Source organism: Solanum dulcamara, chromosome 8 (genome assembly GCF_947179165.1).
Source record: "Solanum dulcamara chromosome 8, daSolDulc1.2, whole genome shotgun sequence".
In the NCBI taxonomy this organism is placed as follows: domain Eukaryota; kingdom Viridiplantae; phylum Streptophyta; class Magnoliopsida; order Solanales; family Solanaceae; genus Solanum; species Solanum dulcamara.
This window is the reverse complement of record NC_077244.1, coordinates 13,951,816-14,023,904: the sequence shown is the minus strand read 5'-3', so window position 1 is coordinate 14,023,904 and position 72,089 is coordinate 13,951,816. Positions and strand designations below refer to the sequence as shown.

At 38.0% G+C, this 72,089-nt stretch overlaps 2 protein-coding genes across 2 annotated transcripts; one reads left to right on the top strand and one right to left on the bottom strand.

The window, feature by feature from the left end:
- The first annotated feature begins 31,034 nt into the window (after positions 1-31,034).
- On the top strand, positions 31,035-34,476 carry LOC129899817 (thermospermine synthase ACAULIS5-like). Its single transcript, XM_055974828.1, has 10 exons — positions 31,035-31,168; positions 32,155-32,221; positions 32,305-32,399; positions 32,505-32,607; positions 33,329-33,417; positions 33,514-33,670; positions 33,765-33,840; positions 33,925-33,983; positions 34,059-34,195; positions 34,380-34,476. The coding sequence occupies exons 1-10, from the start codon at positions 31,035-31,037 to the stop codon at positions 34,474-34,476; spliced, it is 1,014 nt and encodes a 337-aa protein (XP_055830803.1).
- Positions 34,477-46,684: 12,208 nt separating this feature from the next.
- LOC129899816 (secreted RxLR effector protein 161-like) lies at positions 46,685-47,122 on the bottom strand. The gene has a single exon (XM_055974827.1). It carries the CDS (start codon positions 47,120-47,122, stop codon positions 46,685-46,687), a length of 438 nt encoding a protein of 145 aa, XP_055830802.1.
- Positions 47,123-72,089: the final 24,967 nt, after the last annotated feature.

Below are 72,089 nucleotides of genomic sequence, written 5' to 3'. Positions count from 1 at the left end.
GTTCTTGCAGTAACCAACAATTCTGAGACTTCATCAGTTGACCTTCAATCTCTCCTTAATCATCTCCTCTCTCCAACTGGTAACAGCCCTGTAGCTCTAGTTACTCCTTCAGGTAATTTATCTTAGTACTTTGATTAATCATGTTGTAATCATATGACGTATCTTTCAAGATTTTCTCTGACCTGACTGCTCTCCCTAGCCCATCATACATTCATACTACTGATGGATCCAATATGAGAGTCATAAATAATCTATTTCTTCATCAGATCTCTCTTTGCTTGATACTTTCCTTATCCTATGTTTAAATTATAATCATATCCTTGTTGGAGAATTGTGTTATTCGGGATATGATGTAATTTTTTCTTCTCGTGGTGGTTGAGTGTAAGACCTTCAGAAGGGACAAATCATTATAAAAGACTATAAAGTTGGGCATATGTTTGAAATCACCAGTCTGTACGTTCCCCAATCATCTCCTATGTCTCAACTGTGTGTTATTTCTTTCAGTTTTTCTCTATCATTATGTGTAAGACCCCGTAAGTCGGAACATTGCAAACCAAGAAGGAATCTTAAAATTTGATGATGGAACCCAGTTCATAACCATCTCTATGAGTTGTAGAAGTTTTCACGACTCGTAGAAAGTACCCGTAGGAGGACTTCAGAGCCCTTGTTTAGAGATCCCATCAAGGACAAGTATACAATTTGTCATGAACGGTCGTAAAGGTTGTTACGGGTCATGAGAATGACTCGTGACAAAACTTTAGAGACTCTCCAATTGCAGTTTTTTGGACCTGCAGGATGAGCCCAAAGAATGAGTCATTTCCATGATGAAGAGTCGTAAACATGACCCATATCGAAACTTCAGAGACTCAATTTTTTAGGATCTTTCTCATACCTACAAGATAAGGCATTAAGATGACTCATCATCCCTTTGACGACCCGTAGAAGGTGATCCATAGGGTTAAAATCCGAAGTTTAATGAGGGATAATTGTGTCTTTTCCAAAGTTTGGTTCAATGAACCTAGACACTTTTGTGGCCAAGTTCAAAGGCAATAAGAATTCAATTCTTCAAATTACCCTCCTATTCAATTCAATCTTCCAAATTTCCCGAGGCAAGAACTCACAAAATCTCTCAAGGTTTATTCTTCAAGCTCAAGCTAGGGTTTTCAGATTTCTATAAGGTTTCTTCTTCAATTATTAGTAAATTCAAGCAAGGTATGTGGGGATTTATTCATGGGCCCTTTCACCTATGAAGTCCTAAAGATTTCTCAATTTTTCATTCAATTTTAAATTGATTATGAACTCTTTTGATGAATTGCATTGGGTTGATGTAATTCCGTTTTTAGATATTACCAAGGATTATTATATGCATGTTCACATATGAATTTCATGATTTGAAGTTGAAGTATGAATGACCTTGATAAACCTATTCTCAAGTTATGATTATGAGATAAAGATAATTTTGTGAGTTGATCATGAGTTAAATGATTTTTAATGAAAGTTTTATGAGTTAAAGATGAGATTATGATTTTGAAAGATGAAGTTATTATGATGATCAAAATTAAGATCAAAGATACTATTATAGTGTGATAAGTCCAATTCTCAGACAAATATCTTTTCAAGATGGTGATAAGGATAATTCTCACCGAAGTTTGGATTCTTATGAATCACTAAGTTAATGAGCTATTCCTATATGTTTTAAGAATGGATTGATAGGAAGTTATTATCTTTTTCTATTATGTTATGATCATTCTTTATGAGTTTTCATATGTATATTGATTAAGCAATGAGAGGACTTCTGGGTGGAGTTCGGTCCGGTAACGCAGTTAGTTACCCAAGGGAATCCTAGTAGCAACCTAAAGTCCCAAAATACATTACCCGTGTAGGATTGCCTTCATGGCCTAGCTAGTGGATCCACATATAGCATAGTTGAGTTGAGTTGAGAAGATTTACTTAAGGAGTATGCCCTAGCAAGGTAGCCTCCCCTGCTTAATGAAGGATTCATTGGCCTGTCTCAATGCAGGTGTCATCAGATTCCATATAATAGCTCACATGGTTTTAAATATTGGTTAAAGGTCTGATCTTACACAAGTTGAAGTTAAGTTATGAGTTAAAAGTTGAAGTTGTATGATATGCATTGACCGTGAGTTTTATATGTTTTAAAATACTCTTAAGATTTACTCATGTTCATTATGATTGGTCATGCATCTTATGGTATATTAATTACATTCTTTTACTTGTTCATGCATACCTCACATACTTAGTATATTCAAACATACTAACGCATATTTTGCCTATATTGTCTCACAATGTAGGGACGAATGACGCTCACGACCATCCTATTCATGATTAGAGATTTCCATAGATTCTCAAGGAGTTGTAAAGTCCTCATTCTATTGAGTATACGACTTTTATTCATATTGATGTTTTTTTTTACTTTTATCTTTCATAAGGTGATCTAGGAGCTTGTATGAAGCCCACATCGAAGACTAGACTAGAGGCATGATTATACGACTTATGATATAGTCCTGTTTGGATGTCTATTGAGTTGATTTCCCTTATTCCCGTCCCCACTTGTTGATTACTTCCACTTATATTTTCATGTTCTTTACCTTATATATGTGATGTATGCTAAGATGGCTTATAGTTAGGTTCCCTCGCATCCCGATCGTCGTGTCGTGCTTGGTCCTAGTTTGAGTCGTAACAAACTTGGTATTAGAGCACAAGGTTTAGAAAAGAACTAGGGAGTCTAACATGTTGCGTTAAGTAGATTCTTATTCATTGGTGTGAAGCGCGCCACATCCATAAATAGGAGGTTATGAAACATCCTAGGATAAGTCTCACTTTTTTCATGATCTATGTCGTGCAGTAGAGTAGTTAAGTCTTTTCCTTCTAATTCTTAATCTTTGCAATTTTCAAAATATGTCTCCACGAAGATACCCTGATAGAAGGAATGTGGTTTAACAAAAGCAACAAACTCCGAATGATCCTTTGAACGATAAAGTTTCAAATGTCGACTTCCTAGCGGCCTTTCAAGTACTTGCTCAAGCCGTTATAGCTCAAGTTAATCATGAGGTGGTTTCTCTCGTAAACCAAAATATTGGTACGGTGGTGACAAAATTTCATGATTTCATGAGGATGAATCCTCCAGAGTTTTGGGGTTCTAAGGTTGATGAGGACCCACAAGAGTTTATTGATAGCATCCATAAGATTATTGATATAATGGGGATTAACTCGGTTAATAGGGTGGAGTTGTCTACGTAGCAATTGAGGGGTGTTGCTCAAATTTGGTATGATTAATAGAAAAGTGAGAGGCCTAGAGAGGAGGAGCCCGTGACTTGGGGTGTGTTCAAGGACATGCTTCTTGATCTCTTTTTCCCATTGGACTTGAGGGAGGCCAAATTTTAATAGTTCATCAACCTTAAGCAAGGTGGTATGAGTGTGATGGAGTATGCCCTCAAGTTTACTCAATTTTCAAAAATATGCTCCGTTTATGGTTGTCGACTCAAGGGCTCGTATGAACAAGTTCATATCGGGCGTATCAGATATGGTCTCAATGGAGTGCAAAATAGCTATGTTGATTTAGAAAATGGACATATCTAGACTCATGACCTACGCAGATCAAGAAGAGAATGAAAAGATAAAGGTGAAGAATAAAGAGTCCAAGAAGCCAAAGGTCCGATGGTAGTGAATTCTCTCATGTTAAGTCTAGAAGTGGTGGACGTCCTCGTTTTTGCCTAAAGTACTTTGGCAAAGGGTATTCTAATGTTGTTACTCCAAGATTTGACAGGGATAAGGTGTCCAAGCCTAATCCTCAAGGAGGTTCTCTTATTGGCCAAGTTACTCCCGTATGCAATAAGTGTGGTAGGAACAATAAGGGTGAATGTATAGCTGGGTAGAATGTGTGCTACCAGTGTGGTAAGCCAGGTCATCATACTAAAGAATGCAAGGTTAATGATGTTCATCCTCAAGTCCAAGTTACTCAAGGTTCCCAAGTGCAACCAAAGGGTGGTCAATGAAATAATAAGTTTTATGCTCTCCATGGTAGGCAAGAGGTAAAGGAGACTCTCGATGTTGTTGCCAGTATGTTGCAGGTCTTTCACTATGATGTTTATGCTTTACTTGATCCAGTTGCAAACTTGTCTTTTAATTCCCCTTATGTGGCCATCGGAGTTGATGTTAGTCCCGAGACATTGTTAGAGCCTTTCTCTATTTATACTCCCGTAGGTGAGTCGGTTGTGGCTAAAAGAGTCTATAGAAGTTGTCCAGTTTCAATCTCCCATAAAGTTACACTATGTGATATAGTTGAGCTTAACATGACCGATTTTTATGTTATCCTTGGTATGGATTTTTTTATATGCATGTTATGCTTCTATTGATTGTAGAACCCGAGTGGTTAAGTTCCAATTTCTAAGTTAGCCAATCCTAGAGTAGAAGGGTAGTAGTTTTGTGTTTAAAGGTCAATTCATTTTGTGCCTTAGAGCTCGGAAAATGATTTCCAAGGGTTGCATATATCATCTTGTAAGTGTTAGGGATGAAAATTCTTAAGCACCCATTTTAGAGTCGGTCCCCATTTTTAATGAGTTTTTGGATGTGTTTCCCAAGGATTTATCCGGTGTTCCTCCAGAAAGGGAAATTGACTTTGGCATAGACCTTCTTCCGGATACACAACCTATTTCTATTCCTCCTTACTAGATGGCTCAGGAGGAGTTAAAAGAGTTAAAGGACCAATTGAAAGACTTGTTAGACAAGGATTTCATTAGACCAAGTATATCCTCATGGGGTGCTCCCGTATTATTTGTTAGAAAGAAAGATGGCTCATTGCGTATGTGCATTGACTATAAAAAATTGAACAAGGTAAACATAAAGAATAAATACCCGATTCCAAGGATAGATGACTTATTTGATCAATTGCAAGGAGCGAGTTACTTCTCAAAAATAGATCTTCATTCCGGTTATCACCAATTGAGGGTGAGGGAGTGTGATATTCTCAAAATGGCATTTCAGACGAGGTATGGCCATTATAAATTTCCAGTTATGTTGTTTGGTTTGACCAATTCCCTCGTGGCTTTCATGGACTTAATGAATAGGGTGTTCAATCAATAATTAGACATGTTTGTGATTGTATTCATTGACGATATTTTGGTTTACTCTCGGAATGAGGATGAGCATAATAATTACTTGAAGATTGTGTTGCAAACTCTAAGAGACAAATAACTATTTGCAAAGTTCAACAAATGTAAGTTTCAGTTAAGGGAGGTGGCTTCCTTGGTCACATTGTGTCTTTTGAATGGATGATGGCTCATGCTAAGAAAATTGATGTAGTTAAGAATTGGCCTAGACCATTATTTCCTTTGAATATTAGAAGTTTCTTGGACCTAGACGGATACTATAGGAGATTTTTCGAAGGATTGTTTTCAATCTCGCCATCTTTGACTGACCTGACTCAGAAGAAGGTAAACTTTCGATGGTCGGAGGCATGTGAAAAGAGTTTCCAAAAGTTGAAAGATCACCTCACTACCGCCCCTATCTTGACCTTGTCGAAAGGGTCCGATGGTTTCGTGGTATATTGTAATGCTTCAAGGCTTGGTATTAGTTGTGTACTGATGCAACATGGTAAGGTAATAGCCTATGCTTCAAGGCAACTTAAAATGCATGAACGGAATTATCCAACTCATGATTTAGAGCTAGCGGCGGTTGTGTTTTCTTTGATGATTTGGAGACACTACCTTTATGGTGTCCATGTGGATGTGCTTACCGATCATAAAAGTTTACAATATTTGTTTAAGCAAAAAAGTTTGAACCTTCAACAAAAAAGATGTCTTGAATGATTGAAGGACTATGACATGAGTGTGTTATACCATCCGGGCAAAGCTAATGTGGTTGCTAACATACTAAGTAGACTGACCATGAGTAGTATTGCACATATTAAGGAAAATAAGAAATAATTGATCAAAGACGTTCATAGATTGACACATTTAGGTGTGTAGTTGGTTGACTCCGATGATGGAGATATTCTTGTTCATAATAGTTCGGAATCATCTCTTATGGTAGATGTTAATCTAAACACGAACATGATTCGATGTTGATTGAGTTAAAAAAGTCGGTTACTGAAAAGGCCATTGAGGCTTTTTCCCAAGAGGGAGATGGTGTGTTGTGTTACCGAGGTTTTTTGTGCGTACCTAATGTTGACGGGTTTAGAGAGTTGATATGGAATGAGGCCCATAGTTCACAATATTCGATTCATCCGAGTTCTACCAAGATGTATCGTGATTTAAGGAAAGTGTATTGGTGGAATGGAATAAAGAAGGATATAATAGAGTTTGTAGCTAAATGTCCAAATTGACAACAAGTTAAAGTTGAGCATCAAAGACCAGGAGGTCTAGCCCAAAATATTGAAATTCCTACTTGAAAGTGGAAAGATGTGAATATGGACTTTGTAATAGGTTTCCCTCGTACTAAGAAGAAATATGCTTCCATTTGGATTGTTATAGATCGGATGACCAAATTGACTCATTTTCTACCGGTTAAGATTTTTTATGGCACCAAAGACTATGCTAAGTTATATGTTCGTGAGTTGGTAAGACTTTATGGTGTGCCTCTGTCCATTATATAGGATCGAGGTACACAATTCACTTTACACTTTTGGAAGTCATTTCAAAAGGGTCTCGGTACAAAGGTTAAATTAAGTACCACTTTTCATCCTCAAACGGACGGTCAAGCCAAAAGAATGATCCAAACTTTAGAGGATATGTTAAGGGCGTATGTTATTGATTTTAAAGTTGGGATGAATATTTTCCCTTGATCAAATTTGTCTATAATAATAGTTATCACTCTAGCATCAAAATGGCTCTGTTCAAAGTATTGTATGGGAGAAGATGTATATCCCCGGTGGGATGGTTTGAAGTAGGTGAGATGTCCTTGATTGGCCCAGATTTGGTGATAGATGCTAGGGAGAAGGTAAAACTCATAAGGGAGAGGTTGAAGATAGCTCAAAATAGTCAAAAGTCCTATTCGGATGTTAGGAAAAGAGAGCTTGAATTTGAATAGATGATTGGGTCCCATGAAGGGTGTAATGCATTTTGGAAAGAAAGGAAAACTAAGTCCTAGATACATTGGATCCCTATAGGATATTGAGACATGTTGGCAAGGTGGCTTATGACTTAGATTTACCACTTCAGTTAGCTATGGTTTACCCGGTGTTTCATGTGTCTATGTTGAGAAAGTTCGTGGGTGATCCAAATTTCATTGTGCCATTGAAGGATGTAATTGTTGAGGAGAATTTGACTTATGAAGAAGTTCCGATGGAAATCTTAGACCAGCAAGTTAAGAAGTTAAGGAACAAAGAAGTTGTGTTCGTCAAAGTATTATGGAGGAATCAACAAGTACAAAGTGCTACTTAGGAGGACTCAAGCCTAAAGTAGTAAGTTCCTCTTAATCAAGATAAATTGAAATCTTACGTATTTAGTTCCTCCTATGTTATTCATATGCATGCATGTTCATGGAAAGTGATTTTAAGTCATTATTTTATGTTAAGTTGAAGTTTTTATGTTCCATGCATTTAAAGATGTCATCATGTTCATGTTGGGTTGCTAGTTCTATGAAGGTGTCCTTCCTATGATAAGTTAATCTCATTCGAGGACGAATGTTCTGAAGGGGGAGATATTATAAGACCCTGTAAATCAGAATGTTGGAAACCAAGAAGGAATCTTAAAATTTGGTGAGGGACCTAGTTCACGACCGTCTCTACAAGTTGTAGAAGTTTCCATAACCCGTATGAGAACTCAGAGGCCTTGTTCAGAGATCCCCTCAAGGCCAAGTCAATGACTTATCAAGATGGGTCGTATAAGTTGTTACGAATAATAAGAACGACTAGCGACAAAACTTCAGAGACTCTCCAATTATAGGTTTTTGGGACCTGCAGGACAAGGCCAAAGAACGAATCATTTCCATAATGATGGGTTGTAAATATGACTCATTCCCAAACTTCAGAGACTTAATTTTTCAGGCTCTTTCTCAGACCTGCAAGACGAGTCATTTAGACGATCGTCATCCCTTTGACGGCCTGTAGAAGGTGATTCGTAGGATCAAAATCTAAAGTTTAATGAGGATTAATTGTGTCTTTTCCAAAGTTCAGTTGAATGAACCTAGACACTTTTGTGGCCAAGTTCAAAGACAATAAATATTCAATTCTTCAAATTCCCCTCTTATTTAATTCACTCTTCCAAATTTTCCAAGGCAAGAACTCACAAAATCTCTCAAGGTTTCTTCTTTAAGCTCAAGCTAGAGTTTTCAGATTTCTACAAGGTTTCTTCTGCAATTCTTAGTGAATTCAAGCAAGGTATGTAGAGATTGATTCATGGGCTCGTTCACCCATGAAGTCCCAAAAATTTCTCAAGTTTTCATTCAATTTTAAATTGATTATGAACCCTAGTTTTGATGAATCGCATTGGAATGATTTAATTCCATTTTTAGATGTTACCAATGATCATTATATGTATGTTCACATATCAATTGCATGATTTCAAGTTGAATTATGAATGCCCACGTATAAACCTATTCTGAAGTTATGATTATGAGTTAAAGATGATTTTATGAGTTGATCATAAGTTAAATGATTTTCAATAAAAGTTTTATGAGTTAAAGATGAGATTATGATTTTGAAAGATGAAATTATTATGATGATCAAATATACTACCGGTCATACCACTCCACTGGGTTCTATGGCCAAAGAACTAGGGTTTGTAGCAAGCACTAGTGTCACAGGGTCTAATGAAAAAAAGAATAAACTGAGCAAAAGGAGAAGGGATGCATTAAAAAAAAGAACAGAAGAAAGGAATTTGTCTCACGAGGAACAAATTCCTCTGGTAGTAGACAATGTGAAAGAACAACATCCTAACCTTGGATGCCAACAATTTGTGCTGGAGGATGACCAAGTGGGGATGGATATTACACCCTTGCAAACTAAGTACAACCACACACCTCCTCAACATCCTGCAAGCAGAACTGCAGAACAACACACACAATCTCTCCCCAAATGCACCCTCAATACTAATACTAATATAGAAGTCCCTCCTGACCTAGATGAATATGCAGTTATTGAGTCTGAAGATGAGGGTGACTATGAGGACCAACCCTTGAAGGATCTAGATGAGGAGGATGCTGCCAATGAACACTTAAACAGACCCTTAGGTACATCCTACACAAATGAGTATGATGATGAGATTCAACAAATAGCTAACTCCCAAGGTTTGTCCCCTAGAGGAATTCATAGAACCAGTCACAGTAATAAACCCATCAGTCCAACTATTTCTGCTCACACAAGCAGACCCCACACTAGGCTGTTCACTTCCAAAAACTCTAAATGATTAGTACACTATGCTGGAATGTGAGGGGTATTAATACCCAAGGAGCCATGGAAAGACTTAAATCTCTTAAGAGTATCCATCAAATTCCCATTATTGCCATCCTAGAGCCTTTTTCTGATAGCATTCAGATTCAGTACTTCAGAAATCAACTCAACATGGACCATGCTATTAGTAATCCAAATGGTAAGATTTGGCTTTTTTGGACCAAGGATGTAGACTACAGGATATTGGAAAATGAGGAGCAGTTGATTACTTGTGAATTTAATCATGTAATGAATCCAAATCAGTTCATAGTTACCTTTGTATATGCAAAATGCAAAGATCATCTCAGAAGACCTCTGTGGGATAGCATGCTACAACAGTCAGCCACCTCCCTTCCATGGTGCACATTAGGTGATTTCAATGTTATCACAGACCCTCAAGAAAAGTTGGGAGGTGTCACTTACAATATGAAAAAGAGCCTTGAGTTCATCAGCATCATAGAAACCTGTGGACTACAAGATCTTGGGTTTTGTGGTCAGAGATACACTTGGTCTAATCTAAGGGGTATAATTTTCAGAATCTGGAAGAGACTTGACAGAGGAATGGTCAATGATAAGTGGCTAGAGATGATGCCTCAGACTACCATTACTCATCTACCCTCTGTGGGTTCAGATCACTGCCCCTTACTGCTGGAGATGACTGATCAAAACCACCAACACACCAAATATTTCAAATTCCTTAACTGCTGGACAGAACAGCCATCTTTCTTGGATACTGTTAGTAATTGTTGGAACAGGACCATGGAGGGTAATCCAATGTGGTGTTTCCATCAGAAAATGAAGAGGTTGGCAGCCACTCTTAGTACTTGGTCCAGATTGCAATTTGGTGATATATATGCCAAAGTTAAAGAATATGAAGACAAGACTAGACATGCAGAGGAAGAGCTAATCTGTAGTAATTCTGAAGAGAACAGAACAAAGCTCCATGCCATCAATGCAGAGTATATAAAATACCTGAAACTGGAGGAATTCATGCTAAAGCAAAAAACTCAGTTGCATTGGTTCAAAGAGGGTGATGTGAATTCCAATTATTTTCATGCCTTGATAAGAGGAAGAAGGAGGAAATTATACATCCATAAGATCCAGAATGAGGATGATAATTGGGTACAAGGTGAAGAAAACATAGCCAAAGCTGCATGTGATCACTTCCAAGCCATTTTCACTGGTGAGGAAACACAAATTCAGGAGCATACCCTCCAATGTATTCCCAGGATGGTCACTGATGAGCATAACAGAAACCTGAAAGCTATCCCTACAATGGAGGAGTTGAGAACTGTAGTGTTTTTAATGAATCCCAATTCAGCTGCTGGACCTGATGGAATGAATGGCAAGTTCTTCCAAGCATGTTGGAACATCATAAAAGAGGACCTCCTTAAAGTGATTCTATCTTTCTTCTGTGGACAAGCTATGCCTAAATACTTTACTCACTCTTGTTTGGTGCTGCTCCCAAAAGTACACCATCCTAACAAGCTCTCTGAGTATAGACCAATTAGCCTTAGCAACTTCACAAACAAAATCATCTCCAAAGTCATTTCCCTTAGACTGGCACCTATCCTACCCAACCTCATTTCCCTTAACCAATCTAGATTTGTCAAAGGCAGGAACATTTCTGAAAATATTATGCTAGCCCAAGAGATTATACACCAGATCAAGAAGCCAAATGTAGGAGGCAATGTAGTTATCAAACTTGACATGGCTAAAGCCTATGATAGGGTATCTTGGTCCTATACTTGTCTAGTTTTGAGGAAAATGGGATTTGAAGAAGGTTTCATTGATATGGTATGGAGAATTATGGCTGATAATTGGTATTCCATCATTATTAATGTTTCAAGGCATGGATTCTTTCATTCCACAAGAGGCCTTAAGCAAGGGGATCCATTATCACCAGCTTTGTTTATCATAGGTGCTGAAGTCCTCTCCAGGCTCATGAACAATCTTCATCAACACCCCCAATATCATGGTTTCCTGATGGCTAAAAAGGGCCCTCAAATTAATCATCTCAGTTTTGCAGATGACATCATCATATTCTCATCTAGAAGATCTCATACCTTGAAGCTTATCATGGAGACACTACATACCTATGAGCATGCTTCAGGCCAATTGATCAACAGAGACAAGAGTAACTTCATGGTACCCTCAAATGCCTTCAACTCTACTGTTAGAAGAATCAAGAAAGTTACAGGCTTCAAGCAAAAGAACAGCCCTATCACATATCTGGGGTGTCCTCTCTATATTGGTAGATAGAGGATCATCTATTATTCTGAGCTTATAGCTAAAGTTGTGGCTAGGATAGCTGGATGGCAGGCAAAGTTAATTAGTTATGGAGGAAGAGTTACTTTGATTAAGCATGTCATCCAAGTCCTTCCTATTCACTTGTTATCTGCTAGTTCCCCTCCTGCAACCACTATCAAGCAAATTCAAAGCATCACAGCCAATTTCTTCTGGGGGTAGAAGAATGAAAGGAGGAAATATCATTGGTCTTCTTGGAAGAATCTGAGTTATCCCTATGAAGAGGGTGGTATTGGAGTGAGACTAATATCAGATGTTGCCAAGTCTTTCCAATACAAACAATGGTGGATATTCAGAACTAAGAATTCCTTATGGAGTGAGTTCCTCAAAGCTAAGTACTGTCAGAGGTCAAATCCTATAACAAATACAGGACAGTCTCTGATATGGAAGCACCTCATGAAGAACAAGCATAATGTTGAGCCTCATATCCAATGGCAGATATAGTCTGGTTCTTGCCTCTTTTGGTGGGATAATTGGTTGGGAGTTGGCCCCTTAGCTAATTTCAGGTATGCCAGTAGTAGACAGAACAATACTAAGGTGTTTTCTTTCATGATTAATGGTCAATGGAATGCAGAACTGGTCTCTCAGAAAGCACCTTCTCAGTTTGTACCTAGCATCCTGGGAAGTAACATCAACTATCAGCCCCACAAACTTGATCAGGCCTCTTGGAAGCCTAATAGCAGTGGGGAATTTAGTTGTTCTTCTGCCTGGGAACTTATCAGGGACAAAAGGAGTAAGACAAGAATTAACTCTCAAACATGGCACAAACACATTCCTTTTAAGTGTTCCTTCCTGCTCTGGAGAGAACTTAGAGGGAAACTACCTACTAATGAAAAGCTTATCAGCTTTGGAGAAGCCCCAGCCCAATGTTACTGTTGCCATAGAGCTGGTTTGGATACCATTGACCATATATTTGTTTCTGGAAACTTTGCCAGGAAGGTTTGGAGTGTATTTTCTGATTCTCTGGGTATTAGTAAAGAATACACACCCCTTAGAAACCTGATGATGAGGTGGTGGTCCAGTAATTACAGTAATGAGGTCCATAAACTTATCCTACAAGCAACTCCAATCTTCATATGTTGGAACCTATGGAAAAATAGATGTGCCATCAAATATGGAGGGAAGCAGTCCAATATTACAAGAGTGATCTACTCAGTCTTCAAGGATAACTTCAACCTTCTAAGCACTACCTACTCCTATATCAGCTGGCCAAATAGCTAGAAGGAACTGGTCCTTCTTGTGGAAAAATGTACTAATGAAGTTAATGTTAGTACTGTCTACTGGAGGAAACCTTCAGCTCACATGGTGAAGCTGAACACTGATGGTAGTGCACTTCACAACCCTGGAAAAATAGGAGGGGGAGGATTGCTAAGGAACAATCAAGGAGATCTTCTCTTTGCTTTCTCAACCCCTTTTGGAGAAGGCACAAACAACCAATCTGAAATATTGGCAGCCATCTTTGGTTTGACTTGGTGTCTCCAATTAGGATATACTAAAGTGATCCTTGAAGTGGACTCTGAGCTAGTAATCAGATGGATACAACACCTAGCTCAACCACCATGGACTGTCAGAACACAACTCCAACAGCTGCAGGACATTAGTCATCAATTCCAGGTTTTCAAATGCAGCCACACTTACAGAGAAGCCAATTTTACAGCTGATGTTTTGTCCAAACATAGCCACAAATGCACTACTCCACAGATATATCTCAATAAACAAGAGCTTCCCAAAGAGGCAAGAGCTTACTTTGAGCTTGACAAACTGGAAATGGACAACTTCAGAAGAAGAAGGCTTAAGAGAATCAAGAAGCCACCATGACCTTGTCAGCCTCCTTGGTCCAACTTACTATTCAAATTACTTATTGCTATGCATAGTTATAATCAATTTGAAGGTTCTATAGTTAGGACCATGGTAAAAGGGAACACCTCCCTTGTCTTATGCCTTCTTAAAATAACCAATCTTATTTTACAGGTTAGGATTAGAATAGAACCTTTCTTCTTTGTCTTTCTCCTTTTTGGCCTTGTAGGTATAAATACACAGGCACCATATCATCCAACTAGTGGAGGGCCAGTCAGGTGTATACTGGAAATTTACCACAGCTGTTCCAAGGTTGGACTTGCCTTAGAGACTCAGCAGTCATACAACACCTGCACAAACAAGCAATTCAACAACAACAACAAAGCCCAGGCACTCAGAATTCCTGCACATGCCACAACTGCAACAACAAACAAAAGCACCATGCAATATCAAAAGGAATCCATATTGCACAGGATCACAGAAAATATAGTAGGGGCAAATCCCAAGAAGTCTCAGCTCAAACGGATAATTGGAGATGTTAGTCGAGCGACCTTGAAAAAGTCAACCGACTTAAGTCCCCAAATGGAGCACCTCACAACTTGGAGCTTCCAACTTGTCCAAATGACCTCCAAACTTTGCAGGAATACAGAAAATACTATATTTGCACAACCAAAGAAGTTTCATCTCCAACGGATAATTGGAGACGTTAGTCGAGCGACCTTGAAAATGTTAGTCGACTTAAGCCTCCCAATGGTGCACTTCACAATTTGGAGATTCTATCTTGTCCAAAAGACCTCCAAATGTTGCAGGAACATAGCAAATATAGTAATTGCAAAGCCTAAGAATTTTCACCTCAATCGGATAATTGGAGACGTTAGTCGAGCGACTTTGAAAAAATTAACCGATTTAAAGCTAACAAGCTCCAAAGAACTGTTTGAGGTCTTTTCTTTTCTTTGCTTTGTCTTTGTTTTTGTATGTAGGTGCAGGTACCCTAAGGAGCTGATCATTAGGAATGATCTCCTCCTGAAGATAGCTTGCAACAACATACAACTGAACAATTCCACTAGCTGGCTACAGGTTTGCAGCAGCCTATACTTCCCCCACATTTGTGTGGGTCTTTGGCTACTTGTTTGTACAGGTCCACAGATATCCAAACAAAGGGAGACAAATGCTAGACATGCAAGAGACTCACCAGCCCCCAACAACAATTCAAACATGCCAGATTCCACCCTTTATTACTTGCATCAGCCCAATTATATCCAAGATACTTAGAATTCCTTGTGTGGTTATTTCTTAGTGTGCAGGCACATAATACATCAGCAATGGAACATTCCAAACTGCAAGGCACCATCACTTAAACATCTAAGCCAGAGCTATATCCCCTACAGCAATATACAACAGAACATGGTGATAACCAAGAACCTACAGCAGACTATGACCAAAATACAGCAGGGTCAGATGTGCAGGGTGTTTTGCAACCTGAGGACCTACACCAAGGCATCCAAACTTTGTAGGAGTGCAGTATATATTATTTTGACAAGGTCCAAGAAGTTTCAACACAAACGGACAATTGGAGACGTTAGGCGAGCGACCTTGAAAAAGTCAGCTGCCTTAGGCCTAAAGAGGGTGCCTTTGTTACAACTTGTGCAAAAAGCTTCCAAATCTTGCAGAACTAAAGAAAGGGATGTTTGTGTATATTCCAAGAAGTTTCAACTCAATCGGATAATTGGAGACGTTAGTCGAGCAACATTGAAACCCAAAGCTCTCTTGGAGGTCCTTTCCTTTTTGCTAACTGGTGCAAGTTCCTTTTTGCCTTTGGTTGTTTGTTGTATTGTTGCAGGTTGCTGGATTGACTCATCAACATGCACTAACAACAACTACAGAAAAGACAACACAGATACAACCATCAAATCAAATAGAAAGCCCCCTGCACAAGGCCCCTGTCTGGTTGGATATTTGTTTTTCTGTGATGTTTTTTGTGCAGGTACAACAACTGCTGGGGAACCTCGGCAAATGAAAGGCATCAACATAGAGACTACAGCATTCCAAGAGAGGACCTCACCAACACACCAGCCCTACACCCATACATATTCCACCCTTGCAACACCTGCAGCAGCCCCATTGCATCCCAAAATTCTTGAATCTCCTTGCTTTCTTAATTGTTATGTGTAGGCACATAAGATACCTTCAAAGGAGCTGCTCATCTCTCCATTGGAGGCAACAAGAAGTTGCCTACAGGTTTGCAACAACCCCCACTACTATCACACTTGCTTGGTTCTTTGTTTGCTTGTCTATGCAGGTAAACAAAGTCACAGACAAAGGGACATAACAGCCACTACTGCAAGGGCCTTTCCTAATCCCACCAACTATCCATGCATACCTGCTGTATTCATCCAACACCTGCAGCAGCCCCCTTTCATCCAAATCCTTTGGGACTCCTTGACTGCTCTCATTGATGAGAAGACAAGAAGATGGAGCTCCAACAAACACAACTCTCTGTTTGTTTACTTGCTGCTGTGCAGGCACATTGAACAGCAACAATGGCCCCTTCTAAAGTCCAAGGCACCTTCAGTCAAACATCTAAGCCAAGGCTGCATTAGAACTCTTGCTTGGTTTATTTGTGGATATGCAGGTACCCCCCGGATCAGTAGACAACACTGGAACCATCCAACCAGCTGTTCAAGTCAGGGCTGCACCACATACAAAATGCATATTACACCTATTCTGTCCCTCAGCTTCCTTAACTACAATCCCAAGCAAGCTGGCTGCTATGGCTACATTTACTTCCTATCATTTCATCCCCCTTAGCTACGATTGTTGTTGCTGCAACTTTCCTTGGACCTACTTGGTACGACATGTCTAAAAAGAGCAAAGATGAAAAGAATTTCCCCAACCCATGCGAGATAGAAGGTTCGTATACTTGTTCTTTCTCAATGTAGCTATGCCTGAGTCGTAGCATAATTGAATAGGACTAGTGTAGGCTACTTTCTTGTATTCTCATGGAAGGGGAGAGTCTCCCTCATTTATGCTTTCTTAGTTGATTTGTACCGAGAGGAGTCCTCTCACAGGTTTAATGCTTTCTAGTTATAGTTAGTCTCTTTTTTGTATCGGGGATGAGTTAGCCGACCTTAATAGGTTAGCCGACTTATGAACCACCATAGGATCGGAGGTAAGGTTTATGTCCCCCTCCTTGTATTTTATTTTGATTATTTATGTTAAGGCTTGGGGGTGTTGCTCAACCCCTGACTGTGCACGAGAGGTGGGAGCCTCGTGTAGGGTCTGTTCCCATAAAAAAAAATACTATTATAGTGTGATAAGGCCAATTCTCACAAAAATATGTTTTCAAGATGGTGATAAGGACAATTCTCACCGAAGTTATGGATTCTTATGAATATTAAGTTAATGAGATATTCCTATATATTTTAAGGATGGTTTGATAGGCAGTTACTATCTTTCCCTATTATGTTATGATCATGCTTTATAAGTTTCCATTGGGATACTAACTAAGCACCGAATGGACTTCTAGGTGGGGTTTGGTCTGGTAACGCAATTAATTACCCAAAGAAATCCTAGTAGAAACCTAAAGTCCCAAACTACGTCACGCGCATAGGATTTCCCTCATGGCCTACCTAGTGGATCCACATATAGAACAGTTGAGTTGAGTTGAGAAGAGTTACTTGTCGAATATGCCTTGGTAAGGTAGCCTCCCCTGTCTCTATGTTGATGCAGGAGTCATCAGATTCCATGTAATAGTTCGCATGGTCTTAGCTGTGAGTTAAAGGTATTATCCCACACAAGTTGAAGTTAAGTTATGAGCTAAAAGTTCAAGTTGTATGATATGCATTCACCATGAGTTTTATATGTTTTAAAGTGCTTTTAAGATTTACTCAAGTTCATTATGATTGGTCATGCATCTTATGGAATATTGATTATGTTCTTTTACTTGTTCATGCATACCTCAAATACTTAGTACATTCAAACATACTAACATATATTTTGCCTACATTGTCTCATAATGTAGGGACAACGACGCTCACAACCATCCTATTCATGGCTAGAGATTGCCCTAGATTCTCAAGGAGTTGGTGAGTCCTTATTCTATAGAGGACACGATTTTTATTCATATTGCTATTGTTTTGAATTTCTTATTTCGTAGGGTGAGATAGGAGCTTGTCCTAATACCCCATCAAAGACTATACAAGAGGCATGATTAGATGACTTATGATGTAGTCCAGTTCGGACGTTTATTGAGTTGATTTTCCTTAGTCTCGTCTCCACTTGATGATTACTTTCGCTTATATTTTTATGTTCTTTACCTTATGTATGCGATGTAAGCTAAGATGTCTTGTGGTGGGGTATCCCTCACATTCCGATCATCTTGTCGCGGCTTGTCCCTAGTTTGGATCATGACATTATGGTATCAACGTCTTTGTCATTGTTCTTTGAGTAAACTTCACCCTTTAGTTTCTAGTGGGTTGTTAGGTCATGTTAATGAGAAAAGTTTGGATTGTACTGCTTGTAAGTAGGCCAAACAACCAGCTTTACCTTTTAAAAATAATTCTTCTATTTCAAAGTTTCCTTTTGATTTAATCCATTCTGATGTTTGGGGGCCTTCTCCTATACCGAGCATGATTGGATCACGATACTTTTTCATTTTTATCTATTTTTTTTTCTCAATTCACATGGATATATCTTATGAAAAATCATTCAGAATTAACTCAAATCTACATTAATTTTGCCAATATGGTTAAAACTCAATTTGGTAAAATTATTAAAGTTTTTCGTCGTGAAAAATTCTATGGAATATCGTGATTCTAAACTTTTGAATTTCTTAGCTGAAAATGGTACTCTTTCTGAATTCTCTTGTCCCGGTACCTCACAACAAAATGGACGAGCATAACGCAAGCATCGTCATATCCTTGATTTTGTTGTGGCCATGATTATTTCTTCATCTTGTCCTGAGCGCTTTTGGGGTGAAGCATAGCTTACTACAATATTTACTATTAACAGACTCCCATCATCTATTCTTGAAAATATGTCTCCTTATGAACGACTTTACAAGGAAGCTCTTATACACATTACTTAAAGTATTTGGTTCTATTTGTTTTGTGCTTCTTCAACCACATGAATACACAAAATTAACCAATCTTCTCTCTCAACGAAGAACCCTAAAGAAGCTCTCTACTGTTCATCCAACACACCTTCACAATATCAGGTCTGCCGGAATGGCCTTACCGCCGCCGGTGGAGCTTCCCAGACCACCAGAACAAGCCTCATCCTCTAATCCAGCTAATACCACTTTGAATCTGCAAAAAGATACTGAAAATGCAATTTCAAGTGAGGTTGGATTGATTCCAAATGCACAACATTTTCCCAATCAAATTGGGAGCAATATTCAGGCGATTTATGCGAGAACAACATCTGAGTCGCCTGAAATGCACCTCCAAAATCGAACAACTTCAGGCGAGATTCAAGACATGGCAGCCACTAAAAGAAGCCGCTCACATTCGCCGCCGTCGTGCCTTCATATTCGAAGCGGCTCCGGAGAGATTCGAACCATCGGACCTACTGGGGGTTGCTCACAAGGTCTTGGCGCAGCTGTAGGAACAATCTTCACCGGAGAAATCATCGCCGGTGAAGAAAGTGGTGTCGGCGCAGGGGCTCAGGCGACTCATTTTAAACAAAAGTTATACCAGAATGTTCCTCAGTTTGATGCGCCTCTCCTAAGCTCAGAGCGCCACTTCGAATCACCTCCATTGGATTCGAATATCCCTTGGACCTCTGAGAATAGTAGGAGCCACGAAGTTGCAGGTTCAGCAGGTCAATTTTCAAAAAATATTAACTTTCAGGACCAAGTACAGCAACAATTGAATGGAATACAACCGTGTGATCACTATCATCATGCTCCAGCACAAATTCAAGAAATTCAAGGTAAGGAGAAGGAATGTAACAGTAAGTCGTTAACGGAAATTCAAGATAAGTCCTCTCAGCCCACTAATTTCTCTCAATCTGAACAATTTCATTATGTTAACAATAATGTTGATGGTCAACTACCTGTGAATACACTCGAACAAATGGCTTATGGTTCTACTGCTAGGAATAATATTATAGCTATGACCAATGACAAAAGAAATGATCAGAATGATAGAACTCAAACTCCCTTAGTTGTCAATCAAAGTGGTCATGAAAAGAATCAGTCGCAAGGAATTCAAAACATGGAAACTGTTAAGGATCCTAACAATAGGAAACATGTTGATCAAGCCATCATCGAAAATAGTGTCGAAACTATTGAAAAACCCACCGGAATCGCTATTCCGGTGAACGCCCAAAATAATTCGCAATCCCAAAACGACCCACATACCATTACGAATGAAAAAAATCAAAAATCCCAATTTTTAGGCACCCCGAACTCAAATTCTAAAATTCCAACTTGCACAAATAGGGCCGAAAACAGTCTTCTCGTGCCCGAATCTGTTTTGGTTGATTGTATCACCACCCCAAGCAATCTTAGCACTTCCACTAATCCCAAACGTACCAACCATCCTCCCGTTTCAGAATTCCCTCCCATCTCATCCAATTTCCAAAGATTCAACTCGAAAAACTCTAAAAATCCGGTAGTGTCCTTAACCCCCACCGCGCTACCTCCTAATACTAAGCCCCCTACCAACCAACCCACCACCACAAACCACCCTCCACCCCCTATAGCAAAGCAATCCATGGCTACAAGACTAAGAGCCAAACAAGCTGAGCCTACAACCAGAATTGACCTAACACCCCCAAAAAGGGTGACAAAACAAGGTTGTCCGGCTATCATGTTTAAGAGAGAAGACTACATGATTAAGATGGCTGAATCATGTAAGTATACTCTCATAGGCAAGTTTTATAGCCCAATGCCAAAGATGGAGGTAATACGAAAAAAGTTCATTACTCAAACTGAACTTAGGGGCAAGGTCAAGATCACCCATTTTAATTCTAGACATATATATATTGATCTTGACAATGAACATGATAGAGCTACTGTTTTAGACAGTAAGAGAATGTACATAGACGGTGTATTCATGAGATTTCAAGTTTGGACCCCTACTTTCGATCCAAATTATGAAACCCCCATTCTCCCTGTTTGGGTCATACTCCCGGAACTCCCTTGGCATTGTTTCCATAAAGAATTTGTTACGCTTCTGCTCGCGGACGTGGGACAAGTGTTGCACTTGGACATGGCCTTCATGCAAAAGACGAGGGGGAGCGTGGCAAAAGCAAAAATCCAAATGGACATCACCAAGCCTAGAATCCAAAGTGTATGGATTGGATTCGACGAAAATGATGATCCAAATGGAGAAGGAAGATGGCAGGACATCAAATATGAAGATGTTCCCCTTTACTGTACCTACTGCAAACACCAAGGTCATACTCCCCTGGCTTGCCACGTCAGCAGAAGAGATGCAGAACGAAACAAGGCCAAAGATAAGGAAGAAGAACCAAAGAAAGATGCGTCGCCAAAAAACACAGGTATGATCTCTACTCCTATTGTTTTAGCTAACACTCTAAGTTTCAGACAACAGGTACCTCTAGAAGAAACCACCACCACAACTCAGGAAGGAAGTCGCAAGGCGAAGGAGCACTCAATCAACCCAAACAGAAATCAAGTAGCAAACGACCAATGGCAAACCCAAAAGCGAAGAAACTTCAAAGGTAAGACCCAAACTGTGCAGAACACCCAAAGGATACAAGGCAATACTCAACAGGTGTACAAACCCATTCAAGCAAAGACGCCAGGTATTGACTCAATGCTCCCAAACCCCAATCCCCAATTTGATTGTAATTCTGTTGTTATGACTGGTCCAATTCAAAATGGACAGCGCGAGCATCAACCAGGTATTGACTCAATGCTCCCAATCCCCCATGGCTCCCCGAATAATATTTTTACTGTATTGTCTGATTCCGAAGTTGATGGAGGTGAGGATGGTATTGAGGAGGAGCCAACTAACCTGCAGGATGGGGTGTCCAGAGGGGGGGTTTTGTCTCATGTTTTGCATGAGAACCTTAGGATTGACCCTAGGAATGACTTGAGAGCTCCTGTTACCACTTCAAATATTCAGCATTTTTCTTCCCAGCAACTTGACAAACTGGACCTTGCCTCTAAGGAATTGCCTGAGAATCTTAAAGGCTCAGATGGTACTGAAATGAGGCTTGTGGATGCCCCTAGTTCCACACAGGAACAAGGTAACACTGCAGCTCCAATTCATGTGCACCAGCTGCAGTTTTTGGGAGAAGGCTCTTCACTTTGTCCAGCTGTTGGTTCCAAGGAAAATATGCTTGGTTTGAGTGTTGGTGCAGCTGCTACAGTGAAAGAAAAGAGTATACAAAATAAGGCCACTGAGGTGCAGGGATTGAGACCTGCATGTGATACTATTTTCACTCCTGAAATGGGCATCAATGCAGCCCCTTTTCAGCCTCAGGATCTGCAGGTTGTGGGAGATGTCCTAGCTGCTGGTTTGAATGAAAAATTGCAGGTTTTGAGTGCTACTTCAGCCCCTAATCTGAAGGAATATAGAGTAAAACATAGGGACACTCAAGTGCAAGGATTCACACCTGCAGCTGGCCCTATTTTCAATCAACAATTTGACATAAATGCAGCTCATCTTCAGAGTCAAAATCTGCAGGTTTTGGGTGGTGGTTTAGTTGCAGGTTTGCATGAAAATCTACAGATTTTGGGTGTTACATCAGCTGCTAATTTTGAAGAGAATATGATGAACAATATGGCCACTCAGGAACAGGGATCAAGACCTCTAGTTGCTCCTATTTCCACTCAGGAAATGGGCAACACTGCAGCCCCTACTCAGTCTCAAAACCTGCAGGTTTTGGAACATGTTCCAGCTGTAGGATTAAAGGACAACTTGCATGTCTTGGGGGCTAGCTCAACTCCTAGTTTGAAAGGAAAAAGTGTGCAAGTTGTGGTCCCTAAACTAATACCATTTCAGCACCAAAGTCTAGATGTAGATCACAATGACAATGCTGAAAATGACCAGGAAAAGGGCTGCAGTTTCAGCTATGCTTCAAGTGTTCAATTCCTCAATCCTGTCTCCCAACAAGTGCAACACCCAAACCCACAAATGCAGGCCTTTTATGCCTCTTTAACTCAACTTCCTGCTGCGAACCTTGTATTTAAAACACAAGGAGAAGCTACTGTTTCTCCAACTGCTCAAATCAACTGTAGTAATTCCAAACAGACATCCAACTCTAGGACTCATAAAAGAAAGGAAGCTAGAAAGAGGAAAGAACTAAAACAACATCAAGCTGCTGCAGCCACGAATGATGTAGTTGCTAATACATGCTCGCAGTTGGTTTTAGTTAACCAAAATACACATATCAGAAGCCCCGATTTTAAAGGTGAAGATCCCATCACTATTACTCCACTAAACATTGAGCCTATTCCTTTTATGCAGCCACAACAAGACTCCACCATTCCCTGCGCACTAAATACTACTCCTACCATAGCAAATGAATTTGATGAGTATGGTGTCATACATTCAGAAGATGAATATGACCAAGAGTTTCAAGGTGAGGTTGAACTAGAGGATGAAGAAGAGACTGCTGAACAGTCTAATAGAACTCTTGCACCATCCAAAACCACTACCAAAGTCACAGATAATGAGATGAACCAGCTAGCTAGTGAACAAGGCTTATCACCTAGAGGTATTCACCATAATCCAAAAATTTCTACTATGCATGCTTCGTTTAGTAGACCAAACACTAGGCTCTATAACCTCAGAACCCATCAATGATTAACACAATTGTATGGAATGCTAGAGGTATCAATACCAAAGGTGTCATAGATAGACTAAAATTCCTCAAACAAATCCATCAAACGTCCATAATTTCCATCCTAGAACCTTTTTCCAACAACGCTCATCTACAAAGCTTTAGAATCAACCTTGGTATGGATAGGTCCGCTTGCAATCCTAATGGTAAGATTTGGATTTTCTGGACTCAAGATGTTGATTGTAAAGTTACTGATATTGACGATCAACAGATCACTTGTGAGATGAAACATGTAGAGCATCCAAATGCATTTCTCATGACATTTGTCTATGGAAAATGCAAAGATACTCTTAGACGACCACTTTGGGATAGGCTTTTGCATCACGCTTCCACTAACCTTCCTTGGTGCACAGTTGGGGACTTCAATGTCACCACGTCCACTACTGAGAAACTAGGTGGAATCCCTTACAACATGCAGAAAAGCTTTGAGTTTATCAGCGTTATCGAAGCTTGTGGCCTAACGGATTTGGGGTATCATGGCTCAGACTACACTTGGTGTAATCAACGAGATATGCATAAAAGAATATGGAAGCGACTCGATAGAGCTATGGTGTCCGATAACTGGTTAGCTGTCATGCCACACACTTCAGTTACTCACCTCCCTTCGACTGGCTCTGACCATAACCCTTTACTAATAGAGATGAATGCTAGACAAGATTCCCTTATTAAATATTTTAAATTCTTGAATTGTTGGGTGGATAACCCTACTTTTCTTGAAACTGTAAAGTCCTGTTGGGACATACCTATGACGGGGAATCCAATGTGGTCATTCCACCAAAAAATGAAAAGGCTATCCTCTACCCTTAGCAAATGGTCGAGAGTGGAATTCGGCGACATTTTTGCCAAGGTTAAGGAATATGAAGAATTGGTGAAAAGTGCCGAAGAAAATCTGATAATATCCAATAATGAAGAGAACAGGATGCAATTGCATGCTCTCAACGCCGAATACACCAGATTTCTTAAAATTGAAGAGAACATTCTGAAACAAAAAATTCAACTACATTGGTTCAAGGATGGAGACGCTAACACCAAGTATTTCCATGCTTTAATTCGTGGCAGGAGAAGACGATTGTTCATTCACAAGGTTACTAACGAAGAGGGGGATTTGATTCAAGGCGACGAACACATTGCTAGAGCAGCTTGTGATCATTTTCAAAAAATATTCACAGGTGATGAGTCTCCGATTTCGGAGAACATCTTGAATTGCGTTCCTAGAATGATCACAGCTACTCAGAATGAAAGCCTTCAAGCCACGCCTACCATTGAGGAGTTAAAACAGGTGGTCTTCTCCATGAACCCTAACTCTGTAGCCGGTCCGGATGGCATGAATGGAAAATTTTTCCAAGCTTGCTGGGAAATTATTTCGGAGGACCTACTTGCAGTGGTTAACTCTTTCTTCTGTGGCCATGCTATGCCTAAGTTTTTTTCTCATGCATGTTTAGTCTTGCTCCCAAAGGTAGATCACCCCAACACGCTCTCTGACTATAGACCCATTAGTCTCAGTAACTTTACTAATAAGATAATATCAAAACTCATTTGCCTCAGGCTCTCTCCCATTCTCCCCGGTCTTATTTCTCCTAATCAGTCCGGGTTTGTAAAAGGAAGAAGCATCTCAGAAAATATCATGCTAGCACAAGAGATTATCCACGATATCCGGAAGCCTGTTATTGGCGAGAATGTGGTTATCAAGTTAGACATGGCCAAAGCATATGATAGAGTCTCCTGGTCCTATACTTGTCTGGTACTGAGAAGAATGGGCTTCGGTGAGACCTTTATTGATATGATTTGGCGAATCATGTCTAATAACTGGTACTCCGTTCTCGTTAATGGGTCTAGACATGGTTTTTTCCACTCCACCAGAGGGCTAAAACAGGGTGACCCTCTTTCTCCCGCCTTATTCATTTTAGGAGCGGAGGTACTGTCCCGAATGCTGAATAGTCTTCATAGCTACCACTTCTACCAGGGTTTCCATATGGCGAAAAGAGGCCCACAGATTAATCATTTGAGTTTTGCGGATGACGTTATCATCTTTACCTCCGGAAGGAGGGAAACTCTTCAGATTATCATGAAGACCTTGACCCTATATGAGCAGACATCGGGGCAAATTATAAACAAGAATAAGAGCCACTTCATGATGCATTCCAATGCGCTCCAAGACAATGTGGATATGGTGAAACAGGTTACAGATTTCACTCAAAAGCATAGTCCCATCACCTACTTAGGATGCCCTCTCTACATTGGTAGGCAGAGAGTCATGTACTACACGAACATGGTTTCTAAGGTTGTCAACAGAATTAGAGGGTGGCATTCCAAAATCCTCAGCTACGGCGGTAGAGCTACACTTGTGAGATATGTACTTCAGTCGCTTCCCATTCACCTCCTTTCAGCCATTACTCCTCCTAGTACTACTCTCAAGCAGATTGAGAGAGTTACCGCTGATTTTTTCTGGGGGTGGAAAGATAATAAGAAAAAATACCATTGGTCTTCATGGAAAAATTTGTGCTATCCTTATGATGAAGGAGGTATTGGGTTGAAGAGAACTACAGATGTCTGCAAATCTCTCCAGTTCAAGCAGTGGTGGATATTTAGAGCTAAACAGACGCTGTGGGGTGATTTCCTTAGAGCCAAATACTGTCAGAGAGCCAACCCCATCACCAAAAAATTTCATTCTAGGCAGTCGCGTGTGTGGAAACATATGATGCACAACAAACACACTGCCGAACCTCACATTCAATGGAGGCTACACTCGGGTTCGTGTTGTTTCTGGTGGGACGACTGGCTAGGTGTCGGACCATTAGCAAACTATAGACACGAGCTGGGAAGAGCGAACAATGCTAGGGTGGCTGATTTTCTTATAGATGGGCAGTGGAACATCGACATGCTAAATCAGTTGGCTCCACCACAGCTCATTACTCTCATAACTTCTACCACACTACAGACGCAAGAAAACAAACCGGATCAGGCCATTTGGAAGCTGAATACCAATGGAAGCTTCACGTGCTCTTCGGCATGGAAGCTTGTGAGGAAACACAAGACCAAGACACTCTCCGACCACTACACTTGGCACAAAAACATACCCTTTAAATGCTCTTTTTTGCTGTGGAGGGCTTTTAGAGGCAAGCTGCCCACGGAGGAAAAGATCGTTGCATTCGGCCATGTTTCCACTCCATGTTCTTGCTGCCACAGCCCAGGTCCGGACACCATAGAACACATTTTCAGCACGGGCCAATTTGCTAGGAATATTTGGCGTTACTTCTCAGATTCCCTAGGCATCAGACATGAAGTCACGCCCCTCAAACCCCTTATTATGAGATGGTGGCTTCGCAAGTACCGCACAGAAGCTCACAAACTTATCCTTCACTCCACCCCAATATTTATATGTTGGAATTTGTGGAAGAATAGATGCGCGAGCAAATACGGGGGAAAGAGTTCTAGCTTGGCGAGAGTGAAATTTGCAGTTTTCAAGGACATCTCTAATCTTCTTAGAATCGCATACCCCTATATCCATTGGCCTTCGAACTGGATCCACACTATCTCCTACATAGATAAGTGTAGTCATGAGATGAAGATTACCCAAGTCTCATGGATTAAGCCACAACTCGGTTTCGTTAAGCTAAATACTGACGGTAGCGCATTGGGTAATCCGGGGGCTATTGGGGGGGTGGCATTGTAAGAGATCACATGGGTAATTTCCTCTTCGCTTACGCCATACCACTAGGGGAGGGAACCAACAATCAAGCTGAACTAGAGGCGGCTACTTATGGGCTTAGATGGTGCATTCAACAGGGCTTCCATCATGTTATCCTAGAAGTTGACTCGGAGTTGCTCACTAAATGGATCAGTCACCAGATGAAACCTCCGTGGAGCCTTCACCAGGTAACTCATGACCTTGTTGATATTACCAAATTATTTGCCTTCTTTGCTTGCAAACATGTATACAGGGAGGCAAACTTCACTGCGGATGCTCTCTCCAAGCACAGTCACACTCTTACCATTCCAGGCCACTACACTACCCTCCAGCAGCTACCTCGTGGTATTCGAGGATACTACATGCTAGATAGAATCGGCCTACCTAGCTTTAGGCGGAGGAAGACCAAACGGATTAAGAAGCCTCCATGATCTACTACTTTGTTTTGCATCCTTGGATTGATCACTCAATTGCAGTGTTTGTGATTCCCCATGTTATAATTTTAGCCATGTTCTTTGATGATTTTCGTTTACGCTAAAATTTTGTTGTATATATAGCTTTTATGAAGATTATCTCCTTTTATATTTAGATTTTTCCTTTACTATGTAAAGGGAGAGTCTCCCTTATTTATGTTTTTCTAGTTTCTTTGTATCGAGAGGAGTCCTCTCCTTTAGGTGCATAGTTTCTAGGACCCTTTTTTGTGTGCTTGTATCGGGGATGAGCTGATTGACCTTATTAGGAATATCGGCTTATGAACCACCATAGGATTGGAGGTTAGGTTTATGCCCCCCTCCGTGTATCTTTCTATTTTTATGTATAATACAGCTTGGGGGTGAGCGGCTCAACCCCTGGCCGCGCATGAGAGGTGGGAGCCTCGTGTATGGTCTGTTCCCAAAAAAAAAAAAAAAAAAAAAAAAAAAAAAAAAAATACACAAAATTAAAACCTTGTGCTCAAGTTTATATCTTTATGGGATATGGGATAGGACACAAAGTTTACCCTTTTTGGGATCCTACATCAAATCATATTTATATTACTCGACATGTTTTTTTGGGAACATATCAGATTTTCCTCGCTGTCAAAGTTTGAGTCCATTCCATAAAGCCAAGTGTCATTCTTTTTTAATCCTTCTGTTGAGCTTTTTCAAAGTGATCTTGATGTAGGTTTATCTAGTGAGTCAGACATTGCACCCCACAGTTTAAGCATTTCATCTAATGAAGGCCCATCTGATAGTCCAGTTCTCATGATGAATCTCCAATTGATAGTTCGACACTTGATACAAACGTTGGTCTCGAGGTACCCTCATCTTCTCTTCTTCCTGATAACACTTCATCTACACATCTAGAAAGATAAAAAATCCTCCTGGCTATCAGTGTTATTATACCATGCCTAATTTACATGAGCCTGGTACATACAAAGAGGCATCCAGTGATCGTTGTTGGTAGCACGCTATGAAAGAAGAACTACCGGCCTTTGAGAAAACTCATCCTTGGGAATTAGTTGACCCTTTTTTTGATAAAAATATTGTTGATTGATATAAGATTAAGACACGATGTGATGCATCTATTGAAAAATACAAGGCTCGATTGGTTTCTCCAGGATTCTCCCAAGAGTATGGAATTGATTTTGAGGAGACCTTCGCTCTAGTAGCTCGTTTTACCTCTGTTCGTGCCCTTCTATCTATTGCATTAGCTAAACGATGGGGACTTTCTCAAATGGATGTCAAAAATGCTTTTCTTAATAGAGATTTGGAGGAGGAGGTTTATATGTAACCACCATCAGGATACAATTGTCCTCCAAATAAGGTATGTTGCCTTCGCCGTGCATTATATGGTTTGAAACAAGATCCACGAGCTTGGTATACCAATTTAGTTCAACATTAAGCAAACTGGGATTCTCTTCTAGCCCACATGATACTGCTCTTTTTGTACGCAAGACAACACAAGGTATTGTTCTTTTTATTCTTTATGTAGATGATATGATTATTACTGGTGATGATACTGCTGGTATTTAAGAGGTTAAAGAATATTTGAGTACCAATTTTGAGATGAAGAATTTGGGGTCTGTCAACTATTTCTTGAGCCTTGAAGCTCTCACATCTGATAATAGAATTTCTCCATATCAAGTTAAGTGTGCTTTTGATTTGTTATCAAAAGCATGTATTAGTGATAATAAAACTGAGAGCACACCGCTTGAGCCTAATGTGTGGTTTTCTGCTACCGATGGTACTTTATTGTCTAATGCCGCTCTTTATCGGACACTTATAGGTAGTCCTATCTATCTGACAGTTACTCGTTCCGATATTGCTGATGTTATTCACATAGTTAGTAAATTCATGGATGCACCTCGTTCTACTCGTTATGTTGTTGTTCTACGAATTCTTCGTTATGTCAAAAGCATTATATTTCGTGGACTGCACTTTTTAGTTGATTCATCTCTTGAATTAAAAGCATATGGTGATGCTTATTGGGGACGTGATCCAATTGATAGATGTTCTGCTACTGGTTATTGTATTTTTCTAAGAGATTCTCTTATATTGTGGAGAAGCAAGAAACCAACCTTAGCATCCCGATCAAGTATTGAATCAGAATATCAAGAACTTGTCGATACTACTGCTAAGAATTATGGCTTCGTTGGTTATTGGCTGACATGAGTGTTCCTCAATCTTCTTCTAATATTCTTTATTGTGATGAACGTAGTGCCTTTCATATTGCTCATAATGATGTATTTCATGAGCGCACAAAACATATTGAGATTGATTGTCATTTTACTCGTTAGCACATTGATCTTGGTTAGCTTCTATAGGGTCTTCAAATTAACTAGTTGATGTTTACACCAAGCCTCATCTTCCTAGACTTTCCAAGTTCTGATGGCCAAACTCAATCTGGTTTCTTCTAAACCATCTTGAGTTTGAGGGGGGATGTTAAGTTATGGTAAATATTGTAGAGATATTCTATGGTAGAGTAAATATTTAGATATTCTAGGTATTTTATTTTCTTTTGCTTCTTAATTTCGTGTGTACAAATAAGATGTAGTCTCTTGTATTCAATTATGAAGAGTATTATTAGTTCTCTAGATTTTCTTATGCTTCTCTGTCTCGTTTTATAACAATTATATTCAAAGTGTGATATTGTAAACTTATTATTTTACTAATTATTTTTAAGGGGTGTGCCAAATCAAATATGGGTTAGCAAAAATAAATGGAGGAATATAGGAAAAGTTCTATAAGTAGCAATTATTCTCATATAATATGGTGAAAAAATACATTTGAAAATATTGTTCAAAGTTAATATAAATTAACTTTTATAAAAATGAAACATGACAAGCATTTTAAAAAATGAAACATGAAAAGCATTTTAGAACAAGTGAAGTAGTATTTTGTAAATGTCTTTAAACTTGGTACAATGCCATAACTTATACGGATAATTACTGTAGATGGTCATTCGGTCATTTTAATTATAAAAAATAGTCATTTGGTGTATATTCATGTATATTCGGTGTATACTTCATGAATAAAATGTATCATAATGTATATTTAGTGTATAGCCCATAAGTAATCTATATTGTATAGTCAGTGTATACTTTCTATGATTTTTGGCAAGGTATATTGTATAGTTATTGTATATTTCCTATAATTTTGACTATTTTTTATGTAAATAAAATATGACTATATTTATTGTAAATTAATTAGGTTATTGTATATATTTGTATTGTGCCTAATTTATATTCCAAAGTGTGAGATGCTCGCAATCCTAGTTGTACAGGTCAAAGTCAATACATTTTGTGGCATTAACCTACTTTCCTTAGATTACATCTACATGCCAGGTCCTTTTTCATTTACCTTCAGTTGTGACTATATACATTCTTATATTAACTTGCCTTTTTCAAAAAGGTACCATAATTAATAAACATGGATTATGTATATCTAATTCTTTTTTATTTTAAAAAGATGATCACTTGTCTGCTGCTGTTTCTATAAAAGGTGGTCACCTTGAGAACATTCTAACTAAATTCAAACATTTCTATTAAATTCAATCATGGAAAATGAAATTGTTGACTTCTTGAATGAACCCAAGCCCATGACCATGGAGAAAGCTCTTCCTATGGTTGATGGTACTTGGTTTGAAGAAGAGATTGATGATGATCTGAAATGGTCTTTTGCTTTAAAGAGGTATATATATGTACATATTAATAAGAGTCATTTCCCTTTCTTTCATTAAAATAATTGAGATGTCAGGTGTAAAAGTCTCTAATTTATTTATTTTATGTCTCAAATAATCATGTCGTCTGATTAGTTATTACATGGATCTTCGAATAGACATAAAGGTTATAAATGAACAAATTAAAAGATGGTCAATTGATTATTGAACCAGTCATAATTCTAAAATTTGTTTGGATCAAACATGTAGGTTCGGTCAATAACGGGTCATTATTCAACCACTCTCTTTTATTAATTTAAAAAGGGCCAGAAATGGCTTATGACTATCACAAAAGATCTAAATATACGTTTCATCCATTTATTTCTTAAGTTACCCCTTTGTTATAATTTTTTGGGCTCATTTATGCCCTTTTGACTAACGGTCAACTCTAGAGTTTAAAAAAGTTTATTTAAAATTCAAGCGTCATTTTATAACTGGTAAAATTTTAAACTTTGAGCGGTGAATTAAATTCAATTTTGTTATATATATATATATATATTCTTAGTCAACGTTTTTTTGATTTTTTGTGATGAAAGAATCTACCTCGGGAAGTCGGGTTAGTCTAAAAAAAAAATACAACAACAACATGCGTAGTGAAATTTCACAAGTGGAATTCGAGGAGAGTGAAGTATATGCAATCCTACCTTATAAGGGTAGAAAAATTATTTCTCATAGAGACTAGACTCAAGTAAGATTTGTTGAAAATAATTTAAAAAAATATTTTTGGTGAAATCGAACTCTGGATTTAGACAATTATAGGATCTCAAATAATTAACTTATGAGGGGATTTAATGTAAGAAAACTTTTTTATATATGGGGTCAGAACTTTAATAATCAATTGTTATTTTGTTTTTGTTTATACTTTGGATGCAGGAATAACATCATTTAAAATCACTTTAGGTTTGGCTAATGAAGTGGCATTGGATACTAACTTTTATTTCTTTCTTGTTTCCCTTAGTGTGCTGCACATTGGAAAAAGTGAGTACCAAGATATTGCCCTCTTGGACAGCAAACATTTTGGGAAGGTTGATATACCAATGCATCAAAATTAAATCTTTTTTTGTTGTGTCTTATTATTTATTGATAAAAGGTGAATGTATGGTGGCAGGTATTGATTATAGATGGGAAAATGCAGAGTGCAGAAAGGGATGAATTCATATATCATGAATGCTTAATTCATCCACCTCTCTTATGTCAACCTAAGTAAGTCTCATTTGATATATATATATTCATTAATTAAACAAGCGTGATTAATTAATATGTTTAATTAGTTATTGTTAATTGCATACTTTTAATTTGCATATATAGCCCCAAAAGCGTGTTCATAATGGGAGGTGGTGAAGGGTCTGCTGCAAGGGAAGCTCTCAGACACAAATCTGTGGAGAAAGTGGTAATGTGTGACATTGATCAGGTATACATGAGCGACAATCAGTTTAATTTTGACCGTGAATTTCGAGAGTCAAACAGTTTAATTTTGATGGTGAATTCTGACATAGAAATTTGAAAAATTGCACATGTTGGTTTTAAAGGTGTGAATGGAAAATGAAAGATTGTGACATTTACGAAAGGTTGTGCCCTTTTCAAAGGATTGTGACCGTTCCGAAAGGTTGTAACTTTTCGAAAGGTTGTGACCTTTTAAAGTGTTGTGACCATTACGAAAGGTTGTGACTTTTCAAAAAAAAATTGTGACTTTTTTAGAGAGTTGCGACTTTTCTGAAAGGTTGTGACTTTTGTGAAGGGTTGTAACTTTTCTGATAAGCCACAATAAGCACTTGTTCACACTACCCTTTGTTGTTTATAAATAGAGGATTTTCCTCTCATTTTTAAACATTGAATTTCTCCTTCTTCTGCATATATTTTCTTACAAACAAAGTTGAGTTTTTGTGTGATTTTGTTGTTGACTTTTGAGTTCGCTGAAATTATTGAAGTTTGAGGTACAACTATTTCTTTAATAATTTATCCGTTTATCTTGGGAGGAAATAATCCATAACCTCGGGTATAGTGAGGGGATTAAATTTCTTAAGGACACACAGTGAATTCTGTGAACTCGGATACTATTTTTTTATTTTTATCTTTATAATTTCTAATTTACTAACCTTAATATAGGAGAAATAACAGTACATTGCTTGCAGGAGGTTGTGGATTTCTGCCGAAAGCATCTGACAGCGAACTTTGAGGCTTTTCAAAACAAGAAGCTTGATTTAGTCATCGACGATGCAAAGTAAGTGATTAGTTATTTAATTAATTTCTGGCTAATTATTGTAGTTACTTATTTGATGATTGTAATTAATGTTTTGGGCACGAATTATAATTAAAGAGCTGAACTGGAGAAAAGGGAAGAGAAATTTGATGTGATAGTTGGGGATTTGGCTGATCCAGTAGAAGGAGGACCTTGTTACCAACTCTATACAAAATCATTCTATGAAAATATACTCAAGCCTAAGCTCAATGACAATGGTGTCTTTGTTACTCAGGTTACGTTAATCCTCGGATCCATCTCTAATAATTATTAATTATTAGTATAACTATGAAAAATGATGGAAAAATATTGGTGAATGAATCGTGCAGGCTGGTCCGGCAGGGATTTTCACTCACAAGGAGGTATTTTCGTCAATTTACAACACAATCAAGCAAGTGTTCAAATGTAAGTGTTACGTTTTTACAAATAAAACTGAGTTTTACAAATTCTCAATTGTATATATAATTTGTTGTTAATGTTTTAATGCAGATGTGCATGCATACACAGCTCATGTACCTTCTTTTGCTGATACATGGGGCTGGGTTATGGTCGGAACGCTTAAATTTTGTGTATGATTCAATTTATACAGAGATTGACACTAACTATATGTCATATTATTTCAGGCCTCTGACCAACCATTCTGTCTTGATGCTGGAAAACTAGACAAGAAGATTGCAGAAAGAATTGAAGGGGAGCTTTTATATCTGAATGGTTCTTCATTCATAGCTTCCACCGTCTTGAATAAGACTGTTGCCTTAACGTAATTAATTATCTCTCTAATATACTCTCTTATTTCAATTTGTTTGTCTTACTCTTCTTCTTTTTTTAGTTCATTTTTTAAAAAAGTGTGTCTTTTCCTTTTTGGCAATTAATTTCAACTTTCCACCTGACATATTCAACATTCAGGCCAAAAAATAAATCTTGTGTTTATTTTACTATTTCAGGCTGAAGAATGAGACTCACGTTTACACAGAAGAAGATGCAAGGTTCATCCATGGACATGGGATAAATTGGCTCAAGAAATCAATACCTTTTATATAGGAAGATGTTTGGAAACAAATGATCATGATGTTTGAAACTTTGGAGACTAATGATATTGTTCTACATTTTACTTAATTAGTCAGTTTAATTTATAGGCTTCGGTTATCCAAATTGTCCTACAACTATCGTATATTTTCATAAAATAAAGACTGATGATATTGTTCTACCTTGTCTACAATCAATTTTTACTTAAGGCCTGTTTGGAAAGTCACCCTATTAATTGGATTTGGTGTAATTGGTGTAATTACAATATTTGGTTGGTCATTTAATTACTTGGTCAATAGGTAATTAGATGTATTGGTAGGGGTAATTACACTCTCCAATTTTCATGGGAGCTATGAATTGTTGGTAATTACATGATGTAATTACAAATTGGTTATTTTTTAATTTCTTTCTTTTATTTCTGTTTTTATTTATTTTGTTTTAATTTATTTTTTATTTTTCATTCTAATATTTTCTTAAAATATATTTTTTTTATTTTTTATTTTCTATATTTCATTTCCTTCTAATCCTTAACCTTTACTTCATGTGATCCTATGGAATTTTTTATATTATCTATTTTTTTATCTATTCCATATTTTTTATTAGCATAATTTTGATAGTGTTCTAATTTTCAAATTAAAGTAGAATTCATTGTTGAATAATATTATAGACTTACGTTTTTCTTTTTATTAAAAGATCATATTTATGTACGTTATGTTGAAATTTGACAGAAGAATATTATGTTAAAATTTCTATTTTGAATTTTGAAATTATGTTATATTTTTAGTTTCATTTATTTTAGTAGTATTGATTTGATATTTCACATTGCAAGTCATTTAATTTTTAGTTAGACTTGATAGATTATCTTTTTGTCAAATATTGTAATAATTTTATGACATTATATTTATAATATTATTTTTTTTGTCAAACACACATTTCATGATGTTCATAGAAATCTTGTACTTTTAGTTTTTATGATTAACTTAATTAAAATATAATAATTTGAAAAATATAAATCAATTATTATTTATAATATTAGCTACGCGCATATGTTTATTAATTAATATTTTTAAAAGTCAATATATATCTTAAATATTTAGTTTAATGTCATTCATAAAGGCCCTTATTTGTCTAATATAAATTCTTAATTTTAGATAATTAACTTTTATTTTTAAAATTTATAACCTTATGATTGCGCTTGTTCAACGAAACAATACACTTGTTAATAATTACTAAGTTGCGTAATTAATTACACCAATTCTAATTATCTGACGACTTTCCAAACAAAGCCTTAGTATTTTATAGAAGTAGTGCATTCTCACTCGTCATACACATATTTTAAGGAAACATTATATATATATAAAAGAAAATGGTTATAAAGTAGTGTCAAAAAATGACGACAACAGCATATCAGTGAAATCCCACAAATGAGGTGTGGGAAGGGTATAATGTATGGAGACCTTTCTAATATCTCATTAAGGTAGAGAGGTTATTTTTGAAAGACCCTCGACTCAAGTGCAACAAATACAGGTACAAAAAAGAAGGAGACAGTGAAAAGAATATAACAAGTAACAAGAAAATAGTGCAAAGTCTACCAGAAAGGAACCAAAAATAATAATAAAATAATGTGATAATCAAAACACAATAGATAACATACTATGATAGATTATTAAAAAAAAATAAACAATGATTAAAAAAAATTTAAAAAAAACAAGAATTGTAATAATCCAATTAGTACCATGGCAAACACTAGGTACCCTAAGAAACACAATACTGTACTATCTACTAACTTTCTACCTTAATACATATCATCAACGTACACCCTCCTATCTAAGGTCATGTCCTCGATAACCTAAAGCTACATCATATCCTATCTTATCACCTCTCCCGAATACTTCTTCGGTCTACCTCTATCTCTCCTCGTACATTCTATAATCAACCTCTCGCACCTCCTACGTCTATGCATCTCCTCTTCACTTGTCCAAACCATCTAAATGTCAAAACACACCATTTATTAATTCAAGGTGTGTGCGCGCCTACATTACTACCTAAATATATTTATAGAAATACATGTTATAGGCATACAGTCAATCACACACCGAATAAATGGTGAAGACAAAACAACATCAACATACGTTCGATCATGCCTACATCATCAAAGCAAAATCAATGAGAGTTTGTTACGAAATCTACGAAATAATGTGACATATTCAAAAAAATCAAGACACAAACAACAAGTTTTCTCCTTGGTTTGAGGTCGTTTTATCAGTATGAAGACATTTCTCTACTTATCGTCAACCCTCAAAATTGATCTATTGAGTATTATATATATACACACACACACATCAATCAAGCCTAGATAATGCCTAAATGTATTGATTAGAATTGCCTTGATCATAATATCACCTAAATTATATATGTAGACATTTGTTTTTACATCAACAACATGTAAAGTATTAAAGAAACAGGAACACAAACAATTGGTTTTTAGTTTGATTAGTTTATTGAAAAACAACTCTTGGCTTTATAAAGCCGTACAACTAAAACTAATGAGAAAAATCAGTTCACGTAACTAGTGGTTAATAAAAATAGCATATTACTCTAACAACCCAATAGAATAGGTCTTTATTCTAGCAGTCCTAAATTCAAGCAACTACTTCCCACAAACCCTCCCTTGAACTAATTTCTTTTGACAAGAAAAAAATAGTTCAAATCTGGAACAACACACATGCCCAGTTTCTCACGAAATCTCTGAAAAGCTTTCAACTTGAGAGGTTTAGTCATCAGGTCTGTAAATTGGTCTCTAGTGCCACCGAATAATAATTCAACAATCCCATCTTTAGCAAGATCTCTAAGAAAATGAAATCTTATGTCACGCCCCGAGAGAGTACCCTAGGCGTGGCAGGCACTCAGAAACCATTTCTGGCTTCCGAGAGAACCACTTGGTCTCATTTCTTATTTATTCATCAGCGGAAGACTTAAGAATACTAATGTGGGCTTGTCATAATCAAAGGAAAAATAGATAATTCTTATAAGAAGTAGTTTCTAAGGAGAACTACTCCGATTACATCATCAGACTCTGTCTATGAAGCCTCTAATACTCTTAGATGGTGCCAATGACATATCCATGGCTACCTCAAAAGAAACATCACACTCAACAATAATAAAAGGATAAGGAGTTCCTTCGAATACAAGAAGGACTCACCAAATAGCTGAAAAGAAATGATCTTCCACGATGCGCCTGTTGAGGATCTCTAACACCTGTATCTGCATCATAAAACGATGCAGGTCGAATGACGTCAGTATGTGGAATGTACGAGTATGTAAAATGGTAGGAAGGTAAGGACAGATATCAAGAAACTCCTCTCAAGAAAACTCAGCTCAGAACTCAACATCATCTCAACATGAATATGTAATGCAAGTTTAAAATATAATAATAAAAATAATAGTAATAAGCAATGCTTACTCAGTTGGGAGTTTCTCTAACCGACAACCATCACTTATGAGCTAGCAATGATACAACGAAGCGATGTCGTTGCCACATCCATCCAATACCTTGCCAGGGTAAAGGACATCACCATCTTGGATCCATTCATCAAAGTCCTCTTTTTGGGACTTAAGAGGCATAGCCTCCATCCTACGCTGGCTACGTAGTTCTGGGGTTTGAGTCAATTAAACTCTTACCCAACTCGGTGCTCAATACTACTCCCAAAATATGTGCTCATATTAAACTCATCATCTAGTCTCATTGGACTTTAATTTAAATCATCAAACTCATCTCATTTCATGTTCATCAATCATTATACTTCCAAAAACATCATTTACATCTCATCAAAACATCTTGCTCAAAATATCATTTTCTCAAATTCATTCAAATTCAACTCTTTTGTTGTTTCAAAACTCAATAAAATACATATATAGTATTAATTCATATAACTCTCTTTTTATCAATAAAAATAATAAAAAGCCAACATCTTTACTCAAAACATGTGTAAAAATATTCATGAACATTAAATCAATTAGGATTCATGGGAAAGTAGCCATGAACAATAATTCCAATAATATGAGAGATAAGAATAATAATAATATTAATGCATAATATATCAAACTCAATAGAAGAAGAATTATTTCATTTAGAATTCAAGATTTGGATAAAACTAAACTATAACTCAATTATAATGAATTTAAATATTGGGCGCATGGACGAACTCAATCCAATGCTATGAAAGCCTTACATACCTTAAATCCGAAGGTTTACTCCGAATTTGAACACTCTTGGACCCCTAGCCTTTTCTTCTCGCCGGAGCGTTTTGTGTACTACCCGGAGTATAAGAATAACCGGAGTAGTATTTTTATACTACTAAAACTAAAACTATATTTGAGAAGAAGTATATAGAGAGAAGAAATGCTTAAGAAAGCTTGATGAATAAAATGAGGAAATAAGGTGGGTATTTATAGATGGGAAAGAGGGACCTAACAATAAATAAAATAATTATAAAGAAAAATCTGAAAATTTAATGGAATATATTGATGTCATGGATGATGTTAAATGGAGGACAATTTATGTCATGCATGATGTCAAATGCATCTAGATGTTTCCATGGTAGGTAAGATGAGTTCTTTTTAACAGAATACTCGTTTTCGAAGCTGCGTTTGAATAAGATAAATTCCTTATTAGGATTTGGTTTCTTCATAAGAATTGTAGATATGGAAGTGTAGTTTCATATCGTTCAAGAATCAACCAATTTGGAGCAACCTACAGTGAGATATGAATTTTCTTCTATCAACACTCAATTCCGTCACAACACTATATCTTGCAAAGATTAATTTATTTGACCTACTTATACTCCGAATTTGAAGTTATGTTCTTCATGAAAGTTGTAGGTAGGATGTTGTGATTACCCAGAAATTTGAATCACCTAATTTGAACCAACCTATGAAAAGTTATGCCCAAAATACAGAGGCTGTATTATTTTCGTCGAGAATTGAAATCTCGACATACAACATTTTAGGGGTTGTTACAATATCTCCCCCTTGGGATCATTCGTCCTCGAATGAAGATGAAAATAGGAGACATAAAGAATGAATATCATCAATACATCAACTCCGATACTCAAATTGTCAATGACTCAAACTCAAGAATAAACATCGACTCAAAGGTAGAAGTAAGGAATATTACCTTGAATATCGTCATCAGAAGGCATAAATAGATGAGGATAGTTAGCCTTCATATCTTCTTCAGCTTCCCATGTAGCCTCTTCAACAAATTGATTTCGCCATAGGACTTTGACAGATGTCACTTCCTTAGTTCTTAATTTGCGAACCTGACGATCAAGAATTTGAACTGGAATCTCTTCATAACTCAAACTCTCTTTCACCCCAATGCTCTCAGCTGGGAAAACAAGTGAAGGATCTCCCAAACACTTCTTAAGCATAGAAATGTGAAACACGGGATGAATAACAGCTAATTCTGGAGGCAACTCCAATTCATAGGCTACGTTACCTACCCTCCTCATAATATGATAAGGACCAATGTAGCGGGGACTAAGCTTCCCTTTCTTTCCAAATCTCATCACACCCTTCATGGGTGAAACTTTCAAGTATACCCAATCGTACACTTCGAACTCCAAATCTCTTCTTCTAACATCAGTGTAGGATTTCTGGCGACTTTGAGCAGTCCTCAACCTCTCTTGTATGGTTTTCACCTTCTCCATAGCTTGGTGAACCAAGTATGGTCCAATCAACTCAGCTTCACCAACTTCAAACCAACCAATTGGTGATCTACATCTCCTCCCATACAGAGCTTCATAAGGAGCCATTTGAATACTCAAATGGAAACTATTATTGTATGCAAACTCAATAAAAGGTAAAATGATCATCCCAATTACCTTTGAAGTCAATGACACAGGCTCTTAACATATCCTCCAAAGTCTGTATCGTACGCTCTGCCTGGCCATCCGTTTGCGGATGAAAAGCAGTACTAAGGTTCACTCTTGAACCCAAGCCCTTCTGAAATGACTTCCAAAACTGAGCAGTAAATTGAGCTCCCCTATCGGAGATGATAGACAAAGGAACTCCATGCAGTCTAACAATCTCTCTAAGATACAGTTTGACATAATCCTCTTCAGTGTTCGTAGTCTTAACCGGCAAGAAATGGGCCGATTTGGTCATCCTATCCACAATCACCCAAATAGAGTCATGTTGTTTGCGGGTTCGTGGTAAACCGGTAATGAAGTCCATATTGATCATTTCCCACTTCCATTCCGGGATCTCTATATTCTGAGCCACTCCACAAGGCCTTTGGTGGTCAACTTTAACTTGTTGGCAATTAGGGCACTTGGACACAAACTCTGCTATATCTCTCTTCATTCCACTCCACCAGTATACTTCTCTCAAGTCATGATACATCTTTGTTGAACCTGGATGGATGGAATACTTAGAATTATGGGCTTCTTTCATGATTCTCTCCCTAATACCATCAACACTTGGAACACATAATCTTTCTTGATATCTCAACACTCCATCTCCCCCTTTGGTAAAAGCCATTACCTTCTGCTTGTGAACCTCATCCTTCAGTTGAAGAAGAATGGGATCCTGATCTTGCTTTTCTTTCACCTCTGCAACTAGAGATGATTCGGCTCCATTTCGTACTATTGTACCACCCTCACTAGAGTCAATAAGTTGAACTCTCAAACGCGCAAGTCTATGCACTTCCTTTGCCAACTCCTTCTTTTCCTCTTCCACATGAGTTGTACTCCCCATAGATAACCTGCTAAGAGCATTAGCAACTATATTTGCTTTACCTGGGTGGTAGAGAATGCTCATGTCATAATCCTTGAGCAACTCTAGCCATCTCCTTTGCCTCAAATTCAGCTCCTTCTGGCTGAATACATACTGTAAGCTCTTATGGTCTGTGAACACATCCACATGTACACCATAAAGATAGTGACGCCAAATCTTAAGAGCAAATACCACAGCTGTCAACTCAAGGTCATGAGTGGGGTAGTTCCTCTCATGAGTCTTAAGCTGCCTGGAGGCATAGGCAATGACCTTACCTTTCTGCATCAATACACATCCCAACCCAACTCTTGAAGCATCACAATAGATTACAAAACCATCTGTTCCTTCGGGTAGGGATAGTACTGGAGCAGTAGTCAATCTAGCTTTCAACTCTTGAAAACTTTTCTCACAATCATCAGACCATTGAAACTTAGCCTTCTTCTGAGTCAGCTTAGTCAATGGTGAGGATATGGATGAAAATCCCTCAACAAACCTCCTGTAGTAACCAGCCAAACCTAAGAAACTCCTTATATCGGTTGGAGAGGTGGGTCGGGGCCAGTTCTTAACTGCCTCAATCTTTTGAGTATCAACTTGGATTCCATCCCCAGATATAATATAACCTAGGAATGCTACAGACTCAAGCCAAAACTCACACTTTGAAAACTTAGCATACAACTCCTTCTCCTTAAGAGTTTGAAGGACAATCCTAAGGTGATTAGCATGCTCACTCTTACTTCTAGAGTAGACCAAAATATCATCGATGAAGACAATTACAAACGTATCTAGGTATGGCTTGAATACTCGGTTCATGAGGTCCATAAAAGCTGCTGGAGCATTTGTCAATCCAAAGGACATAACAAGAAACTCAAAATGACCATAGAGAGTTCGAAAAGCCGTCTTCGGGATGTCACATTCTCTCACTTTCAACTGGTGATAGCCTGATCTGAGGTCTATCTTAGAGAAACATGTGGCACCCTGAAGTTGGTCAAATAAATCATCTATTCTGGGGAGAGGGTACTTGTTTTTAATGGTGACCTTGTTTAGTTGTCGGTAATCAATGCACATTCTAAGGGACCCATCTTTCTTTCGCACGAATAGGACAGGAGCGCCCCAAGGTGAGACACTTGGCCTAATAAACCCTTTATCTAAGAGGTCTTTCAGTTGTTCTTTCAACTCTTTCAACTCAGCAGGAGCCATCCTATAAGGAGGAATGGAGATAGGTTGTGTATCAGGAAGGACATCAATACCAAAGTCTATCTCTCTATCACGAGGGATTCCGGGTAGATCCTCAGGAAAGACTTCAGGAAACTCATTCACAATGGGAACTGACTCAAGAGATGGAGCCTGATCATTAATATTTTTGACTCGGACTATATGATATATACATCCCTTAGAGATTAATTTTCTGGCCTTAAGGTAGGAAATAAATTTACCCCTAGGCACTACAGAATTCCCCTTCCACTCTAAGATAGGCTCGTTTGGAAATTGAAACTTGTCAATTCGGGTCCTACAATCAACCGAAGCATAACAAGAATAAAGCCAGTCCATACCAAGAATCACATCAAAATCAACCATGTCCAACTCAACTAAGTCAGCCATGGTATCCCTATGATAGATTGACACAGTACAATTTCTATAGACCCTCTCAGCTAAGATAGAATCACCAACAGGAGTAGACACACTGAAAGGCTCAAGAAGACACTCAGGAAGGATCTCAAATTTACTAGCCAAGTAAGGAGTCACAACACCCGGATCAAGTAATGCATACACATCAAAAGAAAGGACTCGGAGCATACCAGTAACAACATCGGGTGCATTCTCTTGGTCTTGGCGACTACCCATAGCATACAGACGGTTGGTTCCCCCACCTGCACTTGAAGCTGAACCTCTATGATTACCTCTATTCTATGGAGCTGCAGAAGAAAACTGAGCTCTACTACTTCCATCTCCCTGCCTTTTTGAAGGACACTCATTCTGGAAGTGACCTATCTTTCCACATCCGTAGCAAGCATTGGTGCCCACACGACACTCTCCCAAATGGAGCCTCCCACATCTAGCACATGGTGGTTTTCCTCTAGAACCTTGAGCCATACTTAATTGGGACTGAGAACCTTGAGATCGAAAGTTTTGGTGACTTAGCGATCTCTGATCATACCTGGTATTAGGTGTAAAAGCATTTGTTGGGGAAGGTGCATAATTGGAAGACCTTTTCTAAAAGAAAGACTTGTTACCCTTCCCTTGCTTCTGCTCATTCTCATGCCCAGCAGACTTAGCCTTCTTGCTTAGGTGTTCTTCTCGGTCCTTTTTCTTGTCATCCTCAACCTGCTGAGCATACACCATCAATCTAGAAAAATCCATGTCAGAAATCAGTAGCATTGCCTTACATTCTTTCTTTACATGTTTGCCTAGGCCAGAGACAAACTTCCTCATGTTAGACCTCATATGAGGAATCATTTCTGGGGCATATTTGGACAATTGAATAAACTTCAAACTATACTCTTTCACAGTCATATTCTCTTGCTTGAGGTTCACAAACTCCTCAATTTTTGCTTCACGTAGCTCTTGGGGAAAGAAGTTATCAAGAAATGCTCTTTCAAACTCATCCCAAAGAGCAGGCTCTGCATCCTCACCTCTACTTTCTTCCCACTGGTTATACCAGACATTTGCCACATCCTTGAGTTAATAAGACACCAACTCAACCCCCTCGATCTCTGTAGCATGCATCGCTTTTAGTATCTTCCACATCTCATCAATGAAATTTTGGGGGTCTTCATCAACGTTAGAACCCGTGAAGACCGGCGGATTCATTCTCAGAAAATCTCTGATCCTCGTGGCAGCAGACGGCTCTTGATAACTAGAGCTAGGAGTTGGTGAACTTTGGCTACTATTTCGAGCAGCCACCAACTGGGTGAGCATAGCAATCGCTCCTCGAAAATCTTCCTCAGAAGTAGGAGTGGTCTGAATAGTAGGTACTTGGGGTATATCAGTAGACCTTGCAGGTCGGCCCCTAGTTCTCCGTGGAGGCATCACTGACTGTGGAACCTCAGTGCTGGCAGCATTCCTCTTACTAGCTGAACATTTAGGAGGCATGTCTGAAACGTGTAAGCGCACGAATTAGAAAGAAAGATTTTATAGAGTTAAACTCTATCGCACGAACTCAAATTATGAAAGAAGTGAAATAATTCCTAATGTCCTATAGCTTCCTGATTATAAGTGTGGTGCACGACACACCCATAAACAAGACTCTACTAGACACGACTTCATAGACACCCTAGGACTCTTGAACTCTGGGCTCTAATACCAAGTTTGTCACGCCCCGAGAGGGTACCCTAGGCGTGGCAGGCACTCAGAAACCATTTCTGGCTTCCGAGAGAACCACTTGGTCTCATTTCTTATTTATTCATCAGCGGAAGACTTAAGAATACTAATGTGGGCTTGTCATAATCAAAGGAAAAATAGATAATTCTTATAAGAAGTAGTTTCTAAGGAGAACTACTCCGATTACATCATCAGACTCTGTCTATGAAGCCTCTAATACTCTTAGATGGTGCCAATGACATATCCATGGCTACCTCAAAAGAAACATCACACTCAACAATAATAAAAGGATAAGGAGTTCCTTCGAATACAAGAAGGACTCACCAAATAGCTGAAAAGAAATGATCTTCCACGATGCGCCTGTTGAGGATCTCTAACACCTGTATCTGCATCATAAAACGATGCAGGTCAAATGACGTCAGTATGTGGAATGTACGAGTATGTAAAATGGTAGGAAGGTAAGGACAGATATCAAGAAACTCCTCTCAAGAAAACTCAGCTCAGAACTCAACATCATCTCAACATGAATATGTAATGCAAGTTTAAAATATAATAATAAAAATAATAGTAATAAGCAATGCTTACTCAGTTGGGAGTTTCTCTAACCGACAACCATCACTTATGAGCTAGCAATGATACAACGAAGCGATGTCGTTGCCACATCCATCCAATACCTTGCCAGGGTAAAGGACATCACCATCTTGGATCCATTCATCAAAGTCCTCTTTTTGGGACTTAAGAGGCATAGCCTCCATCCTACGCTGGCTACGTAGTTCTGGGGTTTGAGTCAATTAAACTCTTACCCAACTCGGTGCTCAATACTACTCCCAAAATATGTGCTCATATTAAACTCATCATCTAGTCTCATTGGACTTTAATTTAAATCATCAAACTCATCTCATTTCATGTTCATCAATCATTATACTTCCAAAAACATCATTTACATCTCATCAAAACATCTTGCTCAAAATATCATTTTCTCAAATTCATTCAAATTCAACTCTTTTGCTGTTTCAAAACTCAATAAAATACATATATAGTATTAATTCATATAACTCTCTTTTTATCAATAAAAATAATAAAAAGCCAACATCTTTACTCAAAACATGTGTAAAAATATTCATGAACATTAAATCAATTAGGATTCATGGGAAAGTAGTCATGAACAATAATTCCAATAATATGAGAGATAAGAATAATAATAATATTAATGCATAATATATCAAACTCAATAGAAGAAGAATTATTTCATTTAGAATTCAAGATTTGGATAAAACTAAACTATAACTCAATTATAATGAATTTAAATATTGGGCGCATGGACGAACTCAATCCAATGCTATGAAAGCCTTACATACCTTAAATCCGAAGGTTTACTCCGAATTTGAACACTCTTGGACCCCTAGCCTTTTCTTCTCGCCGGAGCATTTTGTGTACTACCCGGAGTATAAGAATAACCGGAGTAGTATTTTTATACTACTAAAACTAAAACTATATTTGAGAAGAAGTATATAGAGAGAAGAAATGCTTAAGAAAGCTTGATGAATAAAATGAGGAAATAAGGTGGGTATTTATAGATGGGAAAGAGGGACCTAACAATAAATAAAATAATTATAAAGAAAAATCTGAAAATTTAATGGAATATATTGATGTCATGGATGATGTTAAATGGAGGACAATTTATGTCATGCATGATGTCAAATGCATCTAGATGTTTCCATGGTAGGTAAGATGAGTTCTTTTTAACAGAATACTCGTTTTCGAAGCTGCGTTTGAATAAGATAAATTCCTTATTAGGATTTGGTTTCTTCATAAGAATTGTAGATATGGAAGTGTAGTTTCATATCGTTCAAGAATCAACCAATTTGGAGCAACCTACAGTGAGATATGAATTTTCTTCTATCAATACTCAATTCCGTCACAACACTATATCTTGCAAAGATTAATTTACTTGACCTACTTATACTCCGAATTTGAAGTTATGTTCTTCATGAAAGTTGTAGGTAAGGATGTTGTTATTACCCAGAAATTTGAATCACCTAATTTGAACCAACCTATGAAAAGTTATGACCAAAATACAGAGGCTGTATTATTTTAATCGAGAATTGAAATCTCGACATACAACATTTTAGGGGTTGTTACATCTTACTCTTATATGCTTGGAACGACCATGTAAAACTGGATTTTTGGACAACTTTATAGTTGAAGCATTATCACACAGTAACATGGTACCTTCTACTTGAATATGACTGATTTCTTTCAGTACCCTTCTCATCCAAATAGCTTGGCAGGCACATGCCGCAGCTGCAACAAAAGCTTCCATGGCTGACAAAGTGACAATGGGTTGCTTTCTAGATGACCAAGTCACTGCACTTCCACACATCATGAATACATAGCCTGAAGTAGTCTTGTTATCCTCCATATCACCAGCATAATCACTATTGGTAAATCCCAACAAATCACTAGTTCCTCCCCTTTCGTAAAATACATGATAGTTCACAGTCCCTTTTAAATACCTTAAGACCCTCTTTGTTGCTTCAACATGTAATTTCGTAGAACTTGCCATAAATTGACTAATGATTCTTACAACGAACATGAGATCAAGCCGAGTGGCTGTAGATACATTAGAATCCCCACCATCTACTTAAACTGAGTTGCATCCATCTTGATGCCATCTACATCTCTATCAAGGTTTTGCCCTGGAACAATTGGATTACAAACAGAATTGCAATACCTCATACCAAACCTACTAAAAACCTCAGTTGCATATTTCTTTTGGCATATAAATATACCATCAGACCTTTGTAGCACCTCAATTCCAAGAAAGAATCTTACCATACCTAAGTTTGTCATGTCAAACTCCTTTTTCATAGAACTCTTAAATTCGCACAACATTTCTTCATCATCACTAGTGAATAAATAGTTATCAACATAAAGGCTCACAATGAGAATTTTACCTTCCTTCATTTTGACAAAGAGAGTCTGCTCACTGGGACTGCTTCTGAAACCCTCCTTGGTGAAGTAGGACTCTATTCGACTAAATCAAGCTCTAGGTGCTTGTTTTAGTCTGTAAAAAGCCTTGTCCAACTTGTATACCATCTACTTACTCCTTTCTTCTCTTAACCTTTTGGTTGTTCTATAAAAATATCTTCTTTCAGTTCCCCATGTAAGAACGTAGACTTGAAATCTAATTGATAGAGTTTTAATCCTCGTTGAGCTGTAAAAGCTATAATAATCCTTATGGTATCCATCCTTGCCACAGGTACATATACTTCTATATCATCAATTCCATGTTATTGAGAGTAGACCTTTACCACCAGTCTTGCTTTGTATATGTCAATTTCTCCAAGTTCATTTAGTTTGGTTTTATAAATCCATTTCACCCTATTTTCTTAGCATCAGTGGCTAATTCGAACAAGTGCCAAGTCTAATTTTTTTTTGGTGGACTTAATTTATTCATCCATAGCCAACCTCAATTTCGAACTCTTGACAGCTTCCTCAAAGATGGTAGGGTATGATGTCATCATAAGTTCTATATTTACCATGTTTTCTTCATCTTCTTCTGACAAACCTTCACCAGAAGTATAATCTCCTAACCACATAGGAGGACATCGATGTCTGCCCTCCCATGAGGTCGAATCATCTGCATCTGCTAGTGAATCTTTCTCAACTCCATCTATGTCTTCTCCCACTTCTTCTTCATGTATATTTATTTCAATGTTGTCTCCCCATTCTAATTCCATCACTGTTCCTTTCCATAGTTGATACCCCAATCCCATGCACGATCTTCTTCAAAGATCACATCTCGACTACAATAATCTTTTTTTTGTAACTGGATCAAATATTCTATATCCTTTGGATTCATTAATGACTCCAAGTAGTACACAACTTACACTTTTATCTTCAAGCTTTGTTCTCCTAGCATCTGGAATGTGGACATGTCCCACACATCTAAATACTCAAAAATATTCAATTGATGGATTCTCTCTGCTCCATGCTTCTTTTGGAGTCATATCCTTTACAGTTAAGGTAGGTGAACGATTCAAGACATGGATTGTCCATTGAGCTGTATCTGGCCAAAAAATCATGGGTACTTTCTTTTCTGACAACATAGCTCTCACCAGGTTCATCACAGTACGATTCTTACATTCTGCTACTCCATTTTGTTGTGGAGTGTATGTTGTGGTCAATTGTCTGTTTATCCCGTGTTATATATAGAAATCATTAAACTCTGTAGAAATAAATTCTCCTCCTCTATCTTTTCTCAAGTATTTAATCCACATTGCAACTTCTTTTTCCACAAGTATTTTGAAACACTTAAAGTGATAGAATGTTTCTGACTTTTTTGATAGAAAATAAATCCATTTTTTTCTAAAAAATCATCTATGAAACACAATAAGTACCTCTTTTAGCTGTTTGAAGCTAGTGTGATGGGATCGCAAAGATCTGCATGAACTAGCAGCAATCTCTCAGTTGCTCTCCATTTACTCCTTTTGGGAATTAGAGCCCAATGCTGCTTTTCCTTCATACATGTTTCGCAAGTGTCACTCAAAGTAGCAATTTGTGGCAGTCTAACTACCATATTCTTGGATTACAATATGCGCAGACCTTTGTAGTTGAGATGGACATAAAGATAATGCCAAAGCTTTGACTGGTCAAGTGACTGCTTTGTATTGCTAAGTTGGAGACACCTTTCTTCTTTTGTTATAACAAGTAGTTCAGTTAGCAAAAGGAACATTCTGTTTGTACTCATAATGGAATCTGCCATTTTTCCTCTTTGTGGATGACAAACACTGCACAGTCCATCCTTAAACAACACTGACAATCCTTTTTCTTGAGCTTCCCCCACACTCAACAGGTTATTCTTGAGTTCCGGTACATAATACACATATCCAATGACATAGCTAATTCTTTGTAGAAATAATTTAACCACTCTCTTTCCAATAACCTTCATTCTGGAATCATTTCCTAGCTTGACAGTGTGTGAAAAGGTTGTATCCAAGCTTGTAAACATTCCTTGATTCCCACGCATATGGTTTGAGCAACAGAGTCTATGAACCACACATCCCCTATTTTTGCTTCACATAATTCTATATATGCCATTAACAACATATCATCTTCCTCTAGCTCTGCATAATTTGCCTCTTTATTCCACTTTGGATATTCATATTAAAAATGTCCTAAGTTGTGACATTTGTAACATTCAATAGTGGCTTTGTTGAAAGATGTTTTTCCTCTTCCTCTTCCTATTCCTCTGAAAGATGATCTTCCTCTCTTGTTTGGTCTGGTCTGGTCCTATACCTTCAGAACTTGATCCTCATCCTCAATTCTTACCCTTTGAAACTATCACAACCAAACCTCGTAGGCCGTGGCTAGTGTCCAAGCTGGGCACTCATATACATATCTGTTAGAAGTCATCAAACTGAAATCAAACACAATATGAAGGCTTTGTGAAAATAGGACGTCATCTCAAGTATTACATACATGTATCAGGGTAACCTGTCTCCTGGAAATCACAATAAAATTAAAATATTAAAATACACGAGCCAAAAAGTCTTTCACTACATATAACATCCCAAAATATGTACTTACGAAAGCCAACAAGGCTGCCACTAAGAATGGGAATGTCCCAACATAAAAGTCATATAAGCACAACCGAACACATATACACACAACCCACACATATGTATATTGGCCTCTAAGAGTATCATCAGTATCATATGGTGGGACAAGGCCCCACCGTACCCCAGAATAAACATATATATACATTAAAAAGGGTTTGTACCAAAAGTCTAGGCTCTGGGACAAAGGATCACTCCAAGAAAATTGAATAGAAGTCCTAAGCTAGTGAATCACCAAAGCTAGCATATATACCTGTGAGCATGAAACGCAGCTCCCCCAAAGAAGGAGTGGTTAGTGCGAGATGTGTACTGTGTATGTAAAGCTTGAAATACAATAACAAAGATTATAACTGAAGTAGAGAGTCAAGGAGACAAGTATGATAATCAAGAATTCACTGTACCTGTGGCTTATGAAACAAATCATGCATATCATTATTACATACTGTACCCGGTCTATTATGGGACTCAGTTCCATAATCATATTATTATATTATCATATCATTATATACATATACCGTACCCGACCCTCTAGTAAGAAACTCGGTGAATAAAGTCGTGCACACGTATATCATACTCGGTCCATCTTGGGACTCGGTGCCATTATCATATCATTAGGGCTGCTTATCGGGCAGATCATATGGATTATTATGCTTAACGGTTTGACTTAATGGTTATCAACTTTTAAAAGTACTAATCCTCTAGCCAACCTATAAGATATCGGTTGATTCGGTATTGGATTAGCAATTATCGGACGGTTATCAGGCGGTGTATCAATGGTAACATGTAAGCTACGATATGTAAGTCCCTTTATTTCAATCAACAATCCAAAAATAAGCTACGATATGGATAATCAATTTTATACCAATAGTTTAATAACGTCAAAATTAGTGAAGCACATACCAAAATTAATAGAAATAATCAAAGCAAATTCAAAGACGATTTAGACATAAAGTGAGGATTTAGCACATTAACATAAAGAATCAGTGAACCAAAAATCTAAAACCTCAAAAAAATTCATGCTTTAGCCAAAATTCACAACAAGAGTAAACATGCATCAAAAGAACATATTGGAAAATCAATAGACAGAAATGACTAAGAGGACCAAGAAGGATGGAATCGTTGGAAAGTATGGTACCCGTTATGGTTCCATTCTGCGTAAGCAGATTAAGAAGATGGAGGTTAGCCAGCACAACAATTATTTTTGTGAGTTTTGTGGAAAGTATGTAGTAGAGCGGAAAGCAGTGGGAATTTGGGGTTGCTAAGATTGCGGCAAAGTCAAAGCTAGTGAGGAGTACAATCCGAAGACTGAGGGAGCAGACTGAGAGTTAGAGCAATCGTCCCCTTCTGGCGGTTGTAGCTTATGATTTGTCTACTTGTTTTGATAAGTTTTTCAATTTTGAGAGAGAAGAGAATGAGAGAATATAGATGAGAGTATGAGATAGAGGCAGCAGCCAACAAGTGCAAGTGTGCAACTGGAAACTTATTTAGATTTAGGTAAAATCAGGGTCTTATACTCTAAATGGGCTTGGCCTATTTAACTAATGGACTTGTCCTATTAAGGCTTATTTTTAGATTTACAAATTATAATTACCATACATATTTTATATGTTTTGGGATAAAAATATAATAAATTCTTAACGGGTTAACGGTTTACCCAATAATAAAATTGAGTAATCCGTCCCCACACCAATAAGCCGTTAATTATAAAATTTAAATCGATTCCCCACCCGCTAATCCGATAACCCAATACTAATAAGCCAATAAGCCAATTTTGCGGTTGTGTCATCGATAGCGGTCGGTTTTGAACAACCCTACATATTATTGCATCATTATATCATCATATAGCGTACCCAATCCCCTAGTGAGAGACTCGATGGATAATATAGTAAAATATGTGTGATAACATATCCGGCCCGGGACTCGGTGAGAGATGTATTAACAATATGCACGAACAGAGTAGTGACTAACCATATGCATTTAGATCATCATTTGAGACTCAATAGATAAGTAGACTAATCAATACTTGAGTATCAGGGCGATAGTTATGTTCAGTATTCTTCGAATGCCATTACGACCTATATTAAATAAATCTTAAGGGATCATAGACACGTATCAAGATAACACAAGACAGCTTATAAAAGTTAAGGATATTAATCATTATAGAGTCTCTAAGAATAGGGACTTTCACATACCAACTACTGTCCAACAAATAGAAGACTCAAGGGCAGTAGCTCAACTACTTTAAGAGTTTTAACATCCCAAAGCAAATAAAAATCATGAATCATATTCGGAACCTATGAATGGAATTACCCCAAAGCTCATATCATATACCACTTATATCTAAGACATGCCAAAAGAAGGAAGGGATAGCTTTACATACCTTCAATTCTTATCTGTAACACAATACGTATACGCTGTCCGTAGTGTCTCAACCTATATTGACACGTCAAGAACTGTGGTTAAGCTACAGGAAGGTTTCAAAACGTACTCTAACGTTAGCAGCTCATTTCTAGAAAATTAGGCGATATTTCCCTTATATTCAAACCAACTACGTAACAACCAAGTCAACATCAACAACCACATGTTCAATTGCTATATCAAAGTTAGCCAAGGCGAGATTCAAGAATGTTTCGAAACAGTCCGCACAATACGACGTTCCATAATTTTTAACATAACGACTACGACGTAATCAAGTTACTCTTAATAATCTATAGCTACAACACTTCATCGAATGACCTTATAATAGTCCAATAATTATAACAACGCTATAGCCTTAACTACTCTTAGTCCTTTAATTTAACAAGAACAATAATACACCCAAAACAGCCCCTAACTAACAACGTAAAGAGATGTCTGATACTCTTACGAACACCTACGAACATGCTAAATGGACCATCTACGTTCATTATACATTACTTAATACATTCTTTTCGTCAAAGTTCATGAACTACACCAGCAATCACACGTTAACAACATCACCTTTTTATGTGCGAGAAAATTACATTAACATCATATAAACTTCTACAACAGCCCACATAACAATTACAACTTCCACTTTAACCATTTAATTCCTTCATTCTCATTATATAATCCATGACAATAACAACCAAAATATTAATCCAATTCAACTCATCGACTTTAATTAAAATAGCCCATATGGCTTTAACAACATTCCAACGCCCACATACATAATTTCATATATCCAATTCACTTTTACACATTCACAACATGTTCAAATTTATCCTAAAACATATAGAAAATGATTAACTCTTACCTTAACAAGTTGGCTTCTTAAGTTGGCTGAAATATGTGGATTACACGTTAGGCCTTCTTACTGTTTCAATGATTATTTCATGTTGTTAATTACCTCCAATTGATCAAAAATTACCTTAGAAAATTTATGTGGGGATCAAAATTTGGCAGCTTGATTTTCTCAGCCATGAATGTGAGTTTCCATGGCTTGGACTCTCCTTCTTTTCCTCTATATTTCCAATGGTTGAAGATGAAAGAAATGAGCTTCTTAGTCATCAAATTGGGTATATATAGGCTGCCTAGGGGTTGGACACATGTCCACCCTTATGACATGTGTCCATTGTTGACATTTGTTCCATTATCATCCACACACCAACTAGATTCTGCCACTTGTCTTGGTGGGGGCCACTTAGTGGTCTAATTAAGTTAATTAATCATAATTAATCACTAATCCCCACTTAATTTCTGCCACAAGTTTGTAAGTAGTTGCATCACCTACTTGCCTTTTTTATTTAAAATGCAACCCACATATTCCAAGTAGGTGCATCTCCTACTTGTTTTTTTCATAGGTTAGTAATTAGTCTTACCTTAAGAACCCGTGTGAACCTTGCTTCTTAAGCCAAACATGTAATCAAGTAGCTTAATTATGTAAGACATCCAAACCAGTAGCTTAAGAAAGTAGGTCGATTATTATAATAAATTATTTGGCCTTAAACCCTTTTCAAATCCTTCCAAACCTATTTCAAACCATCACTACCCACATAAAACTAGTCTATGCAAAATATGAGGCGTTACATCCTCCCCTCCTTAGGATCATTTTGATAATGTTATGGATAACATCGATCACATGGCAACTTTAGAGGAGCTTAAAAATGTTCCAATGTACAAAAGTATGGGATACAACATCCTTCCCCCATTTAGAATATTTGTCCTCGAATGTTAACTAGCCTCATAAGGTCTTACAAGGATTCTGGGAAGTCTTTGTAATAGTTATCACATATAGTTTTCTTATTGATCAATATAACCAATATAGGGGTTTAGAGTACCTGTGGGTATAGGGAACAAGTGAGGATACTTGTTTCTTTATCTCCTCTTTGGCTTCCCAGGTCATCTCTTCTCTATTCTTGTTTCGCCAGAATACTTTGACAGAACCCACATCCTTAGTACACAACCTTCTGACTTGGCGATCAAGTATAGCCATAGGGTTTTCCTCATAGGACAGCTCCTCCATCACTTGGACATCATCCACGGGGAATACTTTAAAGGGATCACCAATATATTTGTGAAGCATCGACACATGAAAGACTGGGTGCACTACTTCCAAATTAAATGGTAGGTCCAACTGATAGGCAACCTTGCCCACCCTAGAAATAATCTGGTAAGGCCCAATGTACCTCGAGCTAAGTTTCCCTTTCTTTCCAAATCTCACTATCCCCTTCATTGGTGACACCTTCAAGAATACCCAATCCCCAACTTCAAACTCTAAGTGTCGATGTCGATTATCTGCGTATGACTTCTGTCGACTTTGGGCTTCTAATAGTCTCTCTTGAATAAGCTTTACTTTATCACAACTTGCTGAATTATGTCTTGGCCTATTAGTTTATCTCACCAACATTAAACCAAACAATAGGTACCTGCATCTCCTACCACGCAAAGCTTTATATGGTGCCATATAGATGCTAGAATGATAGCTATTATTATAGATAAACTCAATAAGTGGCAGATAATCGTCCCAACTACCCCTAAAGTCAATAACACCGGCTCACAATATATCTTCTAAAGTCTGGATAGTACGTTTAGCATGCCTATCAGTCTGAGAATGAAATGCGGTGCTAAGACTCATCTGTGTCCCCAATCCTTCCTGAAATGATCTCCAGAAGTTAGCTGTAAACTGAGCTCCTCTGTTCGATATAATAGATATGGAGACCCCGTGAAGTCTTAATATCTCCTTGATATATAACTTTGCATAATCCTTGGCTAAATAAGTAGTCCTAACTAGAAGAAAATGGGTTGATTTTGTCAGCCTATCTACAATAACCATATAGAATCATACCTCCGTGGAGTGCGAGGGAGGCTTGTAATAAAATCTGTATTAATTGCTTCCCATTTCCAAGTCAGGATTTCCATATCTTGTAATAGTCCACCAGGCTTCTGATGCTCGATCTTAACCTGTTGGCAATTCGGGCACTAGGCTACGAACTCAGCTATGTCCTTCTTCATGCCATCCCACTAATATAAACATCTGAGGTCATGATACATCTTTGTTGACCATGGATGAATAGAATAACGGGCATGGTGTGCTTCCCCCATAACTTGTTGTTGTAGCCCTGCAATCTCAGGTACGCATAATCTGCCCCTATACCTCAGCACTCCATCAGGTGTGATCTCAAATAGGGTCTTTTCCTTTTGAAGGGTTGCATCCCTATGTTATGCCAGAATAAGGTCCTTGTATTAGCGTCGATTTACTTATCCCATAATAAAGGATTCAGCAACTCCTCGAATAGAATCTCTACCATCATCGAAATCAGCAAAATAGGCTCCACAGTTAGCTAATTGGCTAATCTCACGGACTATCTCCTTCCGTTCTAGTGGTAATCTTCTAATCTACCTATAGATTTATGGTTGAGTATATGTACTACAACATATGCTTTCCCCGAGTGGTATAGACTATCAACATCATATTCTTTTAGCAACTCTAGCCACCTTCTCTGCCACAAATTTATCTCCTTCTACTTAAATATGTATTGGAGACTTTTGTGATCCGTGTAGATATCAACATGTATGCCATATAGGATTAGCCTTTATATTTTCAAAGCATAAATTACTGCTGCTAACTCCAGATCATGAGTTAGATAATTTCTTTTGTGCTTTCTGAGCTGCTGGGAGGGATAGGCTATAACTCTACCATATTGCATCAGTACTCAGCCTAGCCCAACACCGGAAGCATCATAATAAATGACATAGCCATCTGGTCCTTCAGGAAGAGTTAGAACAGGGGCCGAAGTCAACTTATCTTTCAGCAACTAAAAGCTTCGTTCACAAGCACCAGTCTACTAGAACTTAGCCGCCTTCTAAGTCAGCCATGTTAAAGGTGCTGAAATTGAAGTAAGCTTCTCTACGAATCTCCTATAATATCCTGCTAGCACTAGAAAACTACGTACCTCAGTAGGTGTCATAGGTCTAGGCCAAATCTTTACAGCCTCAATTTTTTGTGTATCTACTCGAATACCATCTGCTCTAATAATATGCCCCAAGAATGCTACTGAAGTCAACCAGAATTCACATTTTAGAGAACTTAGCATACAACTTCTGGTGCTGGAACTCCCCGAGTACCATCCTCAGATGATGTGTATGCTCTTCTTTCGATCATGAATAGACTAGGATATCATCAATAAATACAATCACGAACAGGTCTAGGAATGGCTTGAATACTCAGTTCATTAGATCCATAAACACTGCTGGAGCGTTGGTCATCCTAAAAGACATCACTCTAAATTCCTAATGCCTATATAAGTTCCTAAATGCAGTATTTGAAATATCTACTTACTTTACCCATACCTAATGATAGTCTGACCACAGGTCTATCTTCGAGAAACACTTAGCACCCTACAACTGTTCAAATATATCATCAATTCTGGGGAGGGGATATCTATTCCTTATTGTCATTTTGTTCATCTTCCTATAATCAATACACTTCACAATGACCCATTTTTCTTTCTCATGAATAGTACCGGTGCTCCCCAAGGTGACGTGTTGGGCCTAATGAAGCCCTTTTCTAACAAGTCTCTCAGCTGCTCCTTTAATTCATTAAATTCTGCAAGTGTCATTCTAAGAATAGATATAAGCTGAGTATATGGAAATACATCTATAGTGAACTCTATCTCCCTCTCAGGAAGAATACCTGGAAGTTCATCTGGAAATACATCTAAAAATTCGTTAACAACCGACCCTTTCTAAATCATCTCTTAGTGTCACAAACCCTTCCAAATTATCCTAGTATTTCTTTTTACCATAACCCTTCCAAATTATCCTAGTATTTCTTTTTACCATATTGATATCCTCATAATTATTATTACCATCAATTCATCAGTTAATCTTTATCTCTTAAAGTTAGACGTACTTGCGACTTAGTCAAATATTATCATTATTGTTGACGCGACTTTCCAAAAATATTACAAACTTATATATCATTTTCTTGTTAATACTTAGAGAATTTTGGCAGAGTTTCCTTTGTATTTCTTACTATCTTAAAACTTGCATGCAGAAAATACCAACAACGCCTCACAGGGCCAACACACACATATATTATATCATATCGTAGTTGTACTGGGCTTCCTATATCAATCACAAGATGAAAATGATAAAATTTCCCCGTATATCCAACACAAACTGTACCTGTCACTCTTTCCTATTTATTTTCCCTTTCCAACTTTAACTACAGGTTTCAAACATACCTGCAGCATTCGTACTATGTCTAATATATATTCCATTTACAGTTACTGGTTCCTTTAGCTTCTTATGTGCACACTTTCTAACTGGACTTATCTCCTATATATATATTCAATCCCTTTCCTTACTATACTTACCATAACGCGCCATAATGATCGCCAATTTTCCATTTTGTATATACAAATTCCCATTATATTCCCTTGCTATCCAATTTTCACCTGTATGTGCAACTATTCTCCATCCTAGATTTTAAAATTCCCACGGGTGGGAATGCCTTGGTCACTATTACTCATAAATACTTAGTTATTGACTCCTTTGATTTCCGCTTGCTGCTATTAGGTAACAATCTATAACAAATGCACATACATAGGAAATTTCAATAACGTCTCCTATACCTGTAGTCGATCAGTCTTTAGTCTGATCTAATGACCTAGAAAGTGAAGTGTTCTCTTCGTCATCATCTGTCCACCATCTACTCATCTGACCTTTATCGTTTTTTTCATCTGAATCTAGGGAATGCAAATAATCGGGTAACTCTTGGTTTACCGATGACTAGGACAAGAGGCTGGAATTATTTGTAACACTTACCGAGGTAGCCAGTCTGACGTGGTGCCCTACCATAGTACCAAATGGTAGTGCTTCAGGGACCGTCTCCCTGGATATCAAAAACTCTAGAGAAATTTTCATTGGGTCCTCTAAGGGGTCAGTCTCGATAGAATAACTGAGGCACATCCAACTCGATCCTAGAGCTTGAGGTCCCAAATTTACCCTAGGGGCCTTCTTAGAACCCCTATTATCTGAAGTTGGCCTCTTCATCTCTCACAAATCTGCACCTACCTATAGGAAAAGAGGTCAGAAACATTCTTTCCTAGGTTCAGGCTCTATCGCACGATCTAAAACAGAAGGAAAGATAACATCCTAAATGTCCTGTAGCCTCTTGTTTATAGATGTGGTGCACAACACACCAATAAATAAAACTACTAGACATGGCCTATAGACACTCCAAGGATGAACTGCTCTGATACCACTTTTGTCACGACCCAACCCCGTAGTCTATGGCTAGTGCCTTAGCTAGGCACTCGTATACATATCTATTAGATATCTTCAAACTGAAACCAAACACAACATAAAGGCTTTGTGAAAACAGGACGTCATCTCAAGCGTTATTTACATATATTAGGGTAACCTGTCTCTTGGTGAATCACAATCAAATTAAAACATTATAATACATGAGCTGACAAGGCTGTCACTTATACAACATCCCAAAATATGTACGTATGCAAGCCGACAAGGATGCCACTACGAATGGAAATGTCCCAACATAAAAGTCATATAAGCACAACCGAACACATATACACACAACCCATACATATGTCTATAGTCCTCTAAGAGTATCGTCAGTATCATATGGTGGGACAGAGCCCCGCCATACCCCAGAATAAAAATATATATATACATTAAAAATGGTATGTACCAAAAGTCTAGGCTCCGAGACAAAGGAACACTCCAAGATAGCTGAATAGAAGTCCTAAGCTGGTGGATCACCGAAGCTAGTATCTATATCTGCGGGCATATAACGCAGCTCCCCCAAAGAAGGGGTGGTTAGTACGAGATTTATACTGTGTATATAAAGTATGAAATACAATAAGAAAGATCATAATTAAAGTAGAGAGTCCAGGAGACAAGTATGATAATCAAGAACTCACTGTACCTGTGGATTATGAAACAAATCATGCATAGCATTATCACATACCGTACCCAGCCCATTATGGGACTCGGTGCCATAATCGTATCATTATATTATCATATCATCATATATATATACCATACTCGGCCATTTAGTAAGATACTCGATGAACAAAGTCGGTGCCATAACCATATCATTGCATCATTATATCACCATATAGCATACCCGAACCCCTAGTGAGCGACTCGGTGGATAATGTAGTAAAATGTGCATGATAATATACCCGGCCCGAGACTCAGTAAGAGATATAATAACAGTATGCACGAATAGAGTAGTGACTAGCCATATGCATTTTGATCATCATTTGAGACTCAATAGATAAGTAGACTAATCAATACTTGAGTATCAGGGCGATAGTCATGTTCAGTATTCTTTGAAAGTCATTATGAAATATATTAAATAAAGCTTTAGAGATCATAGACACGTATCAAGATAACACGAGACAGCTTATAAAAGTTAAGGACATTAATCATTATAGAGTCTTTAAGAATAGTGACTTTCACATACCAACTACTGTCCAACGTATAGAAGACTAAAGGGCAGTTGCTCAACTACTTTAAGAGTTTTAACATCCCGAAGCAAATAAAAAAATCATGAATCATACTCAGAACCTATGAATGGAATTACCCCAAAGCTCATATCATATACCACTTATATCTAAGCCAAAAGAAAGAAAGGACAGCTTTACATACCTTCAATGCTTATCCGTAACACAATACGTATACGCTGCCCGCAGTATCTCAACCTATATTGACATGTCAAGAACTGTGGTTAAGCTACGGGAAGGTTTCAAAACATACTCCAACATTAGAAGCTCATTTCTAGAAAATTAGGCGATATTTTCCTTATATTCAAACCAACTACGTAACAACAAAGTCAACATCAACAACCACACGTTCAATTGCTATATCAAAGTTAGCCAAGGTGAGATTCAAGAATGTTCCGAAACAGTCCGCACAATACGACGTTCCATAATTTTTAACATAACGACTACGACGTAATCAAGTTACTCTTAATAATCTATAGCCACAACACTACATCAAATAAACTTATCATAGTCCAATAATTATAACAACGCTATACCTTAACTACTCTTAGTCCTTCAATTCAACAAGAATTTAGTCCTTCAATTCAACAAGAACAACAATACACCCAAAATAGCCCCTAACTAACAACGTAAAGAGATGCTTGATACTCTTACGAACACCTACGAATATGCTAAACGGACCATCTACGTTCATTATACATTACTTAATACATTCTTTTCGTCAAAGTTCATGAACTACACCAGCAACCACACGTTAACAACAACACCTTCTTATGTGCAAGAAAATTATATTAACATCATATAAACTTCTACAACAGCCCACATAACAATTACAACTTCCACTTTAACCATTTAATTCCTTCATTCTCATTACATAATCCATGACAATAACAACCAAAATATTAATCCAATTCAACTCACCGACTTTAATTAAAATAGCTTATATAGCTTTAACAACATTCCAACGCCCACATACATAATTTCATACATCCAATTAACTTTTACACATTCACAACATGTCCAAATTCATCCTAAAAAATATAGAAAATGATTAACTCTTACTTTAACAAGTTGGCTTTTTAAGTTGGCTGAAACATGTGGATTACTTGAAGATGAAAGAAATGAGCTTCTTAGTCATCAAATTGGGTATATATAGGTTGCCTAGGGGTTGGACACGTATCCACCCTTATGACATCTATCCATTGTTGACATGTGTTCCATTATCATCCACACACAAATCAGATTCTGCCACTTGTCTTGGTGGGGCCCACTTAGTGGTCTAATTAAGTTAATTAGTCATAATTAATCACTAATCCCCACTTAATTCCTGCCACAAGTTTGTAAGTAGTTACATCACCTACTTGCCCTTTTTATTTAAAATGCAACCCATATATTCCAAGTAGGTGCATCTCCTACTTGTTCTTTTCGTAGGTTAGCAATTAGTCTTACCTTAAGAACCTGTGTGATCCTTGCTTCTTAAGCCAAATGTGTAATCAAGTAGTTTAATTATGTAAGACATCCAAACTAGTAGCTTAAGAAAGTAGGTCGATTATTATGATAAATTATTTGGCCTCGAACCCTTTTCAAATTCTTCCAAACCTATTTCAAACCATCACTACCCATATAGAACTAGTCTATGCAAAATATGAGGCATTACATCCTCCCCTTCTTAGGATCATTTTGATAACGTTATGGATAAAATCGATCACATGGAAGCTTTAGAGGAGCTTAAAAATGTTCCAATATACAAAAGTATGGGATATAACATCCTTCCCCCCTTTAGAACATTCGTCCTCAAATGTTAACTAGCCTCATAAGGTCTTACAAGGATTCTGGGAAGTCTTTGTAATAGTTATCACATATAGTTTTCTTATTGATCAATATAACCAATGTAGGGGTTTAGAGTACTTGTGGGTATAGGGAACAAGTGAGGATACTTGTTCTTTATCTCCTCTTCGGCTTCCCAGGTCATCTCTTCTCTATTTTTGTTTTTCCACAATACTTTGATTGAAGCCACGTCCTTAGTACGCAACCTTCTGACTTGGCGATCAAGTATAGCCATAGGGTTTTCCTCGTAGGACAGCTCCTCCATCACTTGGACATCATCCACGGGGAATACTTTAAAGGGATCACCATTATATTTGTAAAGCATCAACACATGAAAGACTGGGTGCACTACTTCCAAATCAAATGGTAGGTCCAACTGATAGGCAACCTTGCCCACCCTACAAACAATCTGATAAGGCCCAATGTACCTCGGGCTAAGTTTCCCTTTCTTTTCAAATCTCACTACCCCTTTCATTAGTGACACTTTCAAGAACACCCAATCCCCAACTTCAAACTCTAAGTATCGATGTCGATTATCTGCGTATGACTTCTGTCGACTTTGGGCTTCTAATAATCTCTCTTGAATAAGCTTTACTTTATCACAGCTTGCTGAATTATGTCTGGGCCTATTAGTTTATCTCACTAATATTAAACCAAATAATAGGTGACCTACATCTTCTGCCATACAAAGCTTCATACGGTGCCAGATAGATGCTACAATGATAGCTATTATTATAGATAAACTCAATAAGTGGTAGATAATTGTCCCAACTACCCCTAAAGTCAATAACACAGACCCTTCAGCTTGTCTAGACTCCTACTCATACTTTTTGACTCTAGCATAGATTTCTCCAAACTGAGTTCTGGACCAACTACTAAGAGTAGAAGCAAGTCTCTTCAATTTTTTGTGAAAGGTCCACATTGGATTACCTTCTATAGGTTTGCTCCAGCAATTGTTAACAATATCCATAAAAGAGGGTTGATCTGGCCAACATTAAAAAAGGGTATCCCGGTGCACTTAAGCTCCCGCTATGCGCAGGGTCCGGGGAAGGGCCCGACCACAAGGGTCTGTTGTACGCAGCCTTACCTTGCATTTCTGCCAGAGGCTGTTTCCAAGGCTTGAACCCGTGACCTCAACATTAGAGGAACTTAAAATACTTGATGGGATTCTGGTGCTGATCAACCATTTCGAAGAGCAAAGGACATTTATCTGAACCCATAGAAGAAAGATGAGTGATGCTAGTATGGGGCATGGTTTTTAGCCAATTGTCATTAACCATTCCTCTATCCAGTCTCTTCTGAATCCTGAACATAATACCCCTCAGGTTAGACCATGTGTATTTCTGACCAGTGAATCCTAGATCTTGTAAACCACAAGCTTCAATAATGCTGATGAAATCAAGACTCTTTCTCATATTCTAGATTGTACCCCTAAGCTTTACTTCAAGATCAGTTATCACATTGAAGTCACATATAGTGCACCAAGGAAGGCAGGTGTTGGACTGTTGTAGTAAGCTATCCTATAGAGGTCTTCTGAGATGATACATACATTTTCCATAGACAAAAGTAGTGATGAACTGATTTAGGATCACAACATGATTGATTTCACAAGTGACCAATTGCTCATCATTCTCCAAAATCTTGTAGTCTACTTCTTTGGTCCAAAAGATCCAAATCTTACCATTTGGATTATGAGTAGTATAGTCCATATTAAGCTAATTTCTGAAGTACTAAAGTTGAGAGTTATCAGAAAATGGCTCTAAAAGAGCAATAAGGTAAATTTGATACATATTCTTTAGATGCTTAATTCTTTCTATGGCTCCTTGGGTATTAATACCCCTAACATTCCAGTTGAGAGTACTAATCATTGGAAGGTTTTAGAGGTAAATAACTTGGTGTGTGGTCTTCTTGTGGTGGCAGTATTAGTGGAAGTGGTAGGTTTGATACTGAACCTGCTTTTGTGCAAACCTCTAGGAGACAAACCTTGGGAGTTAGTGATTTGTTGAATCTCATATTTATACTCATTTTCCTTAGCAGATTAAAGGCTCTAATGATTTGTTCATTGACAATATCATTCTCATCTTGGTCCTTCAAGGATTGATTATTATTATAACACTCATCTTTAGACTCAATCACTGCATATTCATCTAGGCCAGAAGGGACCTCTATGGTAGTGGTGAGAGTGTATTTGGGATGAGAGTCCTTGAAGTTGTCTGGGTGCTTATATGTTGATTGGCTGGGAGGGGTATGATTAAAATGAGCTTAGAGAGGCGAGTTGTCCATGCCCACTTGATCATCCTCCAACATAGATTGCTGGCATCCAAGAGTATAATGTTGCTCTGTCATTTTGTCTGTAACCAAAGAAGTTTGGTCTTTATTACCAAATTTGTTTTCCTCAATTATTTTTTTATAGCATTTCTTTTTTTGCTCAGTTTATTCTTTTTTGTAATAGAACCTTTGGCACTTATACTTGCTATAGACCCTATATCCTTTGCCATTGAACCTTTGATTGTAGGCATGTGAACAGCAGGTCTGAGAGTATCTGTTGTTGCAATTGGTTATTTATATATCTCTGCATCTATAGAGGGATCAGTATTGTGATGGAAATTATGTTCAGGGCTAGCAGGAGATCTAAGGTCCCACCTAGGGCCTGTGCTTGGGTTCTCATGCATAATATGAGACAAATTCCCTCCCCTTTTGGATTCTCCTTCCTACAATTTAGTGAGTTTCTCCATTGTATTCCCTTCCAAATCTTCTTCAACTTCTGAATCAATAGACATAATATTATAATCGGGGGGTTGCATGGGTATTGAAAGCATTGAGTCAATACCTGGCATCCTTGCTACTTTGCTCATAGTAGCATTACTTTGTGAAATAGTACCTGTGCAATGAGTATATAAGGGGTGGGACTTTGGGAGTATTGAGTCAATACCTTTTCCTTGAGCTTTGGTGTAGTCCTGCACTGCTGATGAAATCTTTTGTAAAGAGTTCCTTTTACTGATGGGTTCTCCTGCATCTGCCACTGTATGTTTTTGCTGATTTTGGTTAAATTTCCTTTGTTCCTAAAATGAAATAGGTATAGGTACATTATTTTGCTGAATGTTTTTTTGCTCCTTGGCATGTTTTTTTCCTGTGAGTTTGCCACAGCCCTTCATTGTTGTTAGTAGTAGTAGGATGTTGTTGTGGATGATCATCAACTATAAGAGTATTACTCTTTTTCTGTACCTCTAAAATCTGAATATCCTCTTGGTTTGTTTCTGTCATGCCTTCTTATTTTTATTTTTTTCAGCCTCTAACTCCTTCCTTCTTTTTTGTTCCTCTTCTCTTTTCTTGACAATACATACATGTATCATATGCCCCTAATATTTTCAGTGCATAAAGTACTCAGGCACAATCTCATATTGGATTGCTTGCCATCTCTCTATGGTAGTGTCTTCCTTATTATATCCCATCCACACATGAGGTGGCCTTTCCCTGGTGATATTTACCTATACTCTTACTTTTGCTATACTTCCCCTTGTCTTTTGGATAGAAGCTACATCCAGGTATAGTACTTTCCCAATAGGAGCTAAAAGATCAGACACAAATTCCTTGTTATAGCAGTGACAAGGTAATTCTAAAAGAGCTACCCAAATTGGTACAAGTGATGTTTCTTCCTCGGGCCTGAAAATAGGTGTACATGTTTGTCTTCTCATGAGTTGGCCTTTAATGGTCATTCTTTTTTTAGTCCACACTATGATGTAGTCAATCTCATTGTCCAAGTTAATGTAGACATGTCTAGCATTAAAGTGTGCAATCTTGACCCCTCCTGAAAGTTGAGTCTACAGTATAAAGCTCCTCCTTATCAACTCTATTTTGGGAATGGTATTAATAAATTTGCCCACTAGAGTAAACTTGCATCTTGCAGCTAACTTAACCATAAAGTCCTCTTTATTAAAGATCACTATAGAAAGGCCCTGTTTGGTAGTAAAAGTAGGTGTGGATAATTCAATAGGGACTTCAGTCTTAGCTTGGTTAAGTCTAAGTTTGGTCGCAAAGGTTTGGATGACAGTGTAAGGTACTGGCTGAGGGACCTGGTCCTTTTTTTTAGGGAAATGGTTTTTCTGGGCATTTTGGTTGTTATTATCTCTAGTTTGAGTTTAGTTAGGGACTAGATTATTTCTTTGGTTGTTGGGGCCAAGATTGTCAAAATTGCTGGAAACTTTTGGGTAGTTTGGATGAGATGATGTGGGTTTTTGAAGATGTTTCTGCTGGGATTGTTTGGGATCAACAGATTGGCTGGAAGGTGTCGGCACTTTAGAGACATCTTCTAAGTTATTTTGAACCTTGACAGGATCATGGTCTATTCCCTACTTTAAAAGAACAACCGCAGTAACATGGTGCTCATTTGCATGAGGTTGCAAAAGAGCTCCAATGGATTTCAACATATCAGTAGCAGAGTTCATCAACTTAAAGGAGTTAGAAATACTTGTAGCAGTCCCTCCTTTTTGCATTTGTGGTTGCTTTGCATTCTCATCAGCATTGTGATGGCTTGGATTCTCTGCATTAACAGCTTACTGGTCTACTTGGCTAAGGGCTATTGTAGAAGTACTGATGTGCTTAGTTTCATACATAGGATTATGAGGTTGTTCTAATTCTACTTTTGTGGACATGAATTCCTGATTATTGTTATTTGTTTGAACACCTAACAAGGCTCCTTGAATAGGTATTCCAAATGAAAATTTAGATGAGCTGAGATCATTTATCTTATTAAGACCACATTTCGACATGTTTTTATCAGTTTTGAGCTTATCATTTAGTGGAACAGTAATTTGGCCATTTTAAAAAAAAATTGAAGAACTCAGTTCTTCATCAACTATACATTTAGGATAATCACTATCATTCATCTCAACTATGATTACATTGAGAGTTATCCAAATTAGAAATATGAACTTTGTTGATATTTTGTTCAACAAAAAGTAGCAAACTTTTCCTTTTTCGATTGATTGAGGTGAGATTCGAGAGAACTTACCTGGTGGGGGTTGTCTGTTGCATTGGTGCGCTCATTTTGGTATAAGTCTTGCTGGAAAACTTCGTCGGAGCTCTAATGAATTTGTCGTCATATTTATTCACCGCAATTTCACAGACCATTTGGTCTGAAATTTTGGTGATAGGTGTGTTTTGGTATGGATCACAAACTCCAGTGGCTGAATCTTTTTGAGTGTCATCGGAAATAGTTTGAATTTGAGATCGAATTTCTAGAGCCTCAGTTACAAATCTCCCAAGTGCCTCCTATTGTGTCGCAATTGGAATGGTAGAAGCTGCTGAGATTTCAGTCGATTGCAAATTAAGAACTGGCAATTCACCTTTAATGTTTGATTTAATTCGAATACAACCAGACTGCTTGAGAGAGATGATCTTGTGTGCCCAGGCGATTTGCTCCTCGAATAGTGCTACAGTGATCACGGTGTGGTCCGGTGGTATAGGGTGCTCTACTAGTAGCGGTGAAGCCATTCCGGCAGACTTCATACAAAGTTACCATTAGAAGTGATGAATAGTGATTGTAAGATGTTACTGTTGTTGAGAGCACTTGGTATAGTAGTTAAAATGCCCAGCAAGCATATCCGGTGTTAGTTTGGGTTGTGTACTAATACAGCAGGGCCGGGTTATTGCTTATGTATTAAGGCAGCTTAATATGCATGAGCGCAACTACCCCACCCATGACTTGGAGTTGGAGGTGGTACCTTTTGTGCTTAAGATCTAGAGGCATTACCTCTATGGAGATCGATGCGAGATTTACACTAATCACAGGAGCCTTTAGTACATTATGAGCCACAGGGATCTTAATTTGAGGTAGCACCGCTTGATTGATATCCTAAAGGACTATGACCTCTCTATTCTCTACCATCCGGGAAGGTGAATAAAGTAGTGAATACCTTACATCGGAAGGCACTGAGAATAGGTAGTCTAGCCTTTTTTCCCCTATGGAGCGACCATTAGCTTTAGAGATACAATCCCTAGCAAACTTGATAATTCATCTTAATATCTCTGATTCTCAGTGTCTGTTAGCTTATGTGGGAGCTCTTTCATCTCTATTGGACCAGATTCACAACCATCAATTTAAGGATGAGGATTTAATTGCACTTCAAGATCATGTTATGATAGTTGATGTCGGTCTAGCTGCCTTAGATTCAAATAGTGTTTTGAGGTTTGGTGGTCGTCTCAATATTTTGAGAGTTAGGGGTTTAATTCGAATGATCCTTAGTGAGGCCATGACTTCAAATATTTTATCCATCCGGGCACTATTAAGATGTATCGCGAGTTGAGATAGCATTACCGGTGGAGCGGCATGAGGAAAGATGTTGCAAATTATATGTCACATTATTTGAGTTGTCAGCAGGTTAAGGCCAATCATTTGAGTCCTGGTGGTGAGCTTCAAAGGTTACCCATTCCCTAGTGGAAATGGGAGCGGATCACCATGGACTTAATTGTGGGGTTGCTTTGCATTTCCCGCTGTCTTGATAGAATTTGGGTCATCGTAGATCAATTAACGAAGTCAGCGCACTTCTTTCCCGTTCATACTTCCTACAGTGTTGAGAGGTTAGACCGTATCTATATTTGTTAGGTAGTTCACCTTTATGGTATGCCTATTTTTATCATCTCAGACCGAGGCTCACAGTTCACATCTAGATTTTAGAGGATATTTTAGGAGGAGTTAGGTATTCGTGTTGACCTAACCATAACTTTCCACCCTTTGACTGAAGATCAGTCAGAGTGCACTATATAGGTTTTCGAGGACATGTTGCGGGCTTGTATTATGGATTTTTGGGTTCAACGGGATCAGTTCTTGCCCTTGGTGGAGTTTGTTTACAACAACAGCTACTACTCCAGTATTCAGATGGCCCTATTTGAGACCTTATATGGTAGGTATTATCTCTAACCAATTGGTTGGTTTCAGTCTACGGAGCCTAAGCTGCGCAGTACAGACTTGATGCAAGAGGCCTTAGATTATATGGGGGTGATTCAGGATAGACTCAGGACAGCTCAGAGTAGACACCAGAGTTATGCGGATCATAGGTGTCGACCGCTGAAGTTTTTAGTTGGTGACGGAGCATTCCTCCGTGTATTACCCATGAAGGGTGTGATGAGATTTGGGAGGCAAGGAAAGCTTATCCCCATGTATATTGGTCCTTTTGAGATATTGAGAATAGTTGGCGAGGTTTCATATTAGCTAGATTTACCCCCAGCCTTTTTAGCTATTCATCTAGTTTTTCATGTTATGATGCTATACAAGTATGTTCCAGATGAGTCCCACGTGCTGAATTTAGTATGGCGCAATTCACTTAGATGATCGTTTGAGCTATCTTGATGATTCAGTTGCTATTTTGACCAGAGATGTCAGACAGTTGTGTTCCAGAGCCATTTTTCTAGTTAATGTTCGTTGGAGATATCTTCCAGTTGAGGAGGCTACCTAGGAGACCGAGCATGAGATACGGGAATATTTTTTTGTTTTTTTTAAGGGAACAGACCCTACACGAGGCTCCCACCTCTCATGCATAGTCAGGGATTGAGCATCACCCCCAAGCCTTAACATAAATAATAAACAGAAAGGTACAAGGAAGGGGACATAAAACCTTACCTCTGATCCTATGTTGGTTCATAAGTCGGCTAACCTACTAAGGTCGGCTAACTCATCCCCGATACAAAAGAGAGCTAACTAAAAAATAAAAAGCAGTAAACCTATGAGAGGACTCCTCCCAGTACAAGTTGACTAAGAAAGCATAAATGAGGGAGACTCTCCCCTTCCATGAGAAAACAAGAAAGTAGCCTACACTAGTCCTATTCAACTACACTATGTATTATACATAGCTAATTGAAGCAGAAAAAGTATACAAACCTTCTATCTCGCATGGGGTGAGGAAGCTCTTTTCATCTTTGCCATTTTTAGTCTTGTCGTACCAAGAAAATCCAAAGGAACTATGCAACAACATCCAGAGCATGAATATCAGCTAAGGAGGGTGAATGGAGGAGAAGTATATGGAACTTGAGCAGTCAGCAGCCTTGGGATTTTTAAAGAAGAAAGTGGTGGGCTGAAAAGAAGTATCTTGCAAGTCCTGGCTTGACCAGCTGCTTGGATGTTTAACTGTTGGTGCCTTGCACATTAAAGAGATTCTTCTGTGCCTACAATCAAACAAATAAACAGACAAGGAGCTCCAAGAATTTTGGATGCAAGGGGCCTGCTGCAAGTGTGAGACCCCTGCATGTATGGCTGTTATCTCCCTTTGTTTGAAGCTTTGTGGGCCTGTACAAACAAGTAACCAAGCAAGGATCTCCAAGAATATTGTTACTAGTAGTGAATGCAGCCTGTTGTATCTCAGCCATGTAGTTGTTGGTGCTGTGATGTAGCTTCTACATGAGTTGTCATTGGGGAGTTGTGAGACTATATGTATTTGTTGGTGTAGGACTTCCAAAACCAGCTGCTGCAAGTCTAACACAAGGCTCAAAGTTGCATGATGCCTGCACAAAGAGATATATAACAGAGAACAAAAGTAGAACTGAAGATTCAGTTTTGATGTCTGCTAAATGGATTTCCATGTGTTAGAAGTTGTCTTGCTGATCTAGAGAGGTGTTGATGGAGGCTCCTGAATGTTGTTGAAGATTGAAGTTCTTGTTCTAGGGAAATGGAGCTGTGTAGAGGAGGAAGAACACAACCAAAAACTGGAGCAATTATTGTGGGGTTGCTGCTGTGTGAGCAGCTCCAAGTTGCTCAGCTGGAGATATATGTTATTGCCTTTTATTTGCCAAGGTGCTATGAATAGCACCCCTGGTGTTGTTGTACCCACACAAAAACAATAAAACAAAGACATGCAACCAAACAAACACAAGACCCAAGAGGGGCTTCTAATTCTGCATAATCCTTTTGTAGCACTCTTGGTGAAGATATTTGATTTGGTGGTTGTATCTGTGATGTCCTCTATATAGTTGTTGTTAATGCATGTTGATGTATCACTCCAGCAACTTGCAACAATACAACAAACAAACAAAAGCAAGAAAGGACTTGCACAAGCTAGCAAAAAGAAAAGGACCTCTAAGAGTGCTTTGGAGCCTGTTAGCTTTTTCAAAGTCGCTCGACTAACGTCTCCAATTATCCGATTGAGCTGAAACTTCTTGAGCTTTGCACATATAGCCTTTTCTTTAGTCCTGCAAGATTTGGAGGCTTTTTGCACAAGTTGGAATTTCCAAATTGCAAATTGCTCCCTTTTTAGGCTTAAGACAGCTGACATTTTCAAGGTCGCTCGCCTAACGTCTCCAATTATCCATTTGAGCTGAAACTTCTTGGGCCTTGCCACTATAGTATTTGCTGCAATCCTGCAAACTTTGGAGGCCTTGGTGCAGGTCCACATGATGCAAATCACCCTGCACATCATACCCTGCTGTAGCTTGGTCTTAGTTCCAGATGTTGCATAGAGGAAGTTGGCATGAATAGGAGGCTGAAGAATTGGTGAAGTCCTAGTATGCCAGGCTGCTATCTCTCTTCTGTTGAAGTACTTTGAACCTATATAAACAAGTGGCAAAAAGACAAATAAGAGAGATACGAGAATAGTTCTCTGGCTTATTTGAGCCTTGTAGTACTTATTGACTCTTACTTTCGCAGACGAAAGTTCTTTTATTAGTGGATATTATAATGACCCTCCAAGTCATTGTTGAATTTAAGCACTCATTCCGTCTTTTAGACGTTTCCTATAGCGACCCCAAGTCATTTATGACTTATTAGAACTGACTGTTTGGTCGCCTGGTCGTTCATTTGGGTTTTAGGCATGTTTCCCTATTTTGGAGATTTTATAACTTGAAAAGTTGACTTCGGTCAAAACTTCAAGAAAACAAAATTCATGGTAAGAAAGAAGGGGATGTATTTTTTTCTTTTTGAAGAAGAATAAAATTCTAAAGGTTCAATTAGCTCTGGAATGGCCAAATTAGGCAGGTAGCATGATCAGCATGAGTATCGAGGCAATCTATACGAGTTTAGGACCATTTGGCATTTTTGCCTTTGAATTTTGGCCTACTATTGACTTTGATCAATATTCTGGGAAAACTCGCTCGGATGAAAATT

Coding starts and splice junctions, on each gene's coding strand:
- LOC129899817 (XM_055974828.1), top strand. CDS start 31,035: ATGGAAAATGAAATTGTTGACTTCTTGAATGAACCCAAGCCCATGACC. Junction 33,671..33,764: donor ATGGTGTCTTTGTTACTCAG/GTTACGTTAATC, acceptor TGAATCGTGCAG/GCTGGTCCGGCAGGGATTTT. Junction 33,841..33,924: donor AATCAAGCAAGTGTTCAAAT/GTAAGTGTTACG, acceptor GTTTTAATGCAG/ATGTGCATGCATACACAGCT.
- LOC129899816 (XM_055974827.1), bottom strand. CDS start 47,122: ATGGCAAGTTCTACGAAATTACATGTTGAAGCAACAAAGAGGGTCTTA.